We start from the raw sequence: 72,089 nt of genomic DNA on the forward strand, positions 1-72,089 counted from the left end.
CTCGAATACAACAACTAATTAGCTGGACTTCCCTGATTCACGCCTATTTTTGCTATTGTATTAATGAATACAGTAGCTTAAATACATCTTATAACAACAGAAAAGGTATCTATAATTCGTAATATAGCAAATGGTATCTATAGATAGCTAATTACCACTAAAAGATAGTGCTTTATGAAAATTTCTCTTTATAAATCATTTTTTTTAGGCATCTTCAACTCTCGTACAGTGATCGTGCCAATGGTCAACAGTACTATATTGAATTCTTTTATTATAATCGTGTTTATAAAATCATTCTTTTGTTGATCTAGCTAGAGCTGTCAAAACAGATTGATTAGTCCAGTTCAATCTTAATAGGCTATAAAAATCAATAAAGCCAATCCAATCTAATTGGGTGGGTATCGGTCGATTCTAAATATTATCGGTTTAATATATCGGTTGTCAGTTTATAAATATACTAAACTCATAATCGAACCACTACGGGGTCGTTTGGTTGGAATACGATTTATACCGGTATAAGTTATGGCGGTATAAGTTATATTGCGATAAGTTATGCTGAGATTAGTTATGCTGGGATTGTTGTTTATTTATTGTTTGGTATGCTGTATTAAGAATGACAATTACATAATTTCTAAGAATAAGGTTGTTTACCGTGAAAATGGTAATAACAATTAGATTTGATTTAGTGGTTTTAAAAATAAGTGATCTATTTTTATGCTGGTTGTTAGGAAGTTGATGCTATGTGAAAGACTTAGAAATGAAATAGGAGCTTAAGAACGAGGAGATAATCAAATAGAATCGCTGCTAATCAGGGCCTCGAGCTTGCCTATTCGAGGGTCTCAGGGTCGAGTTTGAAGCTCGGTTGGGAGCTATCGAAGGCGGTTGATGGCGAATAACGGATACAAATAGATCAAGGGCGGCTCTTTATGGCCAACAACATGCAATAAATGATGAACAATGAATAGAATCACAATAAATACGAGCAATAAATAGAGTAATAAGATCGAGAGAATATGTTAGAGAGTAGAGAGAATGTTCTTGTATATTTAGTATGGAGCAACCGATAATAATAAGCGATACTTTTGACAATTGACTTGAGGTCTTAGCCCTTGGTCCATGACCTCGGGTTTTTTCTATTGTTGAGAAGCCCATGATGGTCGAAAGTTGATCCCTGAGTGTTCTCAAGTTAGACCTGTCTTTTATATGTTGGGTCATTGTGACCTACGATTTTAGCGCTAGCGACAGTGGCTCTTACGCATTTGGTCGGTGCGACCCTTAAATTTTGGTGCTGGCGACAATGGCTCTTATGCATTTTCTCTTGGGCATATTCAGTAAACTTTTTTGGGTTCAGTCTCCAAATCAGGTTAAAACTCGAGCTCATCCAAGCCTCAAGTTTTTGAATTGCAAGCGGGCCCTTAGGCTCTTACGCATTGGGTCGATGCGACCTTTTATATGGGCTGGCGACAATGGCTCTTACGCCTTGGGTCGGTGCGACCTTTTATATGGGCTAACGATAATGGCTCTTACGCCTTGGGTCGATGCGAACTTTTATAAGGGCTGGCGACAATATCTATTATGCCTTAGGTCGATGCAACCTTTTATATGGGCTGGCGACAATGGCTCTTACGCCTTGGGTCGATGCGACCTTTTATATGTGCTGGCAATAATGGCTCTTACACCTTGGGTCGATGCGACCTTTTATATGGGCTGGCGATAATGGCTTTTACGTCTTTGCTTTTTGGTATATTCAATAAACTATTTTGGGTTCAGTCTCCGAATCATTTTATGACTCGAGCTCGTTTGACCCTGAAGTTTTTGAAACTCAAGCTGGCTCTTAGGCTCTTACGCATTGGGTTGGTATGACTTTTCATGTGGGCTGGCGACAATGGCTCTTACGCCTTGGGTCGATGCAACCTTTTATGTAGGCTTTATTTTTCCCTCAAAAAGGATATTTTGAAATAGTGTTTGCCTGACTCTTCGACGATTTAATAAAAAAACATCGATTGTGAGTCATTATATGGCGATGATCGAGCACCTCGGAAGGTTTGGCTCGGAGGCTGAGTATCTCGAAGCCAGTTGTTTAGGAGCTGACGTAGTTGAAGCTCTTTTGCCTATGTCGAGGGTAGCCTGTTTTAACTGGTTCTTTCCGATGTATATTCAAAGTATTTGAAGGCCTATGATTTGTAGCGACGGTCGGGCATCCTCGAGTCGCGTTAGTTTGGCTGGTACAACCAAGTGATCGGAGTCATTTGTGTTTGGCCGGAGCCTTTAAGTCCCGAGTGAAGTAGTTTTAGCGTCTATATCGAGGGTATGTCTTTTTAGGGGTCTTACAAGTTCGATATATAGCCAAAACTTTGAGATTGGGTTTATGCCTTTAGTAAGGTCTTACAAGTTTTACATGCATTTGAGGTCTTACAGTTTTGGATACTTGGTACAAGTATGGTTCATGCCTTATATAGGTCTTATAAGACTGAGGCTGCCCGCATGTAGCCTTACGACCTCGGGTTTGGATAAGTTGATGGAAATGGTGATTGACGCCAGTCCCTGAGTCATCGAGGGTTTCTTGGCTCGGGAGCCATTACTTGTGAACTATTGAGCCCCTGTTTGGCGTATCTTGGCTTCTTCGAGTTGGTGACCTTCCGGGGGGATGCCCCCCAATATTTGAGGTTGATTGCAAAAGAAGCCTTGAATACTTGTTGGATCTTCCTTAGGTAGCATGTAGATGTTGCCTCGTTAAAAACCTTGCCGATAAAACTCTTTTTGGGATAAAATCAGGTTGAAGGAAAAGAGTGCAACGCATGCCTTAGCAGTAGTATCGTTTCAGCATCGATATGTTCCAATTGCTTGGAAGTTTCTCGCCTTCCATGGTGCCGAGCTTGTAGGACCCTTTGCCAATTACTCCGAGGATGCGGTACGGTCCTTCCCAATTCTGTCCTAGTCATTAGGGTTTCGGGTGTTGAGGGTGACTTTTCTTAGGACCAAGTCCTCGATTTTTAGATATTGAAGGTTTGTTCTCCTGTTGTAATATCTTTCGATCCTTTGCTTTTGGGTGGCCATTCAGACCAGCGAGGCTTCTCGCTTTTCATCTAATAGTTCGAAGGTCGTGGTCATAGCCTCGTTGTTCGAGCTCTCAGTGGTGTGTTGGAATCTGGCGCTTGGCTCCCCGACCTACACTGGTATCAGGGCCTCGACACCATATACTAGAGAGAAAGGCATTTCCCCTGTGCTTGACTTTGAAGTTGTTCGATATGCCCGTAACACTTCGGGCAATATTTCTCTCCATTTTCCTTTAGCGCTTTCCAACTTCTTTTTTAAGTTTTTGGATGATGGTTTTGTTTGTGGATTCGGCTTGGCCATTTGTGCATGGGTGGTAAGGCGTTGATAGGATTCTCTTGATTTTATGATCCTCAAGGAACTGTGTTACTTTGCTCCCGATGAACTGCCTACCATTATCGCATATTATCAAGGAAGGAATCCCGAATTGGCACATAATGTGATCCTAAATGAAGTCAATGACTTCTTTCTCTCTTATCTTCTCGAAGACATGCGCTTCAACCCATTTCGAGAAATAGTCAGTCATAAATAAAATGAATTTAGCTTTACCTGGTGCCGTTGTTAGGGGTTAGACGATATCCATTCCCCATTTCATGAATGGCCATGGCGATAAGACCAAATGTAGCTGTTCGCCGGGTTGGTGAATCATAGGGGAAAATCTCTGGCATTTGTCGCACTTTCGGATGAATTTCTTTAGTGTCCTTTTCCATGTTCTCCCAGTAGTAGCCTACCCTGATAATTTTTTGGACCAAGAAATTGGCACCGGAGTGATTTCCACAAGTACCCTCATGGATTTCTAGGAGTACATAGTCTGTGTCCCCCGACCCCAGACATACTGCTAGGGGGCCATCGAAGATCCTTCTGTATAAAGTCTCGCTTTCATTGAGTGAGAACCAGGCTACTTTGGTTCGCAGGGCCCTTGATTCCTTTGGGTCCGTGGGTAATTTTCTGTCTTTCAGATAGTCAATGTATTTATTTCTTTAATCCCATGTTAGGCTAGTGGAATTAATCTCGGCATGACCTTCCTCGACCACTGATTTGGAGAGCTGAATAACAACCCCGGGGAGTAGATCGCCTTCTTCAACAGACGATCCTAGGTTTGCAAGGGCATCAGGCTCGCTGTTCTGCTCACGAGGTATGTGGACCAGGGTCCATTCTTTGATACGACGTAATGTGATTTAGATTTTGTCCAAATACCTTTGCATCCTGTCTTCTCGAACCTCGTAGCTCCCATTTACCTGGTTTACTACCAGGAGTAAATCGCATTTCGCTTCGACGGACTCAGCTCCCAAGCCTTTAGCCAATTCTAGACCTGCAATCATAGCCTCATACTCGGCTTCATTGTTAGTCAATTTTTGCAGTTTTTATAGATTGCCTGATTATGCCACCCGTGGGCAGCTTTAGGACTATACCAAGCCCGGATCCTCTTACATTTGTGGCGTTGTTGGTGAATAGGATCCATACCCCGGAAGACGAGCCTGATTTTAGCAAGAGTTCCTTTTCTACCTCGGGCACGAGGGAGGGTGAGAAGTCGGCCATGAAGTCCGCTAGAATCTAGGACTTGATGGACGTTTGGGGTTGATATTTGATATCATACCCCCGAGTTCGATGGCCCATTTGTCCAATCGCCCCGATAGTTCGGGCTTATACAATATGCTTCGGAGAGGGTATGTTGTTAACACGTAGATACAATGGCATTAAAAATAAGGTTTTAGATTTTGTAATGCGCTTATCAATGCAAGAGCTAATTTTTCTAGGTGCGTATACCTAGTTTTGGCATCCCCGAGGGTCCGACTTACATAATAAACAAGATTGTGTACCTTGATCTTCTCAAACTAGCACGCCACTTACTGCTATTTTGGATACGGCTAGGTATAGATACAACGTCTCACCCTCTTTTGGCCTGTGGAGCAAAGGTGGACTAATCAGATATCTCTTCAGTTCCTCTAAGGTGTGTTGGCATTCTGGAGTCCACTCGAAGTTGTTTTTCTTTTTGAGTAAGGAGAAGAAATGGTGACTCCTGTCCGACGACCTTGATTTGAATCTGCCTAGAGCCGCTATTCGCCCGTCAGCCGTTGTATGGATTTTACATTATTCACCACCGTGATTTATTCGATGGCCTTTATTTTGTCGGGGTTGATCTCGATCCCTCTGTTTGATACCATGAAGCCTAAGAATTTCCCGAACCCACTCCAAAGGCACATTTCTCGGGGTTAAGCTTCATGTTGTAACTTCTGAGGATGTCGAATATTTCCTGCAAATGCGTCAAATGGTCCTCTGCGCGCACAGATTTAACTATCATGTCATCAATATAAACTTCCATGGATCTGCCTATTTGATACTCAAATATTTTATTAACTAGACGTTGGTACATGGCCCCTTCATTTTTCATCCCAAAGGGTATTACATTGTAATAGTAGGTACCATACTTTGTGATGAACGAAGTCTTTTTCCTATCCTCGGGGTTTATCTGAATTTGGTTATACCCCGAGTAGGCATCGAGAAAGGTGAGGGTCTCATGGCCGGCCGTAGCATAGATCAAATGGTCAATGTTAGGCAATGGGAAAGAATCCTTGGGGCACGCCTTATTTAAATCTTTATAATCTACGCATATTCTTAACTTGTTTCCCTTTTTGGGAACTACCACTACGTTGGCCAACCATTCGAGATACTTTACCTCTCTGATAGACCCTATTTTAAGGAGTTTCGATACCTCGTCTTTGATGAATGCGTATTTTACCTTAGACTGGGTTCTTCTTTTTTGCTTTACCGGTTTAAACCTGGGGTCGACACTCAATTGGTGGGTAGTTATTTCTGGCGGGATTCCTGTCATGTCTAAAAGGGACCAGGCAAAACAGGCGATGTTGTTAATTAGGAATTGAATGAGTTTTTTCCTGAGTTCGGGGGCTAACCCGGTTCCCAAGTATACCTTCCGATCCGGGAGATGCTCAATCAAAACAGCTTGCTCCAGTTCTTCAATTGTTGATTTTGTTGCATCCGACTCTTTGGGGGCGACGAAAGTTCGAGGGGCGAGGAAATCTTCTTCATCGTCCTCGGGGGTTTGTATGCTCCTAGGCTCACCCGAGGCAGAGTGTAAGGGGCTTGGTGCCTCCTGGTAAACTGCGAACATTTCTTTTGCCATATGTTGTTCACCATATATAGTTGTTATGCCATCTTTCGCTGGAAATTTTACCATCTGGTGCAGGGGCTTGGTGTCTCCTGGTAAACTACGAACATTTCTTTTTCCATATGTTGTTCACCATATATGGTTGTTATGCCATCTTTCGCTGGAAATATTATCATCTGGTGCAGAGTTGACAGCACTGCCCTCATGCCGTGTATCCACGGCCTGCCAAGCAATGCGTTGTACCTCATGTCACCAATGATGATGTGGAACTTGTTATTCTGAACTGTACCGAACACATCAACCGAGAGGACGATCTCTCCCTTTGTTATTTCACCGGCCATGTTGAAGCCGTGGAGGACCCGGGAGGCGGGCACGACTTGGTTGAGCAACCCGAGCTGTTCCACTATCTTTGACTTGATTACGTTGGCCGAGCTACCTGGATCCATGAGTACACGTTTAATTTGAACGTTGCTTAAGAGGAATGAAATTAACAGTACGTCATTGTGCGGTTCTGCCAAGGTCTCGAGGTCATCCTCGCTGAACGCGAGGGTGTCTTCGGTCATGCGGTCTCGGATCGGCCCCTCGATTGCATCGGACATTTTTGTCCGTTTGATCATGGGTCCTTGAGGAATATCGGTCCCTCCAATAATCATGTGAACGATATGCCGAGGAATCTCTCTTTTTGCCCAGGTTGGGTGTTTCCGAGTTTTTTGCTGAGTTTCTCGGCAAACTCCCTAGTGAACGCGAGGATCGGCGTTAATGCCTCGGGCGTCGCACGAGGTCGTATCCTTGAGAATCGGCTCCGGTATGTTCTCAGGATTTCGTGGTGGCATACCAGCGCCTGGAACATCTACACCATTTTCTTCGCGGTTCTCAAGATAGTTGTTTACTGAGTCAGACATTTTGACCTGAAATCAAAGGTCTTGGGCAAGAAAAAGTGTGAAAGATAACTTGCGTTATGTAGTTAAACCAACAAGAAAATAATCACTATTATTTTTAGCCCACGGTGGACGCCAAACTGTTTACCGTGAAAATGGTAATAACAATTAGATTTGATTTAGTTGTTCTAAAAATACGTGATCTATTTTTATGCTAGTAGTTAGGCAATTAATGCAACGTGAAAGACTTAGAAATGAAATAAGAGCTTAAGAACGAGGTGATAATCAAATAGAATCGCTGCCAATCGGGGCCTCGAGCTTGCCTATTCGATGGACTCAGGGTCGAGTCTGAAGCTTGGTTGGGAGCTATCGAAGGCGGTCGATGGAAAATAATAGTTATAAATAGATCAAGGGCGGCTCTTTATGGCCAATAACAAGCAATAAATGATGAACAATGATAGAATCACAATAAATACGAGCAACAAATGGAGTAATAAGATCGAAAGAATATTCTAGAGAGCAAAGAGAATGTTCTTGTATATTTAGTATGGAGCAACCGATCTTACAAAATGACAAGGATCCCCTTTATATAGAAGGAGGAATCCCAACATAGTACAAATACATTAATTACAAAGGTATGGGGATGGGCCAGCTAGTTGACACCATGATCCAGGTCTGAACTTAGCTTACTAGACTTCATTAGCCCTAGCTATGCGCCTTGGAAACTCCCCACCGTTCCATAATAGCCGTTGGTCTATATTGCCCCGAGGTCGAGTGTCGGTAGCCCTCGAGGGTGAGCCTCTACCCTTGTCTCGAACCTTGTGAAATATGCTTACGAACAATCATAATGACGGAAAATTGGACCCTCCGATTTTACTGTATACAAAGGTATAAGTTATATCGGTGCTAATTACCCCACCTTCTATAAGGTATAGGTTATCCCAATGTTAAAATTAACACCGGAATAACTTATACCTGGTTTACTAACAAAACAGAGTATTAAGGTGGTATTGAATTTTTATACTACCCTTATACCTTCTTAAACCTTATACCAAACGACCCCTAAAATATCGGATATCGATTAATCTGTTACCGATTCGATTATCGATTTACACCATAAGATAATTCAATTTAGAAAGAAGAAGCGCAGTATAATGTGTAACGATGCATAAAAATGAGAAATTTAAAACAGAACAGTTGGTGATCTTTAGACAATTATCACTTAGTGAAAAATGCACGTCTAATCTTACCATCTCTATTCTCGAAGTCAATAAAAATAAATACTAGAAAGAGTAATTAATAAATATTCAACAATCTTATCTTGCTATTATCTTAGTAGCGGGCGGACATAATTTATAGAAAATGGTAAAACCCTAATTTTCTAAATGATAAAGAATCAATACAACAAAAGAAACAAATAGATAAACTAAAATTTAAACAATTAATTCTTTAAAGTTTAAAACTAAAAATCTCAACAGAAGAATGAATATGAGATATTCGGAAAAAGTTTAAAACTTAAGCTAACGAGTAAAGCCTGAAGATGAGGAGTGACAATAGAGAGCAGGGCCAACGGAGGGTCAAGCCATTAAAGCAAAGCCTTTAGTCCCAGCATTTGTGGCCCCATTTTTTTCTATTAATAATGTAATTTTTATAGTTAATCTTTCTTAACAAATACTACTATTGACTATTGTATGATATCAAATTACATAATCAAATTTTTATTAAAATAAAAAAAGAGAACCATTTAGCTATGTGATTGATGGTGACAGTTGAAAATTTTCATTATGATATTAATATTCTTTTCTTTTGTTTTTTTCCTCATAAGTAATAAAACTTGTATAGTGTATTTTCCCTTTTTCATTGTGTTTAGCTGTCTATTCTATAAAAAATAAGGATAAGGACATTTTAAATTAAATTGTGCATATTTATTCTTTCGTTGAAATTTTTAAACATTGGAACAGGCGAACTGAAGCAGTGAAATGCTGTAGTGATATCAAGTTATCAACTTAGGTAATATTATTCTAACTTTCTATTACCTTATAATCATACTTTACCTTTGATAAATTTTACTTATAGGTGTATATTGCTTTTTATTGAATATTAAAATTCAAATATATCAACTAGAAAATATAAATCAGATTACTTAAAACATACAGAAATAAATAAGAGAGGGGAAAAATTAAACTTAAATACAATCTAAAAAAAGAGCTATTTAAACAATGTCTTAAGCAAAACTAGATGAATTGTCAACTAGAAAATAAATATAAAGAGAATCAATTGTAAAGACTTATTACCAATTTTGCATCTTAAAAAAAAAGTAGAAAATGTACTTTAACTAAAACAAAGTAAGTACATATGTGAAAAGTTTTTTTCTTGTTGGTAAAAGAGCTTAAGGGCTCTTAGTAAGTTTTGCTTGAGACCACCAATTTGGTTGAGCCGCCTCCTACATAGAGAATGAGAGAACGAAGCCCTAAATTAGATTTATATACTTAAATATAATTTTGATAAAGCTTATTGTCGATTATACATGTTCACCCGTAAAATGGTATATTTGAATTTGTACGTGATTTATAGACAAGTAAATTAATTTGATCCCAAAATGATAAATAAATTAAACAAGAATGTAAGACTTAGTGTTGAAATAGAGACAAGACAGTATAAATCTTGATCCCGGGAGCAGAGCTTCCGGAGGCAGTAGTAACAATATTGATGAGCAAGAAGATGAAATATTATTGAGCTTTTGAACAGAGTATAGTATATGCTTGTTAGAAAATTCGTGTCCCTTACAATGGTTGTAGAGCTCATTATTTATAGTTGCACCTAGGGAACAAGGTCCTAGGATCAAGCCCCTCTTAAATGACAATTATGAGGGCTATTCTCTATAACGAACCATGTACTTAATGCTATAGAATATTCTCCATTAATTGCTATCGGGTGGCAGACATTTGTTTCGCCTTTACGAACACCATCTCCTTCGGAGACAAACGAGATCTGTAACGATCCGACTGGTCGTTTTGAGATCTAGCGCGTCGTTCAACAGTTTGAGGCCATGAGCAGCTTCACTTCAAGTATTATGACTTGTACGCAATCGGAATTGAATTCCGGGAAGTTCAGAGTTAATTTGGAAAGAGAATTCTCATTTCAGAAGCTTTAAGTTGAAAGAATTGGCTAAGGTTATATTTTTGAGTAAACGACCCCGGAATCGGGATTCGAAGGTTCCAGCAGGTTCATACGATGATTTCAGACTTGGGCGTATGTCCGGAGGAAGATCCGGGAACGTATCGGTGCCTATTGTGAAAGTTAGCATTTTTGGAAGAATCTCATAAGTTTGGATTGAAGTGCATTTCAGGGTTATCAATGTCCGTTTGAGATTCTGAGTCTGGGAATAGCTCCGTATGGTGATTCTGATATTGGGAGCACGATCGGAAGTGAATACGGAGGTCTGTGGGTCATTTTGAAATCATTTGGATAAAGATAGAAATATGAAGGTTTTGATAAGTTTGACTAGAAGTGGACTTTTTGATATCGGGGTCGAATTTCAATTCCGGAAGTTGGAGTAGGTCTGTAATGTCAAATATGACTTGTGCGCAAAATTTGAGGTCAATCGGACGTGATTTGATAGATTTAAACACCGAAAGTAGATATTTGAAATTTTAAAGTTCATTAAGCTTGAATTGGAGTGCGATTCATGATTTCGACATTGTTTGATGTGATTTGAGGCCTCGAGTGAGTTCGTATCATGTTTCGGGACATGTTGGTATAGTTGGTTAAGGTCCCGGGGGCCTCAGGTGGATTCCAGACTGTTAACGGATCAAATTTGGAGTTTGAAGAAGGGCTTCAGCAGCTGGTATCTGGTGTAACCGGACCTGCGGGGTTTTGACCGCAGGTGCGGCCAAAGGAGCGTAGATGTAGTTGAGAAGGGAGAAGGCTGGGACCGCAGATGTGGTCAAGTCGTCGCAGAAGCGGGACCGCACCTGCGAAAGAAGGATTGCAAAAGCGGAAATAGGAGGCCTGGGAAGGACTGCAGATGCGGTGGTGGGGCCGCACCTGCTGAAGAAGCGATCGTGTGACCGTAGGTGCGGAAGTGCTGGAGGCAGTAAGATCTTTAAAAATCGGGGGGGTTAGTCATTTTCCCCCATTTTCATTTGGTGTGGACGATTTTGGGGAGCTTCAAGTGGGGTTTTTCATCATCAACGACAAGGTAAGCTAACCCCACCTATCCTGAGTTAAATATATTAACTATGTGCGGATTTGAGCATGAAAATTTGGTAAAAACTTGGGGTTTGAGGGGAAACCTAGAAAATTCGTATTCTTGAAATTTGACAACGATTTAGGGTATGAAATTAAGAGAAAATCATATATTTGAGTTCGTAAGTTCATGGGTAAACTTTATCTTCGAAAAATTTCGGAATCCGGGCACGTGGGCCCGAGGGCAATTTTGTCAACTTTTCGATCGGGGTTAGGAATTGTTATAAATTGGATTGTAATGAGTAATTGAACATACATTAATAGATTTGCATAATTATTGGCTAGTTTTGGGAGCATTATGCATCGATTCGAGTCTTCGGAAGAGCGTGGAATGCCAGTTATGGATCTTCGGAGCGAGGTGAGTCTCTTTTCTAACCTTGTAAGAGGATATTGTCCCCATAGGTAAAATAATTGGTTATGTTCTCCTATTTGTGGGGGCTACGTACGCACGGGGTGACGAGAGTCCGTGCATAGCTACTAATATGTGTAAGTTCGGATAGTCTAGGACCAAAAACATGCTATACTTAGAATATCTGTAATCTTATTGTCAGTTGAATTGCTTAAATACTATCGAATTGGTAAATGAATTTCTAAAAGGATTAAACTTCATTTTCTTAAATCGTTAAAAGAGAATTGGCTTTTTTTTTCTGATAAATGTTCCCCGATAAATTCTTAATTGGCTGTTTGAGCATGTATTTCTATGTGTACTTGCGTCGCATGTATTATTCACGAGCAGGGTGATTGTTTATTTAAATTTGACCGCATTGCATGTATGATTCGTGAGTGGGGTAATAGATGCATCTATGGTTCGCGCCGTTCGACCTTGGCAGTGCACATTTTACATTTATGTTAGATCGGACGGTACATCCTGGGCATGATTTGCGCATGCTTGTATTGCTAGTCTTGAGATTTATCGATATGATATTTGCCCTCCCTGGCTTGAGATAATTGAAAATTAATAAATTATGAATCCGAAGATTTTTAATATAAAAAAAAACTTTTACCTGTTCGTGACTTATTTGAAATTACTGCCGTTCTTAATAACTCCATGATTACTCGCATTAATAATATGTTATTATTTGACCTCTAGTAAGTGTCGAAGTCGAACTCTCGTCTCTACTTCTTCGAGATTAGACGAGATACTCATTGGGTACACGTTGTTTACATACTCATGCTACACTTGCTGTGCATTTTTGTTGCACATGTTTATGTGTGGCTAGTGGCATAGCGGTATGGCTGATACGGAGACATAAGTGAGTTGCATTTATCGAGACGACTATAGCCAGCAGAGTCCTTCAAGAGTATTGTACTGTATTTTCATTTCTGTCCACTTGTATTCCAGACAATTACTGTATTTTATTCCATTCCCTAGTAAATGCTCATGCACTTGTGACACCGGGTTCTGGGATGATTATGCCGTATCTTGTATTAACTTCTTAATATTCATATTTGATTTGAAACGATTATATTTTACTGGTAAATTGAAGGAAAATTATAGACTTCAAAATTATTAAAACGAGAATTTAATTAATTATTTTTGGTTGGCTTGCCTGATAGGGGTGTCCGGTGCCATCACGACCCTTAGTGAAATTTGGGTCGTGACAACATGGTATTAGAGCACTAGGTTCCCTTAGGTCTCATGAGTCATGAGCGAGTATAGTAGAGTCTTGCGGATCGGTACAAAGGCGTCTGTACTTATCTTCGAGAGGCTACAGGACTATTAGGAGCACTTCCCTTCTTGATTCCTCATCATGCCGTTTGATTCCTTTGAGGCTTATGCCTTTGGTTTTTTCCTACTCAATCTTATGCTATGTGAAACACTCATTATAAATCGGGAATTGAGAAAATGTAATGGTACTACAGATGTGGTGCGGGATGTTCCTCCCTGCGTATTGATCGGGATATTGTCGTCGCCTTGTGGAAGGTCGTTCTGTCGTTTCAGCTCAGTTTCAGTATTACCTAAGGTTTTGAGATTTGGCATTAATTGTTATGATTCGTGCGTTGTTATCGCACAATATTGGTGTAATAGTAGAGTGTTTTCTATGTGTTGGAGCAGTGAATGACTTGGAAGGATGTTTACTCAATGCAAGATTCAGAAATTCAGAATTTCATTTCCCGGCGGAAGAGAGGCAATCGGGCTATAAATGTTCAAGTTTGGTTTGATGGGGTAACGAGACCTGGTATTATCGAGCATGGTGGAATTTTCATCTATGAAGTGGTATCATCGTCCTCGATTGGATATGTTGAGTTCGACGGTGTTATGGTTTTCTTCAATTCGCATTTGGGGAAGGATATTGTGAAATAATAATGGAGAGGCAACTGTCAGAGATCGCGATGTGCGGTGGTTCAAGATTGAATCGGTATATCTATTGTTGATGGCCCAAGAAAGATGACCTCGGGGATATATAAAGTTAGTTCGTGGGTTCAAGCACTATGAAGATAGATTTTATTTAAGGCAACAACTGAGCAGCAAAGGATGAGGAAGGACATGTAGGGAGTGTCAGGCAGTGGTTAAAATTTCTAGAAGGCTAGGTATAAGAGGCAAAGGTCGAGTAGTCGATTAAAGGGGTGAGTTCCGCCAAAGTGGGAGAGTGGCAGAGCTGCATATGGGCTTTGCGGTAGGATGACTACGCACCTTAAGGAGAGTTTGGAATGATTTGGGAATTTTAGTGATTGGTGATCGGGGTCTACGGATTTAAATTGAAGTATGGGCTATTATGCGGTATGAGATTTGATATAACGAAAAGGAGCTGCTCGAAATGAAGAAGGATACAACATAACTTTGAATTGGATGGATGTTGCTGCATATTTAATTGATGAACACGAGGGGTGAATGGACTTGTGCAGCTAGAGAATGAGCTCGGACTCAGGATGGGTTATTGATGTCGTAGTGATTGTATCCCATGCAGCAGCGTTAGAAGATGTCGGCACGTAAATTCCACAGGTGGGTTATCTCCAGTGAGCAGATTGGCGGTCGCATGTTTGGCGAAGCTTCTACGAAGAATTCTATTGGCTATACAGCAAAAAGATCGGTTGTGCGAATGTGGTTGATGATTTAGAGTATAAAAAAGGGCTTTACACAAAGATTTCGAGGATTTTGGCGGTTGATTGCGCAAGGTTATGTCAATAAGAGATAAAGAATCCTAAAGAATTCCAGAGTTGTGTAATAGTGGCTTCAAGCTAAGTGGGAGAGTCTCACCACCTATGATGGGGTTTCACAGTAAACTACTTGCGAGGTTTCTGGTTATTAGCATATTGATGGGTTATTTCAGCTACGAGAATAGGACATAAGTGGTAATTTGAGCAAAGGGATTGTTAAAGGTGTGCTATGGTTGGCCTTATTGGCTCATGTTCAAACTTGGGGAATGATTCAGGATTTATGCCTTGTATAGATGCGGGTTTCAAGGAAAGTGATTTTGCCGGGTGTTTCGTCGAGAGGGTATTCATGTGCTAGAAGATTCATGGAGTAGATTATATTCGGGGCCAAGTCAGAGCGGGTGGCTCTCAACAATGGTCCTGGTGGATTCAAAGGGGTAAATCGTGGTGCCTAATGATTTCGAGCCTATAGGTACGGTTAAGGATCAAGCTCTGTAGCAGCTTATGAGAAGAAGCCCAGAATGTTCTATGATGTTTTGACTTGCAGTGTTGTACTTGGGAGGAAAATGAGAAAAGACTTCAAATTCGTAGAGAGATTATCAGAATGGGCGTTCCTGTTGAGGATGCGAATGTGCGCACAAGGGAGGTATGAAATAGTTCGTGGAATTTGAGACAGCATGGTCTCGTGATTCAAGGTCACTCAGAATGAGTACGGATGGAGTGAGCTATGTGTTGAATGGTGTTATTATTATTTCAAAGGCAATCAAGGATAAATTGGACGAAGATAGATTGGCTAGCCATAGTTGAATTGGCATATTGGTGGTAGTGATCAGTTCCTTCAGCGTGATCAAGTTATGCAAGTGATTTGTGATGGTACGTGTGAGGCTTTTCGACCGCCGTAATTGATGTTATTTAGAAGTATTCTGTTGTTATGGTTTGTCATGTGTAGGCGAATCCCGGAAGGGCTATGGTGGCTTAGACCACTACTTAGAGATTTGCATATTTTACGGTTATGAGAATTCACCTGTGTGTTGATATGGTTCTCCTAAAGTGAGTTAAGTGAAAGGTTTTTATATGATGAAGTGTTAATCTATTAGTGGTTCGGGAGTTATGACGAAAATCATGTTCTATCATATATTGGCATGATGGGTACAGTGAGTGGTATGGAATTTGAATTGAGAATCAAGGTTGTAGCTCGGTGTTGACAAGGATGTCACGAGCTCAGATGAGCAAGAAAGGAGTTGGGATGTTTAAAGTAAGTTGGTAATGTCTTCAGCGTCACTGAGATTGGTGTTTTGTGAAAGAGGCTTTGCATCCTGGTTAAGGATCTTGATCGCTCTTGAGCGTTAGTGCGGCCGGTGGTTTGGATGCACGGGCCTGTTATCTATTACGGAAGGTTGTGGGAGCGTACCCCACGAGAAGGTTGTATAAGTGTGACATGTAGTCACTTGATTGATTGAAGAGTTAAACCAAGTATGAAGATTGTGGTGATGTCGTTAAATTGAGGATTGATGCCTGGAGGATACTCGGTTTATTGGGTTGTGGACTGTGGAGGATTACTCCGGTTATGATGGTTGTTCTTGCATGTTATGAGAAAAGAGGGGAGTTATTATGGACCTTGGAAAGGTTATTAGCCTAGTTCAGTGTGATCAGAATCAACTTGAGGTCTGTGGATGGATTCAAATGTGGATATGGGCTCTATATCAGGCTAGATGTGTTCATTTTAGCAATGCGCTCCTTATGAAAGAATAGTAGGCGGGGTGTTATTTCGTCGTCAGCTATTTCATGTAATGATATATTGCGTCATGTAAGTTGTGAGACGGCTTGGTGAATTTCTTATGTGTTGAGGTTCCGCGTAGAGATGATGTTATATGAGCAGAATGGCTCTTGAGAATCAGATCGTATATGGCACCTCAGTGGTGCTTGAGTTGGTAGCTTATGGCGCTATATGTCTCCCCAGGGATGGTATTATGCACTTAGCGTGCTTGTGACCGACATTCGGCATTTTGTTGTAATGAGTAATCTGGTTCGGTGTGTATCTCCTTATGTAAATTTTATGTGTGGATCGAGTGGCACGCCACCATGGGTATGTTGTTTGGATCGGTTTGCGCGCAGCAACAGTGTGATGTTGAGTACAATTCCCCATATCTGTTTTTATGTGTTTTGTTTCCTATTTTTCTAAGGAAAGCTCATATTAGCTGTGTGCCTGCGTCGCAGGTATGATTCACGAGTAGGGTGTTTGTTTAATTATGTTGATCGCATCACATATATGATTTGCGAGCGGGGCAATTGGATTTCCTTTTCAGAGTTCGTTTTCCTTTGTATCACGTTTGAATTGGTAGCTTATTGGCACATTGTGGCATCATATGCGACTTTTGATCATGTGTGGGATGGCTTATTGCCTGAGCAGTTCGTATTGGGTGAGACGAGATCATTGGATTTAGGATCAGTGCAATCTGATTATATGAAGTATATTAAGGAGCTAAGACCATTATTTGGTTCAGAATGAGGTGGTGCTTCTTGTCAGGAGTATAGACCCAATGATTTATTGATTCAGCAGTTGGATATGAATTTCTACACATCTCTTTCATCGTGGCGGTATTGTAAGAGTTAGAGTAAGACCTATGTATGTCATGAGGTGCAATGGGAGCATTAGAGTCATGGAATTTCGACTAAATTGATCAGAGAATGTTATTGTGGTCCTGTGAGTAAAGTGGTGCAAGGTGTGAATTCAGCTAAGGTATGCAGTCATGTTTTGGTGCTGCGTGTAGTTATTGATTCGGTGAGCGTATGTTGGAACAGGCCTGGCAGAGAATTCCGGATGTTGGAATTGGGCTCTAACTTATTTGTCTAAGTGAAAAAAGGTATCCTCAGATTTATCGAACTAGGGTGCCCAGCTAAGTTGTGGTAGCACGGGTAGGTTCTCGAGGTGTTAAGCAGTGATTTCGGGCAACCCCAACATAGTTTTTAGCATGTTCAAGGACGAACGTATGTTTAATTAGGAGAGAATATAACGACCCGACTAGTCAATTTGAGCTCTAGTGCATCGTTCAGCAGTTCGAGGCCATGAGCAGCTTCACTTCAGGTATTATGACTTGTGCGCACGGTTAGAATTGAATTCCGGGAAGTTCGGAGTTGATTTGGAAAGAGAATTCTCATTTCGAAAGCTTTAAGTTGAAAGAATTGACTAAGGTTGGATTTTTGAGTAAAAGACCTCGGAATCAGAATTTGAAGGTTCCAGCAGGTTTGTATGATGATTTCGGACTTGGGTGTATGTCCGAACTGGGTTTTGGAAGACTCGAGAACGTTTTGGCGCCTATTGTAGAAGTTAGCATTTTTGGAAGAATCTCATAAGTTTGGATTGAAGTGCATTTCAGGGTTATCAATGTCCATTTGAGATTACGAGTCTGGGAATAGCTCCGTATGGTGATTCTGGTATTGGGAGCACGATCGAAAGTGAATTCGGAGGTCCGTGGGTCATTTTGGAATCATTTGGCTAAAGATAAAAATTTGAAGGTTTTTGAGAAGTTTGACTGGAAGTGGATTTTTTGATATCGGGGTCGAATTTTGATTCTGGAACTTGGAGTAGGTATGTAATGTCAAATATGACTTGTGCGCAAAATCTGAGGTCAATCAGACGTGATTTGATATGTTTAAACACCGAAAGTAGAAGATTGAAATTTTAAAGTTCATTAGGCTTGAATTGGAGTGTGATTCATGATTTCGACATTGTTTGATGTGATTTGAGGCCTCGAGCGAGGTCGTATCATATTTTGGGACATGTTGGTGTAGTTGGTTAAGGTCCCAAGGGCCTCGAGTGCATTTCGGATGGTTAGCAGATCAAATTTGAAGTTTGAAGAAGGGCTTCAGCAGCTGGCATCTGGTGTAACTGCACTTGCGGGGTTTTGGCCACAGGTGAGGAGCCACAGAAGCGGCCAAAGGAGCGCAAATGCGGTTGAGAAGGGAGAAGGTTGGGACCGCAGATGCGAGACCGCACCTGCGAAAGAAGGAGCGCAAAAGCGGAAATAGGAGGCCTGGAAAGGACCGCAGATGCGGTGGTGGGCTGCAGAAGCGGTCGTGTGATCGCAGGTGTGGAAGTGCTGGAGGCAGTAAGATCCTTAAAAATCGGGGGGTTGGTCATTTTCGCCCATTTTCATTTGGTGTGGACGATTTTGGGGAGCTTCAAGAGGTGTTTTTCATCATCAATGATTTTGGGGACCCGACTGGTTAATTTGAGCTCTAGCGCATCGTTCAGCAGTTCGAGGCCATGAGCAGCTTCACTTCAGGTATTATGACTTGTGCGCACGGTCAGAATTGAATTCCGGGAAGTTTGGAGTTGATTTGGAAAGAGAATTCTCATTTCGAACGCTTTAAGTTGAAAGAATTGACTAAGGTTGGATTTTTGAGTAAAAGACCTCGGAATCGGAATTTGAAGGTTCCAACAGGTTTGTATGATGATTTCGGACTTGGGCGTATGTCCGAACTGGGTTTTGGAAGACCCGAGAACGTTTTGGTGCCTATTGTAGAAGTTAGCATTTTTGGAAGAATCTCATAAGTTTGGATTGAAGTGCATTTTAGGGTTATCAATGTCCATTTGAGATTACGAGTCTGGGAATAGCTCCGTATGGTGATTCTGGTATTGGGAGCACGATCGAAAGTTAATTCGGAGGTCCGTGGGTCATTTTGGAATCATTTGGCTAAAGATAAAAATTTGAAGGTTTTTGAGAAGTTTGACTGGAAGTGGACTTTTTGATATCGGGGTCGAATTTTGATTCTGGAACTTGGAGTAGGTATGTAATGTCAAATATGACTTGTGTGCAAAATCTGAGGTCAATCAGACGTGATTTGATATGTTTAAACACCGAAAGTAGAAGATTGAAATTTTAAAGTTTATTAAGCTTGAATTGGAGTGCGATTCATGATTTCGACATTGTTTGATGTGATTTGAGGCCTTGAGCGAGGTCGTATCATATTTTGGGACATGTTGGTATAGTTGGTTAAGGTCCCAAGGGCCTCGAGTGCATTCCGGATGGTTAGCAGATCAAATTTGGAGTTTGAAGAAGGGCTTCAGCAGCTGGTATCTGGTGTAACTGCACTTGCGGGGTTTTGGCCACAGGTAAGGAGCCACAGAAGCGGCCAAAGGAGCGCAAATGCGGTTGAGAAGGGAGAAGGTTGGGACCGTAGATGCGAGACCGCGCCTGTGGAAGAAGGAGCGCAAAAGCGGAAATAGGGGGCCTGGGAAGGACCGCAGATGCGGTGGTGGGCTGCAGAAGCGGTCGTGTGATCGCAGGTGTGGAAGTGCTGGAGGAAGTAAGATCCTTAAAAATCGGGGGGTTGGTCATTTTCGCCCATTTTCATTTGGTGTGGACGATTTTGGGGAGCTTCAAGAGGTGTTTTTCATCATCAATGATTTTGAGACCCGACTGGTCAATTTGAGCTCTAGCGCATCGTTCAGCAGTTCGAGGCCATGAGCAGCTTCACTTCAGGTATTATGACTTGTGCGCACGGTCAGAATTGAATTCCGGGAAGTTCGGAGTTGATTTGGAAAGAGAATTCTCATTTCGAAAGCTTTAAGTTGAAAGAATTGACTAAGGTTGGATTTTTGAGTAAAAGACCTCGGAATCGGAATTTGAAGGTTCCAGTAAGTTTGTATGATGATTTCGGACTTGGGCGTATGTCCGAACTGGGTTTTGGAAGACCCGAGAACGTTTTGGTGCCTATTGTAGAAGTTAGCATTTTTGGAAGAATCTCATAAGTTTGGATTGAAGTGCATTTCAGGGTTATCAATGTCCATTTGAGATTACGAGTCTGGGAATAGCTCCGTATGGTGATTCTGGTATTGGGAGCACGATCGAAATTGAATTCGGAGGTCCGTGGGTCATTTTGGAATCATTTGGCTAAAGATAAAAATTTGAAGTTTTTGAGAAGTTTGACTGGAAGTGGACTTTTTGATATTGGGGTCGAGTTTCGATTCTGGAACTTGGAGTAGGTATGTAATGTCAAATATGACTTGTGCGCAAAATTTGAGGTCAATCAGACGTGATTTGATATGTTTAAACACTGAAAGTAGAAGATTGAAATTTTAAAGTTCATTAAGCTTGAATTGGAGTGTGATTCATGATTTCGACATTGTTTGATGTGATTTGAGGCCTCGAGCGAGGTCGTATCATGTTTTGGGACATGTTGGTATAGTTGGTTAAGGTCCCAAGGGCCTCGAGTGCATTTCGGATGGTTAACAGATCAAATTTGGAGTTTGAAGAAGGGCTTCAGCAGCTGGTATCTGGTGTAACTGCACTTGCGGGGTTTTGGCCACAGGTGAGGAGCCACAGAAGCGGCCAAAGGAGCGCAAATGCGGTGGAGAAGGGAGAAGGTTGGGACCGCAGATGCGAGACCGCACCTGCGGAAGAAGAAGCGCTAAAGCAGAAATAGGGGGCCTGGGAAGGACCGCAGATGCGGTGGTGGGCTGCAGAAGCGGTCGTGTGATCGCAGGTGTGGAAGTGCTGGAGGCAGTAAGATCCTTAAAAATTGGGGGGTTGGTCATTCTCGCCCATTTTCGTTTGATGTGGACGATTTTGGGGAGCTTCAAGAGGTGTTTTTCATCATCAACGACAAGGTAAGCTAATCCCACCTATCTCGAGTTAAATATATTGATTATGTGCGGATTTGAGCAAGAAAATTTGGTAAACACTTGCGGTTTGAGGGAAAACCTAGAAAATTCGTATTCTTGGAATTTGACCACGATTTTGGGTATAAAATTAAGAGAAAATCATATATTTGAGTTCGTGAGTTCATGGGTAAACTTTATCTTCGAAAATTTTTGAAATCCAGGCACGTGGGCCCGAGGGAAATTTTGTCAACTTGTCGATCGGGGTTAGGAATTGTTATAAATTAGATTGTAATGAGTAATTGAACATACATTAATGGATTTGCATAATTATTGGCTAGTTTTGGGAGCATGGTGCATCGATTCGAGTCTTCGGAAGAGCGTGAAATGCCGGTTATGGATCTTCGGAGCGAGGTGAGTCTCCTTTCTAACCTTGTAAAAGGGAATTGTCCCCATAGATGAAATAATTGGTTATGTGCTCCTATTTGTGGGGGGCTACGTACACACGAGGGGACGAGAGTCCGTGCGTAGCTACTAATATGTGTAAGTCCGGGTAGTCTAGGACCCAAAAGCATGCTATACTTGGAATATCTGTAATCTTATTGTCAGTTGAATTGCTTAAATCCTATCAAATTGGTAAATGAATTTCTAAAAGGATTAAACTTCATTTTCTTAAATCGTTAAAAGAGAATTGACTTTTATCTGGATAAATGTTCCTTGATAAATTCTTTATTGGCTGTTTGAGCATGTATTTCTATGTGTACCTACGTCGCATGTATGATTCGCGAGCAGGGTGATTGTTTATTTAAATTTGACCGCGTCGCATGTATGATTCACGCCTCGGGAGATTAAATAGATGCATCTATAATTCGCGCCATTCAACCCTCTGGCAGTGCACAGTTTAAATATTATTGGATCAGGTCGTACGTCCTCGGCATGAATTGTGCATGCTTGTATTGCTTGCCTTGAGATTTATCGATATTGATATTTGCCCTCCCTGGCTTGAGATAATTGAAAATTAATAGATTATAAATCTGGAGATTTTTAATATAAAAAGAAACTTTTACATGTTCGTGACTTATTTGAAATTACTGTCGTTCTTAATAACTCCATGATTACTCGCATTAATAATATATTACTATTGGACCACTAGTAAGTGTCGCAGTCGAACTCTCGTCTCTACTTCTTCGAGTTTAGACGGGATACTCATTGGGTACACGTTGTTTTCGTACTCATACTACACTTGTTGTGCATTTCTGTTGAACAGGTTTATGTGTGGCTAGTGGCATAGCGGCATGACTGATACAGAGACTTAGGTGAGTTGCATTTATCGAGATGACCATAGCCAGCAGAGTCTCCTTCAGAGTATTTTATTGTATTTTCATTTCTGTCCACTTGTATCCTGGACAATTACTGTATTTTATTCCATTCCCTAGTAAATGCTCATGCACTTGTGACACCGGGTTCTGGGATGATTATGTCGTATCTTGTATTAACTGCTTAATATTCATATTTGATTTGAAACGATTATCTTTTACTGGTAAAATTGAAGGAAAATTATAGTCTTCAAAATTATTAAAACGAGGATTTAATTAAGTATTTTTGGTTGGCTTACCTGGCAGGGGTGTCCGGCGCCATCACGACCCTTAGTGGAATTTGGGTCGTGACAAAATCGTTGCCTTCGGACCTGACTGCCTTCTGTCTTTGGCTCCACATATCACTTTATCTTGTAAGCATGTAATATAAACATATTTTACCCTATACAGAAAGTCCTCCTACTTTCCGGTGGTAGATCCTCGTGTCACCGGAAAGTTGGTAAATATACCTTTCTCGGCGGAAAATAGTCTGAGTCCCTCTGAAAAGTTTCTGACAGTTGATTAGACGCACGTCTCTCCGCATTTAATGTCGCGAACATGCGTCATGACATAATTCAGAAACAATTTTGCCGGTTCTCGAGGTAATCATAGCCACGATTTTAACCGCCTATTCCTTTACTTATACACATCACTCTTCCCCTTTTTCACTTCATGCTTCTCTAACTTCTCTCGATCTCTCCTTACTCAACTCACAATTGCTTTCAAACTCCCTCTAACCTTCTTCTTCATAGAGAAAACCCTTTCTCCTTTCTGATAACAAGAGTTCGAAACCTAAATGTTGGATTTTTGGACTCAAGATACGTTTCTACTGCTAAAAAAAGTTACTTTTTTTATATATAACGCGGTATTATACCGCGCTATACTTTAAAGATGTTTCTGCCGTTAAAGTATAGCATGGTGTAATACCGCGTAATATATAGCGCGGTGTAATACCGCGCTATACCTGTATGTGGGCCCACCAATTAGTCTCCTGCGGTTACCTGTTATAACAATAATTCAAATATATACAGCGCGGTGTAATACCACGCTATACCTATTGTGGGCCCACCAATAAGTCTCCTATGGTTAATTGACATAAAAATAATTCAAATGGGTATAGCGCGGTGTAATACCACGCTATACATCAAAAAATTCAGTCCCTCGAAATAGCCATTTCCTTATGTAAAAGCGTTAGGATTTTATGAAACTCAATTCAAAAAATATTCTAACTTTCGTTCAAACGTTTCTTCTTGTTATCAAGCATTTTTTATAATGTCTGAAGAGCCAAAAATAAGAATTTGATTATATTGTTATATTGCGGGGGGTGAGGTTGTAATGGAGAATAATTCTGTGAGGTATAGTTCACCTCCACAGTGTCATATTAAATTGCCGCTTACAATGGAGTATGATAAATTGGTATCGTTGTTACGTAAAAAAATAAGTGTGAGAAAACGTTCGGTGAACCTTAAAGTAACCGGTAGATATCCGTATTCTGTGACTCCGCAGGGTTTTGCTTATTTTTCTGAGTTTAAAATCAAAGATGATGAAACTCTTAGAGATTTTTTGCGGATTTCGGATGAACACAGAGAATTTATTGTAATAAAACTGTTGGAAATGTACGTCAAGGCTGAAGACGTTCACAATAATGAGGTTGCGCAAAGCAGGGATAACCCCTAGTCATCGGGTGGTTATTCTGGAGCAATTTTAGCCCAACAGGTTCCGGCTGAAAGAGTTTGGCCGGATCTTAACTTATCTCCACGGGCGAACGAGGAGAGAAGAAATAATTTCTCTCCTACTTTACATAATCCTCAAGACAACTAGTAAACTTCAATTTTCCTTTCTATTACGATGTTAAGTTTTTGTTGAATTAAATTTGTATGAACACTCATATTTTCCACAGGGGCTACCGTCCGGATATGAACTTTACAAGTTATGACCCCACGCCCTGTTGGAATATGCGTAGTTCTGGCATGTTGGATCATGGTGGTCTATCCGGGAGTCATCACCAATAGGAAAATGTCCATCATGGAATATCAACACAGTATGACTTGTAAGTGAAGTGATATAGCTATATGTAAAATATTTATCAATTTGAGTAGCTTATCATTTTGTTCTTTTTGTGCAGTGAAAACGAGCAAATTGATGGCCCTGACCTCACTCAGTTGCCTGTAGACGACGTATTTACTCATGATTTGGCAGATGCGCAGAGTCAGGAAGATAATAGTGATTATGACAACAATGCCGATGAGTCTGGAGATGACACACCCTTCCCTGACGAGGGTGATGTTTAGGAGGAAGTGAATGCTGAAACTGAGCTGACGAGGGAGCATGCTCCTCCACCTCCCGTTAGACCAAGAGTGTACGAGTCCCACGTGCTGTTTCATGAGTGGAATATTCCCTACCTTGACAATTTTCCAAGTATGCCGGATGTGGATGCCCTCACAAGGGATGCTGACGAATTTCGGTCAGCAATATGGGATGAGTCTAGACCAGCGATGCTGGCAAAGGGCATGTATTTTCCCAATAAAGCTCGCTTAACCAGGGCTGTAAAAATATACAGCGTAAGAGAGTGTCGTGATATGATGGTATGAGAGTTAACTCCGGAGGTATACAAGGTCAAATGCCGTAGATACTTTATGGGTTGTAACTGAATGTTGCATGCGATCAAGAAGGAAACAGGGTTGTGGAAAGTGGATAACCATCCACAGATGTGAAATGGACACATTCAATGAGAATCACTTCAACTTGGATGTAGACTTGATTTCTCTTGTCTTGATTCCACACTTGGAAGTGTCCATTAGGTACAAGATCAAAAAGGGTATTACATCCGTCCACCACGAATATTGGTATACTATAACCAAAAGAAAGGCATATCTCGGGCGCAAACGTGCATTTGAAGTTATTTATGGTGACTGGGATAAGTCATTTTCATCTCTACCTAGGTACATGGCCGCACTGAAACACTTTAACCCCGGGACTATTGTTGAATGGAGGCATGAGCGGAGTACAGAAATACTGGAATATATATTCAGATATGTGTTCTAGGCATTTAAACCAGCAATTGATGGTTTTGTGCATTGCCATCCGGTAATTTCCATAGACAGTACTCATATATATGGAAAGTATGATTAAGCTTTTGAGCGCAGTTGCAGTAGATGCCAACGAACAAATATTTCCACTAGCTTTTGCCATTTGTGCCAATGAAAGCAAAGATACGTGGATGTTAATTTTAAACCACTTGAAGCGGCACATTATCAAATAGCGTTCAGGTATTTGTCTAATATTTTATTGGCATAGTGGTATTTTAAGTTATGTGTTGCATTTGCCTGAATTGCAGGAACCCTATGCATACCACCGTTACTGTGTGAGGCACCTGAAGGCCAATTTCCAGAAGAAATATCCCGACAAGGCTTTGCATGATTTAATGTGGATGACTGCAATTGAGCACCACCAATGCAAATTCAGGAGGCGCATGAAAGCGATCTGATAGTTAGACGAAAGAGCCTATAATTGGCTGATGGGACATGAGCTTCACAAATGTACATTGCATGCTGATGATGGCAGACGATGGGGAGCCCTGACTACAAATATTTCGAAGTCATTCAACGGCTTATTGAAGTCTGCACGTGGATTACCTATCACTGCCATGGTCCGGACGAAATTCAAACAGATTGCGGAGACACTACTAGAAAATAAACCTATGGCAATGCAAGAAAAACCGTTGCGATATTTAGAGTGGTGTGAACTCAAAATTATTTAGGGGTCGGAATCTACCTCTGGTATTTCTAATTCGACTAATGTCATTAAACCACAGGTACTTCAAGGAAAATGATCCATATAACTTAGCTATTTGCTGATTATTCTATTCTTTGAACATGAATACAAGGGAAAGTTAGTAGTACTAGATAGTACACAATAACTAGATAGATCAGCTTGTAGGGTAACTGATGATTCTATTAGTTATCCCTTATAATTTTAAACCAATCTAAGTAAAGTCAAAATACCGAAGAAATCTTCTTTCTACATGCTACAATATGAGAATCAATTATACTAAATAGAGTTTCTTCCAATAAATTAATAAGACAAATTCAACATCTCAAAAATTATTACCTACTATATACAATAGCAATACCAACAAATATTGGATATTGTGTTATTCAACAAATATTTTAGATAATACATGTTAATGAATCATGGCTAATTGATAAATCATATAGTATACTAGAAACACCCTAATGGAAAAAGATCTAACAATTTCAGTTCAAATCATAAATCTAAAGCAACATATACACCACTTATACCCAAAATATTAAAGAACAGAGAAATGATTTTTAAAAAAAACCAAAAATATCTAAATTAGAAAAGAAGAACTTACAACTTCTTCGGGTAGCGATATTTCACAGTGTGCCTTTAGCGATAATAATTTCTCGCAATTGACGCTAACTGAGAAACTAATTGTATGAACACACTCAAGGAATCAATCTTTTCTAGAGAATTTGCCAACAAAAAACTTGCTTCTAAATGTAGCTACTGAATACACCAAAGACTCTCATAAAGAAAATGCATTTAAAATTAAAATAAAAAAGTAAGACCACCAATTTGTGGGCATGCAAACAAAAACCACAAAGAAAATTAAAAATCTGAAACTAGGTTGAAATAAGTCAACTTACATAGATGACAGAAAGTGAAATTTGATTTACAACATAAGAACCCTAAGCATTGTTGATGTTGGGAACTCACGATTCTGAAGTTAGGACCTCACAATTCTGCTACTTTGGGTATTTAATTTACTCTTCTACACCAAGAAACCTAACTCTCACCTGTGGCTAAGAACCCTAATTGCACTGTTTATGTTGAAAATTTGGATGAGAGAGAGAGAGAGAGAGAGAGAGAGAAATTGGAAGTAAAAGTGGGAGATGAAATTGGGAGTGAAAGTGGAGAAAAAGGAACGAATTGGTTTAGACTTTAGAGTCTAATGATATTAAGGAACGAAATTGAGATTTATGTGTTTTACATTCTTCTTTAATTTTTACTAATAAATAAGAGTAAAAAATATTAATGAAAATATATATTGGCGGGTTTAGAGAAATAGAAGCGGGAAAATTAGGAGGGAATCCACAACCGTCCCCATAGATAATTTTTCCCCAATATCGTGCCAATAGATAATACTATTGCAATATTTTTTATAATCGTTGCTATAGTATGATATATGGCAATGGTTCCTGCACAATGGCAATGGTTTGATTACTATAGTGTATCAAAATCCTCCAGACCTTTTGGCAACGGTTAAGACCGTTGCGGTATATACTGTATGGCAACGGTTCCGTTAGCGTTGCATAAATTTTCGTTGCCATAGTCCTTATTTATTGTAGTGAGAGGTTTGTTGAAAGGCATAGAGCTGCATCAGAATTGATGGACATGGGTGTTCAATTTATACCAATACCGATAAGAAGATTTGAGAAATATAGGAGGCGAGCACATTGGCATTCATATTTACAGTATGATCACAACCAGGGTATTTTTGAAGTTTGCACCACTATCTGCGGACACCGGGGGAATAATCTACAAACCGTTAAAAAAGCCAGCAGGTTGTGTTCATATGGGAAATAGACCATCTACCACATACCGTGCGCACATGCCATGAAGTGCTTTCAATAAGTTGGTTTAGGGGCAACCAACTATGTTGATAGGCAATACAGTGTTGCTGCATACAAAACACATATAGTGGGCAGTTTCAGCCATTGGGTGCTGAGCATTATTGGCCGCCGGAACCATTTAAAATGCTGTGTAACAAGGACTATTTGTTCAAGCTACAAGTGTAAAAGAGAACGCGTATACGGAACAAAATAGATGTTAGTGATACCGTTTATGCACGTAAATGCGGCATATGCTCGCAAACAGGACACAACCATCGTAAATGTCCTTCAGCTGGTCTGGGTGGAGGTGGTAATCCAGCTCCTAGTGCAAGTTCGTCTAATGTACCCAACTATCAAGGATACACCTAGTGTTTTGTTTTTGTAATGTTTTTTGTAATAAGTGTCTGTACTTGTTTATGTTGCAATATCTATCAAAAAAAATTATGTTCCACAGTCTTGTTACATCTTATTATCTAATATAACCGTTTAAATTGGGATGATGATATGATAGTTCCAATATTCAACTTATTAGTGTTAGTAAAGAAGACCAATATGAAAATGGAAATTTCGTAACATAATATTTGAAGAGAAAAAAGCACAACAACCATAACTAAAGCAACATACATGAAAATAAAAGATAATAAAAGGATAAATCAAGACAAAGCTGTTTCATTTAAGAAAAAGTCAATAGGTATAGCGCAGTTAAATAATACGTTTTGAGTGTTGTCTTGTCGGTCTGAAAATCTGATCAACTGCGAAAAAGTTGTTTCGTTTCGGAAAAAGTCAATATGTATAGCGCGGTTAAATACTACGTTTTGTGTGTTGTCTTGTCGGTCTAAAAGCTGACCGACTACGAAAAAGTTGTTTCGTTTCAGAAAAAGTCAATACGTATAGCGCGATTAAATACTAAATTTTGTGTGTTGTCTTGTCGGTCTGAAAAGCTGATCGACTGTGAAAAAGCTGTTTTGTTTCAGAAAAAGTAAATATGTATAGCGCGGTTGAATACTATGTTTTGTTTGTTGTCTTTCCATTAAATAACGGGCACATTTTAGTTATTTTCTGCGCTTAACAATAACCAATAACAAATATTTTCATAAAAGCAAGTTTTTTTACGCTTTAACAAATGTCTGAACCCCTTTATGTACCAAGGTGCGAGTGTGGCAAAAAATACATGATGCAAGATTGTTGTGATGATGGTGAAGCTGGATGCCGCTATTGGGCGTGTATGAATAAGTTTTATAGGGTTCCCGATGAACCTGTTTGTAATTTTGAGGTATGGATTGATGAACCATATCAGCAGGAATACTACAAAAAAAAGTTGCAGCATCTTCATTATTTGACCTTGAAACAGTGGGAAAGAGAGTGACAATCCAAACAGAAGTTGCAGAGTCGAAGGAGAAACTCAAAGAGGTGGAAGAAGAAAAAAATAAGCAAGAAGAAAAATTTAAGTGGTTGGAGCAGAGAATACTAGGCGGTGGTGACTAAACAATGACATGTATGTGTTGAGCGTAGTAGTGTATCTTTATGTTTCCCGTGTCATGTGTTTTCATTAGTTGTACAGAATTTAAGTTATGTTAAGTTTCTACGTTTGTGTTGGTGTTGTAGTGTTAAAATAAAGAAGAAACAGGGTAATAAAAACATAATGCGCATATTATGTAAGCATAAAAATTTGTTGTTATTATTTACATAATTTATTATTTACATAAAATACGAACAAAAAAATCATTGATTCCCACAGCCTTTGTGCTTCAATGCAGCCGCTGGCCTGAGGCGCATCCCTTCCCGTCTGGATACGCTATCAGGATCATCCTCATCACGTTGCCTCTTTATATGAGGATGCGCTACAGCATGATCGTCAGTTGGGCTGGCAGGGTCAATAGAAGGGGTCGTCGGTCCATCAGCAACCTACAAAATAATAAGTAAGCTCAGTATATGAAAATGTATATTAGTAATGTACGTGTTAAGTCAAAAATATTTTCTTACTATGGTCTCGTCGGGCTCCTGAATATAAGCATCTGTGGTGTCCTCAGCATCGCACAAAGTGGCCTTCGTGACGGACTGGGATGAAGCCTTAATAAGAAAATTTAAAATTAATTTATGGCAAATCAATGATAAAAAAAACAAATTAAAATTTAATAGTAATACAAACATACCTACGCCTGTGATAGATCCGCCGCACCCCACGACGATGAGCCAAAACATAACCTGCGCCCACCATCCACGTCTCGGGTCAGCCGATCCTCAGCTGTGGTCGATGGGCCTGCAAAGTACTACTCCCAATCTCCGGTGATGCTCGTGCCCGTAATCAACAATGGATCTAACGGGGTCACCTATGATGATGGCAGAGCTGGCTGAAGGCTGTACGACGGCATGGTGCTGGGATGCTTGTCTGGCTGAGGAATTAAACCCGACATATTAGCTCCAACATCCTTATCAGGTGCCTCAATGACCCTTTGCTGAGGACCACCTCCTCGCCGGCCCCCACGACCCCATGGGGCACCCCTGCCTCGTGGGACAGCCATGCCTCATGGGACAACCCTGCCTCCTCCCCAACCCCTCGGGCATGCGATAGGCCTACCCCGATGGTGGTGCTCTGGTGCCACATAATTAGGCTCGTGATCTAAACGATCACCCTCTCTGGCTCGCTGTAGTGTCCGAAGAGCCAGCTCTATCACCTACCGGCCATACTGAGCAACCGTAGGATCGCCGGCATGCTGCTACATCTGTAGTCCCAACTGGTAGATTAAATTATGACCAATAGCCTGCACAACATTTAAAATATTAATTACAGAATGCTATATCATAGTTTAAGTAAGAATACCAAATAACATACCAGTGCCTCGTGCCTCCCGGCGTATGGTCTGTACCGACCGCCAACTTGATGATTGTGGTTCCCGATAAAAACTCAGGTAACGCGGCGGTACCAGGACTTATAGATCTGAATAGTCATCGTCATGATCTGTAAAGGTGGGGGCGGAATCAGGTCAGCTCGCTGGTCCCAAGTATGGACCTGTGCCTCTAGCCATGCTACAAATGCGTCATCCTCCCTCGAATGATCATCCCGCTAATAATGTGTAGCCTTCCATGTAGGCCCTATCGGTATATACTGCGGACGGCCAAACTGGCGAAGTACCCGCTCTGTGGCATGATGCTCCACAATATCGAGGCACATCAGCAGGACGGAAGTGCTCCAAATCATTCGGCTAGCCGAGCAGTAATCGGGCAGGCCACTGATCAAGTCATCATTGTATGGCGTCCAAATGAACTATCAAATAAGAACATAAAAGTGAGTATGCGCAACACAAGTGTATCTATACCAAGTAAGTTTAGGTACACATTTACCTGTGCGCCTCCAGCATATCCAACACATCCCTGACAAGGGAGAGATTATGATGAGCATCATAAACTCGGTAATTTCCACGCCGAAGAACCCACCTCCTAGCTAGAGGGAAAAATGGAGGTGGTACATCCGGAGGTAATGGTGGTAGAGGTGGCTGCAACACCAGGAACCGCTCCCAGGACCAAACCTAACATATAAAGTTGATGTAAAGTTTAAGATAAATTTTGAATAGATAGAATTGGAAGTAATGAACATAGTATTCGAATATGTTATCACTTGTAGAAGTGGTAGAAAACCACATACGTCGCTCTGGGTGCCCATGCTCGTGTGATGATCCAGCCAGTCGTCTCATGAGTTAGCGCTTTGTTTCCCCCATTTCTTCTTCTTATTTCTTTGTTTATCAGTTCTATAAGTGATTGGGTTGGTTGGCTCGGGTTCGGAAAGGGTTTGATAAGGTTTGAGACACTTAGTCTCTTTTGAGAAAGCATAAGTTGGAAAAGTCAACTGGATGTTGACTTATGTGTTAGAGGGCTCGGATGTGAGTTCCAATAGTTCTGATAGCTTTGGGCAGTGATTTGTGACTTAGGAGCGTGATCGAAATATGTTTTAGAGGTTCGGAGTAGATTTAGGCTTGAAATGGTGAAATTGGAATTTTGGCGATTCCCGGTTGATAGGTGAGATTTTGATATAGGGATCAGAATGGAATTCCTAGAGTTGCAGTAGTTCCGTTGTGTCATTTTGGATGTGTGTGCAAAATTTCAGGTCATTCGGACGTAATTTGGTTGGGTTTTTTATCAAAAGCGTAATTTAGAAGATTTTGGAATTTTTAGGCTTGAATCTGATGCGAATTTGGTGTTTCGATGTTGTTTTGAGCGTTCCGAAGATTGGAACAAGTTTGAATGATGTTATGGGGTATATTGGTATATTTGGTTGAGGTCCCGGGGGCCTCGGGTGAGTTTTGCGTGGTCAATCGGATCATTTCTAGTTGTTGAGAGTTGCAGAAAATTGTTGTTCAGTGTTGCAGAGAAATGGCCTTCGCATTAGCGAAGGGTTAGTTGAGGAGGTTGAGATTTTATCCTTCGCATTCGCAAGGAAGGCTCCGCGTTCACGTAGGGCTGGGAGATTATACATCGCGTTCGCGAGAAGGGGAGCGCGTTCGCGTAGAGGAAGTTGGGCAGCCGGGTTTCAGGTTGTTTTGTTCATCAGGTTCGTTAGAGAGGGAGCACTTTCGCGAAGGGTTAGGCTGGAGAACCATCACGTTCACGAGGGTAAGGTCGCATTCGCGTAAGAGGATTTTTGGTCAATGATAATTTGTGATTCGCAAACGCAAGGCGTTGACCGCGTTCGCGAAGAAGGAATTGAGACCTGGGCAGAATATTTAAATAGTCATCTTATCCGCAATTTTGGGGTTAACTTCAACCATTTCTGAGAGATTTTGGAGCTTTTTGAAGAGGATTGAAGAGGGATTCAAGAGGAAACACTTGGAGGCAAGATTCATGGACTTAATACTCGATTCTAATGTGAATTCTACCTAATTAATCATGGAAATTAAGCCTAAAATTGAAGAACTAGGGCTTGTAATTGGAGACCTAGAATTTGGGATTTGAGGGGTCGTTTGTGGTTGGATTTTGATGTTTTTGGTATGAATGAACTCGGGGAGTGATAAGGAGTCTATTGATGTAAATTTTATCGGAATCCGAGATGTGGGCCCGGGGCTCGGGTTTGGCAAATTTCAGGATTTGTGTTGTAATTTGATTTCTTTCGAGTGAGATTTGTTCCCTTAGCATATTTTGATGGTTTTGCACTAATTTTTGTTAGATTTGGAGCATCTGGAGGCCGATTCAAGGGGCAAAGGCATCGCGAGCTAGAGATTTGGACCGGGTAGAGGTGAGTAATGATTGTAAATGTTGCCCTGAGGGTATGAAACCCCAAATTGCACATCGTTGTGCTATATTAAGGTAACACACATGCTAGATGACGAGCGTGGGGTCGTGCATTGTTGGGGATTGTGACTTAGTAAATTGCGAATGACTAATTTACTGCGTATTTACCTGAAAACTATTTGCTATCATCATGTTTTGTGATAAATGCCATATTTGGGCCTCGTGCCAACTATTTGAACCCTTAGGGGATTTTTACTGATATTTCCTCACTGTTTTGACTTTATACTTGTAATCAGTCATGCTATATTCTACCGTTTTCATAACTCATCTATGTCTACTCTGCTTTAACACTTAAAATAATATTTTAAATGATATTTTGGGCTGAGCATCATGTTTTACTATTGCCCGAGTGGATTGTGAGAATTTTGACTGAGTAAGACCGAGGGCCTATGTTGTGAGGAAAACACCTACTTATGGTTGTGAGGCCGAGGGCTTGAGATTTGTATGCCACGAGGTGACTTGTTGATATGAGACCGAGGGCCTATGTGATTATGCCACGAGATGGCTTGATATTGCGCTTGGGTCGTAAGGGGCCCCTCCAAGAGTCTGCACACCCCCAGTGAGTGCGGGTGTCGCTCCCCCTTTTTCTCGCGAAATCGGGCTTGTGACATTTAGGAGGACAACTCGTTCCCTCTTGGGAATTGGGTTTGGAACTTGAAGAGTCGCCATGTAATGATTAAGTGCATTAGGACACTAAGAAGGGTGTGAGCTTGAAAAGCCAGAGTTTGGGTAAGCACTAGAAATTATCTCGAGGGGAAGGTGTTAGGCACCCCTCAAGATCCACTAGTGTGGTTCCCGGCCATGTTACAATTGTGACTTCACATAATCAAGTAAGCAATTAAGGGCCTCAAATAGAAGGGGATTTTCACATATTATTGCCAGCAAATTGAAAGTTTGAAGAGAATAAAGAAAGCGGAAATTTTTTCGGACAATAAAACAAGTTAAAAGAAAGGGGGGCCTAGGTTTACAAACAATATGGATCACGTCAATGCAATACCCAGCAATCGCTCCTCAGAAGAGGGGTTGCACGTGGTATTAGTGCACCGGTCATCATATCCATATCTACGCTTTCCCATCCTGTTAAGGTATTAAGTGCGGAATATTATCGTTACTTATTGCATGCTAGTACCCGCCCCAATCCTATCAGTCCCAGAGGCATTTGGGAATACTAGTCCTAAAGGGAAGGGAGATTTGGTTTTCAGAGTTTTAAAAGGACAAAATTCTAGGGCGACAATCAAAACATATAAGGCAGGTATGGGGATAACACATAACAGTTTAAAGGGCTCAAACATGCCTCCTCATTTAAAGACAGATTGTTTAGCATGTCTTGCATATACTGGTTATGGTCTGAAATCAAATTAAAGCGTGGGATAGGCTGATTCATCACATATTTCTCAGATGAGGAGTCCGAATTAGCCTTCCCTGGTTGTAATTTATCAAAGACTGATGCAATTAATTAACTACCTAATGTTTTGCCTAAGTGAGACCTATAGGCATGATATCTAACAGTTCTTGCTCTGATTTTAAAGAAAACTTACTGATTATAGAAAAAATGAAAGTTCCGTAGATTTTAGACAACATTGCAACTGATTTAAAACTTGCAGTTGACATAAGCAAATCAGATTCAAAGGTTACTCCTATAGACATGATTTCTAGGCGTTGTTGGTTTTAAGACGATTATGAAAGTGCAGGAGTCCTATAGACATGGTATCTAGAATGAAACTTATTATTACTTAGCCTATAACTGCCTGCCTAATGATAGATGTAAAATGCAGAATCCTATAAACAAGTTATTTATATGATACGTGGAAGTGAAGAAAACCTATAGACATGATCTCTATATATGCAGAAGTGCAGAAAACCGATAGGCATAATTTATATATGAAATGCATAAGTGCAGAATCCTATACTCAGGATTTCTATATGAAATATAGAAGTGCAGAATCCTATAGTCAGGATCTCTATATGAAATGCAGAAGTAAAAACAGGGTGTGATTGCAGGAATAAATACCTAAGATCATGATGTCTACCCGTATGCATACATAAGTGACCCTCCCCTTTTCACTAGAACCCCATAAGTTATTACAACATATTATAGACCAGAATGAATTAAGAAAAAGGTAAAATTAAATAAGAAATTAAGCTACAACCAAGGAGCCTAATTCAGACTCAAGGTCCAACAATATGAGGCAAATCAACTTCTAGGAACAGATTTCCAAAGCCTTCTCTTATTTGGGATGTGTCAAAGTTCCCGAAGAGCCTCAAGTGGACTCCGGGCAGTGTTTACAACCCAAATATATTGCAGAACTAAGACAGTGTAGTGTGGAAATGCCAGCCCTCAGATGTCCAAGTTTAGAGGGAACTCAAGGTCCCAAAGCAAGGCTCATAAGAGGGGGGCAAAACTTAGAATCTAAGAAAGAGAGTGTAAGTGCACAAATGAGGAAAATCAGGGAAAGCCATGGTAGGCTAGTGGTCATTCCCAGTAATCAGTAGTGCTGGCACACCCCTGACTAGCCTATTAGCCGCATTTTGAGAATTGGGATCCATTGAGGATCAGGTTCAGACCTAAGCAGCAATTTAGATGCTATCAGGACATGAACCTTAACTCACACACATAGAAGGGAGTGGGGTATAAGGAGTTCATAACAAACAGCAGATGCAAAGAGAGAGTAGCATATTCAATTCAAAATATGAACATCAAATAGACAGGAATGTAGCAACTGTAAAATAAACACATAGGGATGGTGCTGAAATCGAAATTAAGGCATACCAATTTTAGGGAAACAAATAAGTGAAAGCTGAAGTCTTGTAAACCAAATTGCAAGCAATCAGTACAAAAGTTCTCAGAAGAGAGTAAAGTATTGAAATTGAAAGGTGTATGTGCAAAGTATTGAATTTGAAGTGTTGAACTGAAGATTCAAGGTGTCTAAGTGCAGAAGGGTTGTGCCCCTTTTATAGTGCAGAAAACAAGTAAGAAAAGGTAAGGGAATAGTTTGCAATCAATCACACAGAATCTCTCTTCAGTTAAAGGATTCTGATTTCAAACGGGTAGAAGACAATTAAGGAAAGAATTGGATTAAAATCTTTTCCAAAGTAGTACAAGAAGGGCAAATACATAGAAACCATTTAAGGAAAGGGTTTGATAGCAATATGGTTTGTGCAAATAAGGAAAGGCGATCAATCAACAGCCAGTAAAAATCATAAATTGAGTTTTAGTATGAATGAATCCAACCGGAAAAGGTAAAGAAAGGTTTAACTAAAGAAAATCAGTAACAATCAATTGAACCTTATTAAAAAAAGGAATTCTGAATCAATCACAAATTGGCAAAACCTTTTTTTTTTGAAGGAAGAATTCTTCATATAAAAAGCATACAGACATGTCAAACAAGAAAGAACTGTCATGCTAATTAGGAAGATCTAGTATAGAAAAGTTTAGAGTCATAAACAAAGAAATTCAAGTTAAGTACATAGACTCAAAATGAGTCTGAGAATGCCCAGAGTTCCAAAGTAGAACCCTAGTCCGAACACCAGATCAAAACTCGCACAAAAACCCCAAATCCTAGGGTTTCCAACTCGAGTAAGATACAAAGAGGAGGAGGCAAGTAATTGAAACATGCTCAGGAATCTCTTTCAGAGACTTATGAGAAAAACAAGCAGATACAATAACAAGTTCGAGGCAAACATAGTGAAGAAACTGATTTGAATCATAAAGAACATGTTTTAAGAAAAACTCGGAACTTAAACAGGTTCAGAAGAGAAAAAAGGCAGCATAGCACTTAAGAGAACAACAGATGAAACATGTTTAGAAAGACCTCAAACAAAGTCCAGAAGAAGGCAAATAAGAACTAAGAGCTTAGTAGGAAATATAGTAAAGGGACACAGGGTTAAACAAACACATAAGATAAATGCGTGAAAGCATGATATAGAAACCAGTAGAAGAAAGAACGGAGCATAGTAGAAGAATATGCATAATAAAGCAAACATAAGAACACAAGGGAGGATCATGCGAGGCATAAAAAGAAAACATAAGAACATAACATAGGTAGATACACACAAAGGAAAGAAGAAGAAGAGTCAGAAAACATTTTGAAACTTTTTCAGAAACCCTAAATCGAAGAGAAACAAATTTTGAAAGAGAAGATTGGGGAAACGTTTTAAAACTCCAGTAGAACATAGATATAGCATGGATCTAAGAAAACAACTAGAGAAAAAAACCTCAAATATCTAGGGTTTCAGAGAAACCCTAGAAATGAGAAAGGCTTGGAAGAAGGTCTGATCTCGAGTCGGAGAGGTCAGAAAAGGCTTCTAGTGCTTGAATATGTCGGAGCATGGCCAGAGAAGCCATAGATCTACAGATCTGAGCAGGATCTAGAGAGAACATCAGAGTCGGGTTTCAAATCATCGAACATATTAGGTTTAATGGTGAGAGAGGGTGGGTACAGGCCATCTATGGCCTGAGAAGCCATGGATTCCGGTGAAGTAACGGTTGAAAAGGATGGAGGTCGACTAGAGTTCCGAAGAACCTTTGAGAGAGTTTGAGAGACGAAAGGATTCAAAGGCGGCTAGTTAGGTGAAAGTGATTAGGGTTAGGGGTGTTTGGGAAATTAAAAAGGAAAGGGGAAATTATGGCCGTTGATTAAAATGATCAACAGCCTGGATCAAAAGGGAACAGGGTGGGTTTTTTAATTGGGTCATGGGTCGGGTAAAAGATTAAATTGGGCCGGTCCAGCTGGGGGTTAGGATTGGGTTAACTTGAGGGCTAAAATTGAAATGTAAATAGGTTATAATTGAAATGAAATGAGGCTAAATGTTAAATGGCTAGTTTTTCCCTTTTATTTTATAAAAATGGTAAAAAATGATTTTAAAAGAAAATTAAAAGTTCTGAGCCAGTTAATAATACACCAATATTAATTTAAAAATACTGGAACAAATTTTACAATTATAAAATGCTATTAATCTTAAAGTAGGCTATAATTGCAATTGTATGCAATTTAGTCTTTTAAATACCAAATAAATTTGTAAAAATATACAAAAATTATCTTAATTATATTTTGGTATAAATATGGGAATAAAATAAATTATTCACCAAAATTGATGATTTTGGGAATAATTACGGATTTTGTACTGCTAAAATGGATAGTAAATTGATTTTAAAAAATCTTCAAAAGATTGGAAAAATACTGAAACACTTGGGTATGCTTATGTATGCATGTATATGCTATTTTGAAAGTATTTTGGTGTATAAAAATACATAGGAAAAAATTGGGTATCAACAGCTGCCCCTCTTTACCCGGGAAGAATGAAAGAGTTATCGGGTAAAGATATGATGACCAATTTTGACCGAATGAAATAATTTGAAGAATTTTGACCGATTTCTGGTTCATGAGCTGCCTACATATCCCTGGTCTTACAGGAATCAGGCCATATGTAGTTCAGGATCCATTGGCGGAATATACCGATAGAGATTTTGAAGAGCGGACGCGATGTTCGGGTTGAGAAGGATGGTTAGAGTCTGATAAGCTGCAGGAACTGGAGCGAGATCACTCTTGCTGAAACGGCCGTTGCTAGCCGATTTACCTGCAAATGAGCAATACAAACATATATTGTGCATAATTTTAAACGTGATACAAGTTCCCATTGGACTATGAATGTTGTCCTCGGACGGTTGGGATGACTTCCTCGGGCCATGATGTCCTGGGCCATGAAGCGTATGATAAAGGATTCGCAGGCTATGAAATGATGTTCTTGGGCTATGAGAATGATGCCTCCGAACTATGATGCCTTTGAATAATAATATGCAAGAGATAAAATGCGGTCCTCAGGCCATGGCATGGCGTTCTCGGGCTATGCAAATGGTGCCTCTGAACAATGACACCTTTGGGCAATTTGGCGATCTTTCAGCCCATGAGATGCAGAAAGTGGCGATATTTCAGCCAATGCAAGACGTAAATAAAAAGTGGTGATATTTCAGCCGATGCAAGAGTGATAAAGTGGCGATATTTCAGCCATGCAGGATGGAGACAGTGCTTAGTCTCGGAAGGCAGAACAATAGCCTTATATAATACAGAGCAATGCAGGATGGAGACAGTGCTTAGTCTCGGAAGGCAGAAAGGTAGCCTTATGCAATGCAAGGAAATGCAAATGGAGAGAATGCTTAGTCTCGAAAGGCAGAAAGGTAGCCTTATGCAATGTAGAGAAATGCAGATGGAGACAATGCTTAGTCTCGGAAGGCAGAAAGGTAGCCTTATGCAATGAAGAGAAATGCAAATGGAGTAGAGCTTAACATTAGAAGGCAGAAAGGTAGCCTTATGCAATGCAGGAAATGCAGATGGAGGTAGAGCTTAACCTCGAAAGGCAGAATGGTAGCCTTATGCAATGCAGAAATGTAGATAGAGGTAGAGCTTAACCTCGGAAGGCAGAAAGGTAGCCTTATACAATGCAGAGAAATACAGATGGAGGTAGAGCTTAACCTCGGAAGGCAGAAAGGTATCCTTATGCAATGCAGAGAAATGCAGATGGAGGTAGAGCTTAACCTCGGAAGGCAGAAAGATAGCCTTATGCAATGTAGAGAAATGCAGATGGAGGTAGAGATTAACCTCGAAAGGCACAAAGGTAACCTTATGCAAGGAATAAAGGGGCAAAATGATGATAGAATTTTCTTAGCTGATAGCGGATCGAGACATTGCGACTGTTAGGGATACTGTGTCTGCTGGGAGCACTGTGTGCGGTTGGCAGCTGTGAATAAGTGCGACAGTTCTGAGAGTTATATTCCTGAGCAATGTGAGTCTCGTGAGTGTATGGTATATTTGATATTTTGCAACTCAAGTGCCTGCACTCAAAGAAAAATCATGAGTTTTGTAAAGAGGGGAGGTTAGTTCGTATTCCCGCTGGCTCTGCTTGACCTGCTCGGCTCCGTTCCGTTAATATTGGGCATATCATTGGGGTAGCATTGCTAAACGAAGAAACTTTGGTAACAGACATGCATGATTTAGTAAAGAAATATGACAATAAATACATAATTAAGAATAGTTTTCTTTAGATGAACTGACGACGGCGACGTGGTCCAAGATACTGCAACTTCTCTCGCTCCGGAATTTTGGGGATCCTCCTCAAAATTCTGCCCCAGTTTATCGGGCTGTTGCTTCCGATGGCTGCTTGCGTCGAATGGCTGAAATCACTTCAGAAATTTGAGGGTCCTCCTCAAAATTCTGCCCCAGTTTCCAATAGCGGGGGGAATGAAAATTTTATTAAATTATGACCGAACCCATAGGGCTGCCTACGTATCCCCTCTTAAACGGTAATCAGGTCAAGCGTAGTTCAAATTACATCATATGAGGAAAGCATAAAAGTCACACATAGTATCGCTTCACTGCATCTGAATTGATCGTCTTCGACCAAACTTCACCGTCCATTTCTGCAAGTATGAGAGCTCCTCTAGTTAGAACCCGGTGAGCCATGTATGGACCCTACCAGTTGGGAGATAACTTCCCTTTGGCTTCATCTTGATGCGGGAAAATCTTCTTTAATACCAGCTGCCCCGGTGTAAAGTGTCTCGGCTTGACTCTTTTGTTGAAGGCTCTGGACATTCTATTCTGATAAAGTTGACCATGGCAAATTGCATTCATTCTTTTTCCATCTATAAGAGCTAACTTCTCGTAGCGACTCCTTACCCATTCTGCATCATCAAGTCCTGCTTCCTGTATGATTCTCAAGGAGGGAATTTCTACCTCGGCGGGAATGACTACTTCTGTACCATAAACCAACATATAGGGAGATGTCCCGGTTGATGTGCGGACTGTAGTGCGGTATCCCAACAAGGCAAATGATAACTTCTCATGCCACTGCTTGTGCTTTTCTATCATTTTTCTCAGTATCTTCTTGATATTCTTATTGGCGGCTTCTACAGCTCCGTTCATCTGAGGTTTGTAAGCTGTAGAATTCTTGTGTTTGATCTTGAAGGTTTCACACATGGATTTCATCAGGTCGCTGTTGAGATTGGAACCATTATCAGTGATGGTTGACTCCGGAATTCCGAACCGACAAACAATACGGTTGCGGACAAAATCTGCTACCACTTTCTTAGTCATTGCTTTGTACGATGCTGCTTCAACCCATTTGGTGAAATAATCAATTGCCACTAGAATGAACCTGTGCCCATTTTATGTGGCAGGCTCGATAGGTCCGATAACATCCATTCCCCAAGCAGTGAACGACCATGGCGAGCTTGTTGCAGTGAGCTCATTTGGAGGCACCTTTATCATGTCTGCATGTATCTGACAGCGATGGCATTTTCGGACATACTGGATGCAGTCTGTTTCCATAGCCATCCAAAAATACCTAGCTCGGAGTATCTTCTTGGCTAAGACAAAGCCGTTAATACGCAGACCGCAGGTCCCTACATGAATTTCTTCCAATAGCCTGGATGCTTCCTTTGCGTCGACACACCTTAGTAACCCCAAATTGGGGGTCCTCCTATACAGGATTCCTCCGCTATGAAAGAAGTTGTTAGATAGTCTCCGAAGTGTGCGTTTCTGAGTAGGATTTGCGAGTTCTGGATATTCTCCTTTCGTCAAATATTCCTTGATATCATGAAACCAAGGTTTTCCGTCTGGTTCTTCTTCTACATGAGTGCAGTAAGCTGGATGATCATAGATCTTTACCGGAATAGGATCAATGAAGTTCTTGTCGGGGTGCTATATCATGGACGATAGGGTAGCCAATGCATCGGCAAACTCATTCTAAACTCTGGGAACATGTTGGAACTCTGTATTTGTGAACCTTTTCCTCCTGTACATGATACAGATAAGGGAGTATCTTGGAGTTCTTGGTTGCCCATTCTTTTCGAACCTGATGTATAAGTAGGTCTGAATCTCCGACCACTAGCAATTCCTGAATGTTCATGTCAATGGCCATGTTGAGCCCTAAGATGTAGGCTTCGTACTCGGCCATGTTGTTAGTGCACGGGAACCTGAGATTGGCAGATACCGAATAATGCTGACCGGTTTCTAATACTAGGACTGCTCCTATGCCAACTCCATTGAAATTTGTTGCTCCATCGAAAAACATTCTCCAACCGTCATAGGATTCTGCAATGTCTTCTCCTATGAAAGGTACCTCTTCATCGGGAAAATACCTCTTTAGAGGCTCGTATTCTCCATCTACAGGATTTTCAGCAAGATGATCTGCTAGTGCTTGTTCTTGATTGCCTTCTGAGTCACGTGAACAATGTCGAATTCGCTCAGCAGGATCTGCCACTTGGCTAGCTTGCCAGTGGGCATGGGCTTCTGAAATATGTACTTAAAAGGATCCATTCTTGATATGAGGTAAGTGGTATAGGCACAGAAATAGTGTCTCAACTTCTGAGCTACCCAAGTCAGGGCACAACAGGTGCGTTCCAATAAAGAGTACCAGGCCTCGTACGGGGTGAACTTCTTGCTGAGATAATAGAGGGCATGCTCCTTTCTTCCTGTTTCATCATGCTGCCCCAGAACACAACTGAAAGCTCCATCCAATACTGCAAGGTAGAGTAATAGAGGTCTACCCAACTCGGGCGGGACCAAAACTGGCGGCGTTGACAGGTATTCCTTGATTCTGTCGAAGGCTTTATGATAATCATCAGTCCATTTGGTAGCGGTGTCCTTGTTCAACATCTTAAAGATTGGATCACAAATGACAGTGGAATGAGCTATGAACCGGCTGATGTAGTTAAGCCTTCCAAAGAAACTCATAACTTCTTTCTTGTTCTTCGGTGGTAGAAATTCGTGGATGGCTTTGACCTTTGATGGATCCAGTTCTATTCCTCGACGACTCACAATGAACCCGAGTAGTTTTCCGGCAGGAACCCCGAATGCACATTTGGCGGGATTCAGCTTTAAGTTGTACCTTCTTAGTCTGTTGAAGAACTTCCTCAGATCTTCCATGTGGTCAGTGACTCTCTTGTATTTGACGATGACATCGTCTACATACACTTCGATCTCTTTGTGTATCATGTCATGGAAAATAGTAGTCATGGCCCTCATGTGGGTGGCCCCAACATTCTTTAACCCGAACGACATCATCTTGTAACAATACATCCCCCACGGTGTAATGAAAGCCGTTTTCTCTGCGTCTTCCTCATCCATCCAAATCTAATGATACCCAGCAAAATAATCAACGAACGACTGTAGTTCATGCTTAGCGCAGTTGTCAACTAGAATGTGTATGTTCGGCAAGGGGAAGTCGTCTTTCAGACTGGCCCGATTGAGATCCCGGTAGTCGATACAGACTCTAACCTCCCATCCTTCTTCGGCACTGGCACAATATTGGCTAACCATGTTGGATACTCTACTACCATGAGAACCTTGGCTTTGACTTTCTTGGTGACTTCTTCCTTGATTTTCAAACTCATGTCAGGTTTGAACTTCCTAAGCTTCTGTTTTACTGTAGACATGTCGGATCGGTTGGCAGTTTGTGAGCTACAATAGATGTACTAAGACCAGTCATGTCATCATAAGACCAGGCGAATATGTCCTCATATTCCCTTAGAAATTCCGTGTACTCTTTCTTTTCTGATGGTGATAGATGAACGACGATTCGTGTTTCTTTGACATTTTCTGCATCTCCCAGGTTGACGATCTCAGTTTCGTCCAGGTTAGACTTAGGTCTGTTCTCAAAATCCTCAACCTCTTTAACAACCTCTTCTGGTATATCCTCTTCTTCTGAGTCCATATCCATTTGTTACGTTGCCTCGTCACACGTCACAATCGTCGGTTCATCAAGATAAGTAATAGCAATCCTGTGTAAATAAATTAAACGACAAAAAGTAATAAGAGCAAGATTTATAAGAAACCGAAATGCTTTGATAACTTTCATAATTGTTTCGAACATTGGAGCTCTTATTTCAATATTAAAAATGCGGAAAGAAAGTCAATTAGCGAAGAAATAAAGATAATGCATGGTGCTTTGTTCAGCCTTGCTACCCCGAAGCTTTTCGAGCCCTGGTGGTTCTGATGGACCAATTGTTGAGGCATGCTCCTCGGCTTACATCTTGTACAGAAGGGCTTTCCTCCCCCTCCTCCTCGAAAATGACACAACAGTCCATATTATCATCTTCCAAAAACAAATTCCTCATTGCCGCCAGTACTTCCTCTTCTCCCGACCCATATATGACATTGGCGGGCTGGAAAGTCTGTTCCAAGCGAGGTATTGGATGCTCCAGTGGGTAGTAGGGATTGTTCCATGGTGGCGACCAGTGGTTGAATTCCTCCCAAGTGTATTCATATCCCAAACCGAAAGTGGTACCGTGTTTCTTCAACTTGATGGGCTTAGCGATTCCTTGGAGATTCTTGCCAAGTCCCTTGTCAGGTTCGTATCCACACCAATTCAGTATACTTTCAGTTTTGCTATCCCACCATTTGTCCTTGTCCACGACGTTGACTCGCTCAATGTGATGGTAGGTTTCTCTGCCTATCTTCCTTCTTCTTTCGATTGCTGAGATGGTCTGGAGATTGTATATGGGATTGCTACCATCGCCGTAAATAATTACCTCTTGGTGATTCCACTCGAATTTCACTTCTTTATGTAAGGTTGATGCCACAGACCCAGCGGCATGGATCCAGGGCCGTCCTAATAGCAAGTTGTAAGATGCTGGGATGTCTATCACTTGAAAATCAATGTCGAACCAAGCCGGTCCCATTTGCAGACACAAACTGATTTCCCCAATAGTGGACCTTTGGGATCCATCGAAAGCTTTGACATTGATGGATCCATTCTTGATCTCATGAAGGCTCTTTCCCAGTGTTCTGAGAGTCACCAATGGACAAATATTGAGGCTGGACCCTCCGTCAATCATGACTCTGGTGATGAAATGATCTTCGCACTGCATAGTGATATGCAAGGCCTTGTTGTGGCTTAGCCCTTCAAGTGGCAGCTCATCTTCGTGGAAAGTAATTTTGTGACTCTCCAATACTTGCCCCACCATGTTTTCCATTTCTCCTCCAGTTATGTTGCTGGGTACATATGCATCGCTCAGCACCTTTAATAAGGCATTCTTATGTACGTCAGAGCTTTGTAGCAGAGCCAAGATAGAGATCTAGGCTGGCGTTTTGTTCAAATGATCAACGACCGAATACCCTTTGGCTTGTATCCTCCTCTAAAGATCATCAGGCCCAGTTTTAGTGACAGTTGGTCGTCCAGAGGCCTGCTTAATGGACTCGACTAGGTGTTCAGGAGTATAAACCCTGCCGGTTCTTGTCATCCCCTGTGCCGTAATTGCTTCTCCATATTTGGTTTTCCCTTTCCTTCTCGCCTCGGTGGTGTAATCCAATGGTATGGCCTTTGGGTGGAACGATGTTACGGCTGTCATGGCCACCGGGATGGGTACCTTTGTCTTGGATGGTAACATAGCCACTTCGAATGGTACCAGTGTCTTTGGGGGCCCAAACTCGACCTCAATAGGTCCTGGCGTCTTTGTAGAAGGAGGTGCCTTGAACTCGAGTGGTATGAACATGTCTATTTCAGCATTTTTAGAAGGCTGGTTTTGGACCACAAACGGATTAAGTGTGACCGTTGGTTCCTTTGGCTCGTCACCTTCAGTGATCAATCCAATCGACCCTTTGGGGTCCCAATCATCCTCTATCTCATTCATGTGAATGCCCCCACCCTTGCGGTCAGGTAGAGCGTTGTTACGGATATTCGGAGCTGGCTCCTTTGCTATGATGATCTTGTTGTCAATCAAAGCTTGGATCTTATCCTTCAGAGAGCTGCACTCATCAATGGTGTGCCCCTTCATGCCAGAATGGTATGCACAAGTTTTGTTTGGGTTGACCCATTGGGAGGGGTTTTTGGGGTTTATAGAAGGGATAGGGGTGATGTAACCAGCAGCTTTGATCCTTTCATATAGGTAGTCGATAGGTTTGGCAATGGTGCTATACTATTTAGGGGGTCTGCGGTCGAAGTTTGGTCGGGGTCTAGGAAAGTTTTGGCGGGTGGGAGGTGGTTGATAGTGAGAGGGTTGAGTATTTAGGCTTGATAGACATGTGCGGGTTGGGAATATCTAGGTAAAGTGGGCTGATATGTGGGAGGTGGAGGTGATTAGTAAGTAGGTGGTGGAGCTTGGTAGGAGGGTGAGGGTGCTTGGTAATTTGGGGTAGGTTGATATGTGAGTGGAGGTATTGGGTAGGTTTGGTATTCAATTGGGGATTTCGTTCTTTGTGCAACCATCACGGCGCTCACGTCCCATTTCTTGGACGTGCCACCAGACTGTAGAGCCTTGTTGGTGGCCTGCAAATCTTCAAAGTTAGTGACCATACCACTTTTGATACCTTCCTCGATCCTTTCTCCTAGCTTGATGATGTCAGAAAATTTCTGGCTTTCAATCAGCATTAACCTTTCACAGTACTGTAGGTCTTGAGCTCGGACGAAAAACCTGTTCATTTGTTCTTATTCTAAAGTCGGTCTGACCTTAGCAGCTTCTGATCTCCAACGAGTAGCATACTCGCAGAATGTCTCCGAGGGCTTTTTTTTAAGTTTTGGATGTAGACCACGTCTGGTGCATTTTCCGCGTTGAACCTGAACCTGTCCATGAAATCGGACGCCATACTTACCCAATTTGACCACTTCTTAGGGTCTTGGTCGATGTACCAAGACAAAGCATTTCCTTTCAGACTCCTCATGAAGAGTTTCATGCGAATCTTTTCATCCTTCCCTACTCCGACCAACTTGTCGCAGTATGTCCTCAGATGAACTCTCGGATCCCCTGTGCCATCAAACATCTCGAACTTGGGAGGTTTGTACCCCTCAGGAAGTTTGACATCTGGCTGAATGCAAAGGTCCTAGTAATTCAGTCCCTTAATCCCCTTGCTTCCTTCGACACCTTGAACTCGGCTAGTCAGCTTCTTGAGTTCCGTGGCCAGATTCCTGATAAGAGAGTCAGACTCTGGTGTGCTTGAAATAGGTTGAGTATAGTGTGGTGTGGTTTCTACATAGATGGGTGTGTTGTGGGGATGATCATTTGTGGAGCTTAGTGGTTCAGGAATGAGTAGTGGGGTGTTGTCTGAAGTGTGGCATGTGTTGCAGTGGCGATGGGGTGCGGGTTGGTTTTGTGGTTTCGAGATGCTTTATTTAGGTGTGGGGTTTTGAGTGTTGGCAAATTTGACATTTGGGGTAGTGAGGGAAAAGGATAAATTCGCCAAGTTCCAAACTTGGTCCCGTTCTTCCTGAAACTTCAATAACTTCTGTTTGAGATGGGAGGCACTTTCCTTGGAAAACTGAATACCCTGAGGAACCTCTCCCCTTTCAACTGAGTTCTCCTTTCTGATGTTGCTCAAATCTTCCATTTTTCCCTTGTTCTTGTTTCTAATAGGACTCGGAGGAGGAGGAGGTGGAGGGCCCTTAGATTTTGTGGGGTATGATGACGATGCTAGAGTTCACGAACTAACCATTGGGGAGGGGAATAAACAAAAGGTAAAAAAAAACTAAAAGGTAGCAAGTTAGTGCGAATTAGGAGAAGAAAACGTTGCAATATTTAAACACATAGTGTAAGAATATAAATCGTGTCCTAATTTGGGAGCCTCGTTGTGCCCGAGGTAGGCCTAGCGACATGTTGATTTGGAGAACTTATAATGCTAAATGTCTCATTTTATTGATAAAAATAAGAGGAGTCCCAAAACGACACTAAAATAGCAGAAAAATAAAATGTCACTAATGGTTGTTGGCCTTATTACATTTTTAAAGCAAAAGAAAAGACTCCTAACTACTTGGTCCCAGAAGGACCTTTCCCAGACTCGGCATCTTTAGGTCCATCGAACAGCTTTACCAGCTCACGCAGTCCTAGCAGCAAATAGGCTCTAGCCAAGTGTCCTCCTTCGCTTCCCTCAGCATTCTGGCAGTTTTCAATCCTCTGGATGAACTTTCTTTCCAATTCCACTAAACCTCGCTCCAAATACCCTAGTCGCTTGTTGGCGCTGACAGCCATATCTTTCCATTCTTCAATCAACTTTTGATGGGCTTCTTGAATCTCCCGGTGCTCACTTTCGCATTCCCGTATCCTCTTGCGCAATTGGTTGTACTTGACCTGTGCTTCAGCCTTTTCATCGATGATCCTGTGACCTCGAACAAACCCAGGTTGGCCCAGACCATTGTGATTATCCTCCAGCCATCCTGAATAGTATGGGGTGCAGCCAGCATGGTATCTGTCTGGCTCGATAGTATCTCTTCCCATGATGATCTTGCAATGCCACATATGCTGAGCTTGGCACTTATAAGGACTGTCATCAGCTTGGAAATCAGCCCGGAAGTGACTCATCTTGTCGACCCTTGGTATAACCTACTTCCTACCTGCCTATCTCATAACTCGGAGCGGGACATAAGGGTAGGTTCCTCTCAAACCAATCAGTATCAGAAATAGAGCGTCCCTGGATCGGGCGATGAACTCATCAGTAGGGAACCATTCGAACATCCATTGTATTTGATCCTCAGTCAGATCTTCAAACGGCTCCACCCATCCTTTGGCATCTTCTGGCTGAGCGAACATGTCAGGCATGTAGTTCATTCTCCTTGGTTGATGGACGGCTATATGATCGTCCCAGTCTCTCCGCTGAATCTCTTGTCGATATTTACCCCTTTGGAGATGTTCCATGAGCCAGAGATGGAGTATCAAGTTGCAGCCTTCAAAGTGTGGGGCTCCTTGTTGACACTTTTCCAAGGCTCGGTACATTTCTGCAACGATCATGGGCACTATGCTAAAGGGTTGCCCACAAATTCCCTCCATTAAGGTTTTAGTGACCATAGCTAACCTGGTGTGAATCCTTGCATTCTTCATAGGAAATACTATCATCCCCAAGAAGTAGAACATAAAGACAAAGACCCTTCTGTGGATATGCCCTAATTAGGTGAGGGAGAATTCATCTGGGTAAGTGTGGTAGGACTTACTATGGTCGTACCTTTCGTACAGATAGTCGAAAGGAATGTAGGAATCCTTCAAACAGGTCAAGTATGTGTTTTTCTTTAGGCCCATCATTTCGAGAAAACCCCTACCCTTGCGATTTTCCGGCATAAGTAAACCCGGAGTCTCCCACGGAATACTAGCTAATCCTCATATTTCCTCGAGCAGAGGTGTCATCTCAATCTCCCCGAAGCAAAACACAGACCTATCACAGTCCTAGAGTAGCAGCTTCTATGATTTTGTTGTTGGGTTGGACCTCCAGAAGAGAAGGCAAATTTCCTAGGTATTTTTAGACAAGGGCCTGATCACTAGAATGAAGATCCTCCCACCAGCTTAGCAACGTTTGGTGAATGTTGGTGACCATGCCAAATTTGGGGACTTCGTACCTCATTTCTGCAAAACAAAGTGTTAGACCCTTACCATGCCGGACTCGACCACTTAAACCAATAATTAGCATAAGCAGCATTTAGTTCTCCAAATAAATGCATAGAATATGGTAACATCCGTTTGGGTTCCCAGGGAACCCAGTGGACTTTGGACAAGGCTTTCTTAAAGAGTCATTATGTGGACAACATAACTGACTCGGCTAGGTTTTAACAGTGATGCATGTACAATTGAATAGAGTAAGGTTTATATAAGGTATTAGACTGGTACCCTTGAGCGGATAACTCAAGAGGGAAAGGCACGGAACCATCGACTACACCGTTGATCGATTGGTTTTACCGCAAATACGCCTTTGCCAAATTTAGGGGTAATGATATCGGAAGGGCGCAACCACTCATTATAAGCGTTGCTATGGTATTTTGTTTGGCACGAGTGGAATATGATGTTGAATATGCAGTTACAAGAATGAAACAAGTTGTCATGTATTTGCACGTTCATAAAGTAATGATTACAATAATTGCTCATAATTACAACAATATTAAAAGAAAGCAGTAAAGGAAAGCATTAAAGAAAAGAAACAAGGAGCCAAGTCAGTTTCGTAATAGAAAAGAAATAAAGACATTAAATAAAGGCAATAAAGAAGTAGTAAAGTCACAAATAACATGAAATGGTAAAAGCCTAAAAGAAATCCCCAGCAGAGTCACCACGCTGTCGTGCCCCCTTTTTCTCGTTAAATCGGGCTTGTGACATTTAGGAGGACAACTCGTTCCCTCTAGGGAATTGGGTTTTGGAACTTGAAGAGTTGCCACCTAATGATTAAGTGCATTAGGACACTAAGAAGGGTTTGAGTTTGAAGAACCAGAGTTTGGGTAAGCGCTAAAAATTATCTCGAGGGGAAGGTGTTAGGCACCCCTCAAGATCCACTAGTGTGGTTCCTGGCCATGTTACAATTGTGACTTCACATAATCAAGTAAGCAATTAAGGGCCTCAAATAGAAGGGGATTTTCACATATTATTGCAAGCAAATTGAAAGTTTGAAGAGAATAAAGAAAGCGGAAATTTTTTCGGACAATAAAACAAGTTAAAAGAAAGGGGGGCCTAGGTTTACAAACAATATGGATCACATCAATGCAATATCTGGCAATCGCTCCTCAGAAGAGGGGTTGCACGTGGTATTAGTGCACCGGTCATCATATCCATATCTACCCTTTCCCATCCCGTTAAGGTATTAAGCGCGGAATAGTATCGTTACTTATGCATGCTAGTACCCGCCCCAATCCTATCAGTCCTAGAGGCATTTGGGACTACTAGTCCTAAAGGGAAGGGAGATTTGGTTTTCAGAGTTTTAAAAGGACAAAATTCTAGGGCGACAATCAAAACATATAAGGCAGGTATGGGGATAACACATAACAGTTTAAAGGGCTCAAACAGGCCTCCTCATTTAAAGACAGATTGTTTAGCATGTCTTGCATGTACTGGTTATGGTCTGAAATCAAATTAAAGCGTGGGATAGGCTGATTCATCACATATTTCTCAGATGAGGAGTCCGAATTAGCGTTCCCTGGTTGTAATTTATCAAAGACTGATGCAATTAATTAACTACCTAATGTTTTGCCTAAGTGAGACCTATAGGCATGATATCTAACAGTTCTTGCTCTGATTTTAAAGAAAACTTACTGATTATAGAAAAAACGAAAGTTTCGCAGATTTTAGACAACATTGCAACTGATTTTAAACTTGCAGATGACATAAGCGAATCAGATTCAAAGGTTACTCCTATAGGCATGATTTCTAGGCATTGTTGGTTTTAAGACGATTATGAAAGTGCAGGAATCCTATAAACATGGTATCTAGAATGAAACTTATTATTACTTAACCTATAACTGTTTTCCTAATGATATATGTAAAATGCAGAATCCTATAAATAGGTTATCTATATGATACGCGGAAGTGAAGAAAACCTATAGACATGATCTCTATATATGCATAAGTGCAGAAAACCGATAGGCATATATATATGAAATGCATAAGTGTAGAATCCTATACTCAGGATTTCTATATGAAATATAGAAGTGCAGAATCCTATAGTCAGGATCTCTATGTGAAATGCAGAAGTAAAAACAGGCTGTGATTGCAGGAATAAATACCTAAGATCATGATGTCTACCCGTATGCATACATAAGTGACCCTCCCCTTTTCACTAGAACCCCATAAGTTATTACAACATATTACAGACCAAAATGAATTAAGAAAAATGTAAAATTACATCAGAAATTAAGCTACAACCAAGGAGCCTAATTCAGACTCAAGGTCCAACAATATGAGGCGAACCAACTTCCAGGAACAGATTTCCAAAGCCTTCTCTTATTTGGGATGTGTCAAAGTTCCCTAAGAGCCTCGAGTGGACTCTCGGAAGAGCTTACAACCCAAATATATTGCAGAATTAAGACAATGCAGTGTGAAAATACCAGCCCTCAGATATCCAAGTTCAGAGGGAACTCAAGGTCCCAAAGCAAGGCTCATAAGAGGGGGCAGAACTTAGAATCTAAGAGATAGAGTGTAAGTGCACAAAGGGGGGAAATCAGGAAAAGCCATGGCAGGTAGGTGGTCATGCCCAGCAATCAGGAGTGCTGGCACACCCCTGACTAGCCTATTAGCCACATTTTGAGAGTTGAGATCCATTGAGGATCAAGTTCAGACCTAAGCAGCAATTTAGATGCTGTCAGGCCATGAACCTTAACTCAAACACATAGAAGGGAGTGGAGTATAGGGAGTTCATAACAAACAGCAGATGCAAAGAGAGAGTAGCATATTCAATACAAAACATGAACAACAAATATACAGGAATGTAGCAACTGTAAAATAAACACATAGGGATGGTGCTGAAATCGAAATTAAGCCATACCAGTTTCAGGGAAACAAATAAGTGAAAGCTGAAGTCTTGTAAGCCAAATTGCAAGCAATCAGTACAAAAGTCCTCAGAAGAGAGTAGAGTATTGAAAGAGTATTGAAATTGAAAGGTGTGTGTGCAAAGTATTGAATTTGAAGTGTTGAACTGAAGGTTCAAGGTGTCTAAGTGCAGAAGGGTCGTGCCCTTTTTATAGTGTAGAAAACAAGTAAGAAAAGGTAAGGGAATAGTTTGCAATCAATCACACGGAATATCTCTTCAATTAAGGGATTCTGATTTCAAACGGGTAGAAGACAAGTAAGGAAAGAATTGGATTAAAATCTTTTCCAAATTAGTGCAAGAAGGGCAAATACATAGAAACCATTTAAGGAAAGGGTTTGATAGCAACACGGTTTGTGCAAATAAGGAAAGGCGATCAATCAACAGCCAGTAAAAATCATAAACTGAGTTTTGGTATGAATGAATCCAACCGGAAAAGGTAAAGAAAGGTTTAACTAAAGAAAATCAGTAATAATCAATCGAACCTTATTAAAAAAAGGAATTATGAATCAATCATAAATTGGCAAAACCTTTTTTTAAGGAAGAATTCTTCATATATAAAGCATACAGACTTATCAAACAAGAAAGAACTGTCATGCTAATTAGGAAGATCTAGTATAGAAAAGTTCAGAGTCATAAACAAAGAAATTCAAGTTCAGTACATAGACTCAAAACGAGTCTGAGAAAGTCCAGAGTTCCAAAGTAGAACCCTAGTCCGAACACCAGATCAAACCTCGCCCCAAAAACCCAAATCTTAGGGTTTCCAACTCGAGTAAGATACAAAGAGGAGGAGGCAAATAATTGAAACATGCTCGGGAATCTCTTCCAGAGACTTATGAGAAAAACAAGCAGATACAATAACAAGTTCGAGGCAAACATAGTAAAGAAACTGATTTGAAGCATAAAGAACATGTTTTAAGAAAAACTTGGAACTTAAACAGGTTCAGAAGAGAAAAGAGGCAGCATAGCACTTAAGAGAACAACAGATGAAACATGTTTAGAAAGACCTCAAACAAAGTCCAGAAGAAGGCAAATAAGAACTAAGAGATTAGTAGGAAATATAGTAAAGGGACACAGGGTTAAACAAACACATAAGATAAACATGTGAAAGCATGACATAGAAACCAGTAGAAGAAAGAACGGAGCATAGTAGAAGAATATACATAATAAAGCAAACATAAGAACACAGGGGAGGATCATGCGAGGCATAAAAAGAAAACATAAGAACATAACATAGGCAGATACACACAAAGGAAAGAAGAAGAAGAAGAAGAAGAAGAAGAAGAAGAGTCAGAAAATATTTTGAAACTTTTTCAGAAACCCTAAATCGAAGAGAAACAAATTTTGAAAGAGAAGATTGGGGAAAACGTTTTAAAACTCCAGTAGAACACAGATATAACATGGATCTAAGAAAATAACCAAAAAAAAAACCTCAAATAGCTAGGATTTCAGAGAAACCCTAGAAATGAGAAAGGCTTGGAAGAAGGTTCGATCTCGAGTCGAAGAGGTCAGAAAAGGCTTCTAGTGCTTGAATATGCTAGAGCATGGCTGGAGAAGCCATAGATCTACAGATCTGAGTAGGATCTAGAGACAACCATCAGAGTCGGGTTTTAAATCATCGAATAGCTTAGGTTTAATGGTGAGAGAGGGTGGGTACAGGCCATCCATGGCCTGAGAAGCCATGGATTCCGGTGAAGTAACAGTTGAAAAGAGTGGAGGTCGACTAGGGTTCCGAAGAACCTTTGAGAGAGTTTGAGAGACGAAGGGATTCAAAGGCGGCTAGTTAGGTGAAAGTGATTAGGGTTAGGGGTGTTTGGGAAATTAAAAAGGAAAGGGGAAATTATGGTCGTTGATCAAAATGATCAACAACCTAGATCAAAAGGGAACCAGGCGGGTTTTTTAATTGGGTCGGGTAAAAGATGAAATTGGGCCGGTCCAGCTGGGGTTTAGGATTGGGTTAACTTGAGGGCTAAAATTGAAATGTAAATAGGCTGTAATTGAAATGAAATGAGGCTAAATGTTAAATGGCCAGTTTTTTCCTTTTATTTTATAAAAATGGTAAAAAATGATTTTAAAAGCAAATTGAAAGTACTGAGCCAGTTAATAATACACAAATATTAATTTAAAAATACTGGAACAAATTTTTCAATTATAAAATGCTATTAATCTTAAAGTAGGCTATAATTGCAATTGTATGCAATTTAGTCTTTTAAATACCAAATAAATTTGTAAAAATGTACAAAAAGTATCTTAATTATATTTTGGTATAAATATGGGAATAAAATAAATTATTCACCAAAATTGATATTTTGGGAATAATTGTGGATTTTGTACTGCTAAAATGGATAGTAAATTGATTTTAAAAACTCTTCAAAAGATTGGAAAAGTACTGAAACACTTGGGTATGATTATGTATTCATGTATATGCTATTTTGAAAGTATTTTGGTGTATAAAAATACATAGGGAAAAATTGGGTATCAACAGCGTGTACCAATTGTGATATGAGATAGAGCCCGAGGGGCTGGTATTGTTCCATGTGTTGCCCGAGGGGCTAATTCTATTTGTATTGTACCCGAGGGGCGGTTCTTTATGCGTTTGCCTTTTCTAGTTTCCTGTATTTTACTTGCTTAACTGTTTAAAAAGGCATTTTAAGAAGCTTAACTGAACTAAAGTGACTTTGCATATTTTCGCTGTTTCATTACTTTTACTGGCTTTTACTGCTTCCTTATAGCCTGTAATGTGCTTTACGTGATTTCTTATTACTCAGTCTGCATTTATTATTATTACTCACTGAGTTGGAGTACTCACTTTACTCCTTTCACCCCGTGTGCAAATTCAGGCACATCAGGTCCTGCTGGCGAGGATTGAGAGCTTCCAGCAGATTCTGGAGTTCACGAGGTAGCTGCTCGGCGTTCGTAGCCCCATGCTTCTCCCCTATCTCATTTCCTTTCTGTTATTAGTGTTCTATAATAATTTGAGTAGACACTTCAAACTTCTAGTATATTGATAGATGCTCATGATTGGTGACACCCCGATGTCGGGCTGTGTTGGTTTTATTTTCACAAATTGTATTGTTCACTACTTATTTTGGGATTTTATCATGTTTAAGACTTAATACTTAGTATTTTAATTGCTTAAAAATTGAAGTGGAAATGTGTCGGCTGGCCTTGTTTTCACGAGAGGCGCCATCATGACCGAGTTCGGGTTTAGGGTTGTGACAAGTTGGTATCAGAGCCTAGGTTACATTGGTCTCACAAGTCATGAGCAGGTTTAGTAGAGTCTTAGGGATTGGTACGGAAACGTCTAGATTTATCCTCGAGAGGCTGTAGAACTTTTAGGAAAAACTTCATATTCTTTAAATTCTTGTCGTGCGAATTTGTTGATCCGAGTACTAAACTTCTGTTATTCTATTCTCTCATAGATGGTGAGGAAATGCACTACCGGTCAGGAGGGACGACCACCAGTACCACCGGCTGTGGCCACCAGAGGCCGAGGATGAGATCGTGGTCGTAGTAGGGGCAGGGTTGTAGCTCGCACAGCAGCTAGGGCAGCACCTGCAGATACACCAGCCGCCCCAGTTCAGGATCAGGTCCCAGCTGTACACACTCCAGCAACACCAACTCAGGCACCAACTGTGCCTATTGTGATTTCGGGTCTTCAGGAGGCCTTGGCTCAGATTCTATCAGTTTGTACTGGCCTATCTCAAGAGGTCTCAGTTACTACAGTCGCAGCTACTTCTTAGGCCGGGGGAGGCACTCAGACTCCCGCCGCTCACACACCTGAGCAGGTCGTGCAGGGACTTCAGACACCGGGGGCACATCCAGCCCAGCTAGTTGCAACTGCTCAGGACTATATAGTTCCTACCATTCCAAAGGACGAGCAGCGTAGGTTGGAGAGGGTTGGTAGACTTTAGCCTCCGACTTTCAGTAGTGCAGAGGGTGAGGATGCCTAGGGTTTCCCGAATAAGTGTTAGAGGATGCTTCGCACAGCAGGTATTCTGGAGACCAGCGGGTCGTTTTCACTACTTATCAGTTTTCTGGAGCTGCCTTCATTTGGTGGGAGGCTTTTGAGAGGCGTAGGACTATTGGTGCAACACCCCTTACCTGGCAGCAGTTCTCTTTTCTCTTTTTGGAGAAGTATAGGCCGCAGTCTCGGAGAAAGGAGCTGCATAGGCAGTTTGAGTGTTTGCATCAGGGAGAGATGAATGTGATGTAGTATGAGATGAGGTTCTCAGAGTTAGCTCGTCATGCTATTTGGTTGGTTTCGACAGGTAGAGAGAGGATTAGGAGGTTCATTGATGGCCTCACTTATTAACTTTGTATTCTTATGACCAGGGAGAGGGTGACTGGTGCGACTTTTGAGGAGGTTGTAGACATTTCTCGTGAGATTGAGTTAGTTTGTCGCCATGAGCGAGAGGAGAGGAAGGCCAAGAGGCCTCGAAGATCTGGTAGTAATAGTGGTTCTCCTTCGAGAGGTCAGTTTCAGTACCGCAGAGGCCGTCCATTCAGGCATGCTCAGCTAGCTCGCCCAGGTTATTGTGGGGCATCATCGGGTCATGGTTCTCATAGTTCTCATCAGGGCCAGTCATCACTTAGTGCCCTTCTAGCTTAGAGTTCGTCCCGTGCTCCATCAGTTTAGGGCTCTTCTATGCCAAGTGCATCTACTAGTCATTCCGGTGCTAGGGGTTCCCTTCAGTCCCCTTCTCCAGCATCTGGGAGTTGCTATGAGTGTGGAGAGATGGTTATATATGGAGGCAGTGTCCTCGTCGTCTTGCAGGTTCATCTCAGCAGTAGAATCAGCCATCGGCTTCAACGCCAGTTACTTCACCACCACCCATCCAGCCACCTAGGGGTGGAGGTTAGTCAGCTAGGGGTCGCCCTAGAGGGGGAGTCAATCAGGTGGCGGTTAGGCCCGTTTCTATGCACTTCCAGCTAGACCTGATGCTATTGCTTCCGATGCTGTTATTACAGGTATTGTTTCAGTCTGCCACAGAGATTCCTCTGTATTATTTAATCCCAGTTCCACCTTTTCTTATGTGTCATCATACTTTGCTCGTTATTTGGGTACGCCCCATGAGTCTCTTGCTTCACTTGTTCACGTATCTACCCCGGTGGGCGATACTATTGTTGTAGACCATGTGTATCGGTCGTGTGTGGTGACTATTGGGGGTCTGGAGACCCGAGTGGATCTTTTACTATTATGTATGGTAGATTTCGATGTTATTTTAGGCATGGATTGGCTATCTCCATGTCGTGCTATTCTGGACTGTCATGCCAAGACAGTCACATTGGCTATGCCAGGTGTGCCACGGATTGAGTGGCAAGGTTTGACTGATTATGTTCCTAGTAGGGTAATCTCATTCTTGAAGGCCCAGCATATGATTGGGAAGGGTTGTCTTTCGTATCTAGCATTTTGTGAGGGATGTCGGTGCAGAGACTCCCTATATTGATTTTGTTCCAATTGTAAGGGATTTTCCCGATGTGTTTCCTACAGACCTGCCGAGCATGCCACCGGACAGTGATATTGATTTTGGTATTGACTGGGTGCCGGGAACTCAGCCCATTTCCATTCCGTCGTATCGTATGGCACCAGCGGAGTTGAAGGAGTTAAAGGAGCAGCTTCAGGAACTCCTTGATAAGGGATTCATTCGGCCTAGTGTGTCACCTTGGGGTGCATCGGTTCTATTTGTGAAGAAGAAGGATGGCACTATGAGGATGCGCATTGATTATAGGCAATTGAACAAAGTAACAGTTAAGAACAAGTATCTTTTGCCTTGCATTGATGTTTTATTCGACCAGGTTCAGGGAGCGAGAGTGTTCTCCAAGATTGATCTCCATTTAAGTTAACACTAGTTGAAGATCAGGGACTCGAATATTCTTAAGACGGCTTTCAGGACCCCGATATGGTCATTATGAGATCTTGGTGATGTCTTTTGGGCTGACCAATGCCCCAGCAGTGTTCATGCATTTGATGAATAGCTTGTTCCAGCCTTATCTCGACTTTTTTGTCATAGTCTTCATTGATGATATTCTGGTGTACTCGCATAGTCAGGAGGAGCACACAGAGCATTTGAGAGTTATGTTGCAGAGATTAAGGGAGGAGAAGCTTTATGCAAAATTCTCCAAGTGTGAGTTTTGGCTCAGTTCATTGGCTTTCTTGGGGCACTTGGTGTCCAGCGAGGGTATTCAAGTTGATCCGAAGAAGATAGAGGCAGTTCAGAGTTGCCCCAGACCATCCTCAGCCATATAGACTCATAGCTTTCTTGGTTTGACAGGCTATTATCATCGGTTTATTCAAGGGTTCTCATCTATCGCATCGCCCTTGACCAAGTTGACTCAGAAGGGTGCTTCATTTGTATTGTTGGATGAGTGTGAGGAGAGCTTTCAGAAGCTCAAGGAAACCTTGACCATAGCTCCAGTGTTAGTTTTGCCATCAACTTCAGGATCATATACCGTGTATTGTGATGCTTCAAGAGTTGGTATCGGGTGTGTATTGATGCAGGAGGGTAGAGTTATTGCGTATGCTTCTTGAAGCCCCATGAGAAGAACTACCCCATTCATGATTTGGAGTTGGCTACCATAATACACGCGTTGAAGATTTGGAGGCATTACTTGTATGGTGTTTCTTGTGAGGTGTTTACTGATCATTGTAGCCTCCAGCACTTGTTCAAGCAGAAGGATCTCAATTTGAGGCAGCGGAGGTGGTTGGAGTTGCTAAAGTATTATGATATTACTATCTTGTACCATCCGAGGAAGGCCAATATGGTGGCCGATGCCTTGATCCGAAAAGCGGTGAGTTTGGGGAGTTTGGCATATATTCCAGTTGGGGAGAGGCCTCTTGCAGTTGATGTTCAGGCCTTGGCCAATCGGTTCGTGAGGTTGGATATTTCGGAGCCCAGTCGGGTATTGGCTTGTGTGGTTTCTCGGTCTTCCTTATATGATCGTATCAGAGAGCGCCAGTATGATGATCCGCATTTTCTTGTCCTTAAGGATAGAGTTCAGCATGATTATGCTAGAGATGTGACTATTGGTGATGATGGGGTGTTGAGGATGCAAGGTCGAATATGTGTGCCCATCTGGAAGAGGCCCATAGCTTTCAGTATTCCATTAATCCGGGTGCCGCGAAGATGTATTGGGATTTGATACAGCATTATTGGTGGAGAAGAATGAAGAAAGACATTGTGGGATTTGTGGCTCGGTGTATCAATAGTCAACAGGTGAAATATGAGCATCAGAGACCGGGTGGCTTGCTTCAACGGATGGATATTCCAGAATGGAAGTGGGAGCGGATCACCATGGACTTTGTAGTTGGGCTCCCATGGACTTTGAGGAAGTTCAATACTATTTGGGTGATTGTGGATCAACTGACCAAGTTCGCACACTTCATTCCTGTGTGTACTACCTATTCTTCAGAGCGGTTGGCAGAGATCTATATCCAGGAGATTGTTCGTTTGCATAGTGTCCCAGTTTCTATCATTTCAGATAGGGGCACTCAGTTCACTTCACAGTTTTGGAGGTCGGTGCAGCGAGAGTTGGGTACTCAGGTTGAGTTGAGCATGGCTTTTCACCCTCAGATGGATGGGCAGTCCGAGCGCACTATTTAGATATTGGAGGACATGTTGCGTTCTTGTGTCATTGATTTAGGAGGGTCATGGGATCATTTTCTACCGCTTGCAGAGTTCGCTTATAACAATAACTACCAATCGAGTATTCAAATGGCTCCATATGAGGATTTGTATGGGAGGCGGAGTAGATCTCCTAGTTGGTTGGTTTGAGCCGAGTGAGGCTAGGCTATTAGGGACAGACTTGGTGCAGGATGCTTTAGAAAAGGTGAAGGTAATTTAGGAGAGGATTTGTATAGCGCAGTCAAGGAAAAAGAGTTATGCTGACAGGAAGGTTCGAGATGTGTCCTACATGGTTGGTGAGAAGGTTCTGTTGAAGGTTTCACCCATGAAGGGTGTTATGAGATTTGGGAAGAAAGGTAAGTTGAGTCCTCGGTTCATTGGGCCTTTTGAGGTGCTTCAGAGGATTGGAGAGGTGGCTTATGAGCTTGCATTGACACCTAGCTTGTCGAGTGTGCATTCGGTATTTCATGTTTTTGAGATCCGTCTTATGTTTTGAATTTCATCACGGTTCAGTTGGATGGTTATTTGACCTATGATATGGAGCCAGCCGCTATTTTGGAGCGTCAGGTTCGAAAGTTGAGATCAAAGGATATAGCTTCAGTGAAAGTGCAGTGGAGAGGTCGGCCCGTGGAGGAGGCTACCTAGGAGACCGAGCAGTATATGCAGAGCAGATATCCTTACCTGTTTGAGGCTTCCGGTATGTTTCTTGACTCGTTTGAGGACGAACGTTTGTTTAAGAGGGGGAGAATGTGACGACCTGGCCAGTCGTCTCAAGAGTTACCGCTCTGTTTCCCCCATTTCTGCTTCATATCGCTTTGTTTATCGGTTCTATGAGTTATCGGGTTGGTTGGCTCGGGTTCGGAAAGGATTTGGTAAGGTTTCAGACACTTAATCTTTTTTGAGAAAGCTTAAGTTAGAAACGTCAACTGGATGTTGACTTATGTGTTAGAGGGCTCGGATGTGAGTTCTGATGGTTCAGATAGCTTCGGTAGGTGATTTGGGACTTAGGAGCGTGATCGAAATGTGTTTTGGAGGTTCGGAGTAGATTTAGGCTTGAATTGGCGAAATTGGAATTTTGACGATTCTTTGTTGATAGGTGAGATTTTTATATAGGGTCCGGAATGGAATTCCGAGAGTTGCAGTAGTTCCGTTGTGTCATTTGGGAAGTGTGTGCAAAATTGCAGGTCATTCGGATGTGGTTTGGTTGGGTTTTTGATCAAAAGCATAATTTAGAAGATTCTGGAATTCTTAGGCTTGAATCCGATGCGAAGTTGGTGTTTCAATGTTGTTTTGAGCGTTCCGAAGATTGGAACAAGTTTGAATGATGTTATGGGATATTTTGGCATGTTTGGTTGAGGTCCCAGGGGCCTGGGGTGGTCAATCGGATCATTTCTAGATGTTGAGAGTTGCAGAAAATTGTTGTTCAGTGTTGTAGAGAAATGGACTTCGCGTTAGCGAGCAGGACCTCATGTTCGCGAAGGGTTAGTTGAGGAGGCTGAGATTTTAGCCTTCGCGTTCACAAGGAAGGCTCCGTATTCGCGAAGGGCTGGGAGATTATGCATCGCGTTCGCGAGAAGGGGAGCGCGTTCGCGAAGGGTTAGGCTGAGGAACCATCGCGTTCGTGAGGGTCAGGTCGCGTTCGCGTAAGAGGATTTTTGGTCAAAGATAATTTGTGTTTCGCGAACGCGAGGCGTTGACCGCGTTCACGAAGAAGGAATTGAGGCCTGGGCAGAATCTTTAAATAGTCATCTTGTCCGCGATTTTGGGGATAATTTCCACCATTTTTGAGCGATTTTGGAGCTTTTTGAAGAGGATTGAAGAGGGATTCAAGGGGAAACACTTGGAGGTAAGATTCATGGACTTAATACTCGATTCTAATGTGAATTATACCTAATTAATCATGAAAATTAAGCCTAAAATTGAAGAACTAGGGCTTGTAATTCTAGACCTAGAATTTGGGATTTGAGGGGTCGTTGTGGTTGGATTTTGATGAATTTGGTATGAATGAACTCGGGGAGTGATAAGGAGTCTATTGATGTAAATTTTATCGGAATCCGAGATGTGGGCCCGGGGGTCGGGTTTGACAAATTTCAGAATTTGTGTTGTAATTTGAATTCTTTCGAGTGGGCTTTGTTCCTTTAGCATATTTTGATGGTTTTGCACTGATTTTGGTTAGATTTGGAGCATCCGTAGGCCGATTTGAGGGGAAAAGGCATCGCGCACTAGAGATTTGGACTGAGTAGAGGTGAGTAATGATTGTAAATGTTGCCTTGAAGGTATGAAACCCCAGATTGTACATCGTTGTGCTATATTGAGGTGACACACATGCTAGATGATGAGTGTGGGGTCGTGCATTGTTGGGGATTGTGATTTAGTCCATCTCGAATGACTATTTTACCACGTATTTGCCTAAAAACTATTTGCTATCATCATGTTTTGGGTTGAATGCTATATTTGGGCCTCATGCCAACTATTTGAACTCTTAGGGGATTTTTACTGATATTTCTTCACTGTTTTGACTTTATACGTGTACTCAGTCATGCTATATTCTACCGTTTTCATAACTCAGCCATGTCTACTCTGCTTTAACACTTTAAATGATATTTTGGACTGAGCATCATGTTTTACTGTTGCCCAAATGGCTTGTAAGAATTTTGACTGAGTAAGGCTGAGGGCCTATGTTGTGAGGAAAACACCTACTTATGGTTTTGAGGCCGAGGGCTTAAGATTTGTACGCCACGAGATGGCTTGTTGATATGAGGCCGAGGGCCTATATGATTATACCACGAGATGGCTTGATATTGCGCTTGGGCTGTAAGGGGCCCCTCTAGGAGTTTGCACACCCCTAGTGAGCGCGGGTACCCATTGTGATATGAGATAGAGCCCGATGGGCTGGTATTGTTCCATGTGTTGTCCGAGGGGCTAATTTTGTTGGTATTGTGCCCGAGGGGCGGTTCTTTATGTGTTTGCCTTTTCTAGTTGTCTGTCTTTTACTTGCTTAACTGTTTAAAAAGGAATTTTAAGAAGATTAAACTGAACTAAAGTGACTTTGCATATTTTTACTATTTCGTTACTTTTACTGGCTTTTACTGTTTCCTTATAGCCTGTAATGTGCTTTACGTGATTTCTTATTACTCAGTCTGCATTTATTATTATTATTACTCACTGAATTGGAGTACTCACTTTACTCCCTGCACCCCGTGTGCAGATTCAGGCGCATCAGGTCCTGCTGGCGAGGGTTGAGAGCTTCCAGCAGATTCTGGAATTCACGAGGTAGTTGCTCGGCGTTTGCAGCCTCGTGCTTCTCCCCTATCTTATTTCCTTTCTCTTATTAGTGTTCTGTAATAATTTGAGTAGACTCTTTAGACTTGTAGTATATTGATAGATGCTCATGATTGGTGACACTCCAATGTTGGGCTGTGTTGGTTTTATTTCCGCAAATTGTACTGTTCACTGCTTATTTTGGGATTTTATTATGTTTAAGACTTAATACTTAGTATTTTAATTGCTTAAAAATTGAAGTGGAAATGTATCGGCTGGCCTTGTCTTCACGAGAGGCGCCATCACGATCGGGTCCGGGTTTAGGGTCATGGCAGCTCGCCCGCCACAGCTGTTGGTACATGTAAGAAAGAACAGCAGCACCCCAGATGTACTGGGGTAAAGCATCTAGCAGCTGAAGATGATGTAGAAATCGCAAAGTCACTAGATTTCCCGAAATGTTCGAGAAAAAGACCCCTCCAAAAAGAAGGAGTAACACCAACCTCGTATACCGCTGAATATGTAAATGATCTATCTCGCCAGTGATGTTGAGGTGCAATATATCCAAATACTATCTAATAGCTGTCAAACCAATGTTAGTGGCCCCTGAACATACAGTCTCATCCTGTAGCCTAAAACCAGTGAGCTGCTGCAACAAGTCTAAATACTGGCCACGTGAGATATATCTCATACCCTGAGGCAGTGCAATGGGCAGTCCATTAGAAGGCATCCCATATAAACCTCAACATCCTGCAACGTGATGGTGGCCTCGCCAATGGGCAGGTGGAAAGTGCATGTCTCCGATCGTCACCGATCTATCAAGGCCATGATTAGAGACCAGTCAAGCTGCAGCCGCCCAATATCAAAAATCCATAGAAGCATGTATCCCGTAGGCGCTGGACTACACGGGGATGGAAATCTCTGCCCCTCATAAAATCCCACAAGTCGTCCACAATCCCACAAGTCTAGGCCAGTTGCTCTCTTTCCCATACGTATGCGGACCTATGATAGCCCTGTAACACTAATAGCTCATCGGAGACAGGTCTAGGATCCACAAGCGGGATGTCCATGTTGTCTACTGTAAATTAAATAATATTAATTGTGTATTTGTTTTGTAAATTATTAATATTAAACTATTTAATTGGACAGAGTATATATTTATGAGTTGAAGGCTCGGTATTTGAGGCCCAGTAGCACCAAGCTATCCTGAATTCGTATGTGTGTCAATTTCAATTTTTTCATAATTTTGTGTGTTTGTTTTATAAATTAAATAATTCATTTTTGTAAATTATAATTGGACGAAGTATATATCTTTGGGTTCCAGGCTCGATATTTGAGGCCCAGTAGCACCAAGCTATCCTGAATTCTTATGTGTGTCAATTTCAATTTTTTTTTTATAATTTTGTGTGTTTGTTTTGTAAATTAAATAATTAATTTTTAATTGGACGAAGTATATATCTATGGGTTCCAGACTCGATATTTGAGGCCCAGTAGCACCAAGCTATCCTGAATTCTTATGTGTGTCAATTTTAATATTTTTATAATTTTGTGTGTTTGTTTGTAAATTAAATAATTAATTTTTAATTAGACAGAGTATATATCTATGGGTTTTAGGCTCGATATTTGAGTTCCCGTAGCACCAAGTTATCCTGAATTCTTATGTGTATCAATTTCAATATTTTTATAATTTTGTGTGTTTGTTTTGAAAATTAAATAATTAATTTTTAACTGGACAGCGTATATATCTATAGGTTCCAGACTCGATATTTGAAGCGCAATAGCACCAAACTTTCCTGAATTTTGATGTGTGTGAATTTCAATATTTTTATAATTTTGTGTGTTTGTTTCATAAATTAAATAATTAATTTTTAATTGGATAGAGTATATATCTATGGGTTCTAGGCTCGATATTTGAGGCCCCGTAGCACAAAGCTATTCTGAATTCTTATGTGTGTCAATTTCAATTTTTTTTATAATTTTGTGTGTTTGTTTTGTAAATTAAATAATTAATTTTTAATTGGACAGAGTATATACCTATGGGTTCCAGACTCAATATTTGAGTCCCAATAGCACCATGCTATCCTGAATTCTTATATGTATCAATTTCAATATTTTTCATAATTTTGTGTGTTTGTTTTATAAATTAAATAATTAATTTTTATAAATTGTAATTGGACAGAGTTTGTGTTTGATCTATCAATATAGTAGATACTTAAAGTACAAGGATTCTGGGTAATGGGTTTCCAACACTCCAAACCCTCGACTTCCCCTCTTCAATCTGAACTAGAAGCTCTAAGGATAGGTCTTTCAATCGCTCTCAGTCATGGTTATTCTTCACTTGTGGTGGAAACAAATGTAACAGAGGTCATCAAAGTATTACATTCAAATTGTATGCCTTACAACTATACTATTACTAATTGTAGGTGGATAATGCACTAGCTGAAGCAACCGAAGATCATCCACAATTTTCGGGAGGGAAACAAGGTAGCTCACAATATGGCTAAGGAAGGACTCAAGCATGCACGAAAACACCAACTTTTTGTCAATCTATTGCATTTAGTATTAAGTAAGCTAGCAATGGACAGAAATGGCTTTGTGTATTTGCTTAAAAATTTCAGTACTCATGTGTGCTTTAGTTTGGCCGAAATGGGGAAATTGAATGTCCTCGAGGCTTGTACTTTAGTTAAGGATATAACTGTTAATACTTCGAAATGTTTTAAATAAATTATCTTTTTCAGTAAAAAAAAAAACTACATGGATTCTACACTAAAAGGCTCTACATTTTACTACGCTAAAAGGCTCTATATTTTACTACGCTAAAATGGCATTAGTCTTTAAGCAAATAATAATCTAAACTAAATAAAAACAAAAAAAAATATTTTAATAACATACATTCAAGAAATTACATATAAAACAGTAAAAGAAATTAATGAACATTTTTATTAACAAAAAAAATGATTTCTCAACTTTTAAATATTTTTTTAAAACACTAATATCTTAATCCGGATAAAAATAACATACTAATTTAATCGCAAACAAAACACAAAACAACATGGAAACACATTCAAGACGACTAATATGCATTATTATAGGAGTTTCGACATAAACTAAATCGGAATACCTCGATTTATGTTTTTAGAAAAGTTAAAAAATTGAAATTTTGAGACCGAAATGAGTAAACCACAACAATAGAAGGCTTGGGGTTGGATGCGGGATCTACAATCTTATCTTTTTGTGTGACGGGTGGGGTCCACTCAGTTTTTTTTGGAGAAAAATAGGGAAGGCGCTGTTTTCTTTTCTTTTTTTTTAAATGGGGAGAGGGGTTACTCGGTTCTGTAGCTGGGAAGAAGAAGGGGTTTTTAATGAATAGGTATAGCGCGGTATTACACTGCACTATATATAACACGGTATTACACCACGTTATACATAGAAAAGTGACTTTTTTTAAGTAGTAGAAACGTATTTTGAGTCAAAAAATCCAACATTTAGCTTTTGGACTAGCCTCTTCTTCCAGAAATTCTAGTGCTTCAAAGAATAAAGAAAGTGCTGATGATGTTGCTCCTCCCAAGGTAAGCACCATCATTCCCAAAAAGCTTACTATCAATAAGTACGTCGAATAAGTATCCTTCTACTAACCCTCGCATATGGGTTGTTAGCGTATATCCTTCTTCCATCCGTCCATCTAGTATACCTGCTGTGAAGAAAGACTACCATTGCCAGGATTCGACATCATCGCTCCTGAACTGGCGGAGTGGTTAACCTTACCCAAGAAGGTTTTTACGTATGTTTATACGTGTCCCTTCACTTTTGAACCCATTCTCCTTGAGCGAGGAGCTTGATTCTATTATCGTAGAGTTTTGCATCCGTTACCATGTATGCTTGGTACAAGTAAGTCCTTCTGTGTGGAGAAAAATTGCTTGTGTTCGACGTCTATGGTAAGAGACGGGAGAAGTGATATCCCTAGCTTAGTTGATGAACATTTATTCCCCTACGACTTTTCGTGGGAGAGTGATAAATTTCAGCAAACATGGTCATCACGCTTTGCTAACCAACATGGATGATGACAACGACCGTGGATGGATGGAGTGGTTTGTTGTAGTTAACACCAGGGACATTATCCTAGCCACGACTTCATCCTTTCCAAAATCATGGAACTGTACCCATAAGTTCATCAGTTGTCTTTCCTTTTAGTTAAAGATTGTCCCATGTTATTACTGATCTTCCTTCCTTCACCATTTTAGCAACTCGGCGGACACCACCAAGGGTCGAGGGCTTGGACTAGTGGGTCCGGAAGATTCTCGATATCACCACGCTCGAGACCCGCCAATGGAAAGAACTGGCCCGACAATATGAGTGAAAGGCCAAAAATCATGGTAAACTGACTCCGAACTAACCTTGTCTCTACTTTCCAGAAAAGAAGTTAGCTGCCAAATTCAGGTCTACCGCAAGGTTCTGATTTCGTCCCCAAGGAGGATGTTTTGGCCGATCCTACTGATGCAGCAAGTTTACTACAAGAGGCTTTTGCCCAAACGGGTGTCGCCGGGCATATTTCTTATGCAAGTTCTTCTTGTCGGAGTCACCGGTCGGAGAACAAGCAACCAAAAGGGCGATGTTACTCTACGGCCGAGGGCAAAAATGAAAAGTCAAACTGTGTTGTGCCTGAGCTAACCGTGGACACTGTGGTGACGAGCATCATGCTCAAGCCAGCCGGTGACACCATGGTGGTTGACAATGATGGAGGAGCCAGTGATGAGGGGGCTTGTCTACATAGGAGACGACGACCTTCATCGGCTCAACATCGTGCTCAATCTGTTGATCTAGTTACGCCAACCGAGGACGACATCCCGGCACTCTGGGAAGTTTAATATAGTGGAAGTTGCTAACTCTTGCTTCTAAGTCCCAGTCGCTATTCCTGATACCGTGAGGCTAGGTACCCGGTATTTTCCACCTTCGGTTGGTGAGCAACCAATAACCAGCACTGCTTTTTCCGCAGTTGCTTTACAACCAACAACGCCACCAGCTTCATCACCTTCTTTACCAACACTTCCTTCGCTACCAACAACTTCTACATCACCTTCACCAATCGTAGTCGTCTGAGAGGAGGATGTCACTCTTCCATAGTCCCTAGTTCATGGGAATTTGGGGCACAATTTGAAGAGTCTAGGGCCAAATGGGTTGAAGTCCATAATGTCGTTATTGCTGCATCCAATCGTAAGACTACCTCTACTAAAAGATTGATTAATTTGGAGGTGACCTAAAACTCCAAAGCTGAAGAAATTGGTGCTTCCCAGGAAGAGTATGTCCGGTTGGAAGAGAGGCATAAGAGAGTTATAGAGCATAAAAAAGTTTTTAACTCTATTGTCCGTGACCTTGATATCAGCCTTTGGTCCGCAAGATCCGAGCGGGATAACCTTTCGACCGAGGTTGACCGTCTTAACGAAGAACTTCAGCATCGAGCGGCTTCCCTCATTGTGGAAAAAATATATTATATGTATAGCATGAGAAGAAAAACCTTCTAAGAGGCCATAGCGGACTCCATTGATTTTGATGCCGAAATCGCTAAGGCTCGTGAGATGGAGTCAACTTCCCGAAGGGGTCTCCTGGTCCAACCTGATGCTATCGACTCTTCTAGTTCCGGTTCCGAGTTCTTAGGAACTGAAGAAGAACCGGAAGGGGATAATGCTGAAGGCCAAGATGCTGAAGGCCAAGATATTGAGTCGGCGGCGGATCCGCCTACTTCTCCCGAGGGGTGCAGATGATTCTCTTTCACCTGGTTTCGGAGATGCAGTAACTTAGTTTTTGCTTTCTTTTCTTTTCCATACTTTTGTATTTGTGCTACTTGGCACGTTTGCTATGAATAGAAGTACTTTTTCGTTTAAGTATTATGCAAGTTTTTCTCTTTGCGTACTTTTCATTTAAGTATTTGCGCAAGTTTTACTCTTTGCATCAAATTGTGCAAGGCTTCGGGTGTATTTTTTCCCGAGAGCATTTGGATTTCGGGCATAAGCTCTTCCAGAATCAACTCTTTACCATGAGGGTTCCATAAAAGAGGACTCTCTTATGTTTACGGTGCTCTCGAATAGGACGTCTCATGTTCATTATGGCTGTAGTATTTGAAGTACTTGTTTAATTTTCAAATGATAAAATTAATTCATCGATTGGACAAGAAACAAGATAAAAATAAAAGGACTTTACTTTATTCCTTCCATTTACAATAGTAAATAAGCATTCGTTGTGATAAAAAGAAATTGCCATTACTTGTGGCTAACTTGTACAACTTGTTTCTATGGGGCTGGGGTTGTAGTCCCCGGTCCCGAAGATACAACTTTGTTTTCGGATTTTGTAGTCCCGGTCGATGTGGTAGTCATTTTATTCGTATTCTCATAACATCCCCCTCCCCAAGTGTTCAAATGCGAAGAGTGCGAATTTGAACATTGGAAGTTGTGCACCTATGAAGATTCTACTAGTAAATGGTTAGATAATCTTTAGTTTGATAGCAAACTTTAATTCCCCTTAGGAACTTTTGCTATCGAGCCAAAGATTATCTAACAATCCCCCAGTGGCTTGCACTTATGAACGGTCGGGTAATTTTTGCCCAACAACAAACTTTACTTCCCGGTAGGAACTTTGCTACCGAGCAAAAGACTATCTAACCGCTCCTTAGTGGCTCATCGCTTGCATGCCTTATCATTTAAAGGTCTTATTTTTGCTGACGAAGCTTCCTTCGCAGTATGCTTTCCGTCGTTGCCTCGTTAAAAACCTTGCCAGAAAAAAATCTAGTTCGGACAAAAACTAGGCGAAGGGAAAAAAAGTGCAGCATATACTTTCAGTAGAGGCGAGGCTCATCAGCAATAGTATCTTTTGAGGTGTGCCACATTCTAGTTGCTCGGACACTTCACTCCATCATGATTTTCCAATTCTAATGACCATTTCCCGGTGACAGCTGAAACCCGGAAAGGGCCTTCCCATGTTGGACCTACCTTTCCTAAATTGAGCTCCCGGGTATTCTGAGTTACTTTTCTCAAAGCCAAGTCTCCTATTTTGAAATAATAAAAATTGACTCTTCGATTGTAATATCTTTCTATTCTCTGTTTTTTGGGATACCTTCCATATATGCCCAAGTCTCTGCATTCGTCGAGCAGCTCTAATTTTACCAATATTGCTTCATTGTTTGTTTCTTCATCCGCTCGGAAATATCTCTGGGTAGGTTCTCCTATTTCTACCAGGACCAAGGCTTCTGCTCCGCACACAAGAGAGAAAGGAGTCTCCCACGTGCTTGACTTGATCGTTGTTCGATATGCCCATAGCACTCCTGGTAGCTCTTCAGGCCATTTGCCTTTGGTTGCTTCCAATCTCTTTTTGAGATTTTGGATAATCATCTTGTTTGTTGATTCTGCTGATCATTTGTGATCGGGTGATAGGGTGATTATTACGCCCCGCAATATTACGTCGATATTTCGTCCTGCAGTATTATACTACGATGATGTTACGCTTTGTAGTATTAAATTACGACGATGTTGCACCATGTAGTATTGTATATTGAGTTTGTCATAAGGTAATTGACATTAGTCCAAGGTAAAGAATATTTGGATATTATAAGGATTATGTTATTTCAAACAAGTGATGAGTAAATTCGTGAAGTTAAGAGAGGAAGCAAGTCAAAGAAAATGAATTTTTGTCCAAGTTTGACATGTTGGGATAAAATACAGCCCGAGCTAATATACTCGGTATTGATGGACTAGTGTCATACAAGGTACCATGTGACCATGATAGTGGGATGTATAAAGTGTATTAAAAATAAGTAGAATTTTAAGTAATTTGAGACAATTCTTAATTATGTGGTTAATTGGTAATTATCCAAAACCTTTTTGATAAAAACGTGGCAGCCACATGAGGTGATTCATATACTCACATTAGGTGAGTCATATTCATTAAGTGACACCACATTAAGTGTACACAAAAAAATAACAAAAAACCCAAAGACTCAATCATCTCATCATCTTCTCTTCCCCAAAAATCTATAGAAAGGGAGTGGTCTGGTGTTCCAAATAGTTCAGACATATTTTCATGTCTTAAAAGGTTTGACATACAAGGTTTAAGAAAGAAAACTGGAACGTGACATGGGAAAGGCTAAAGAAATTACTTTTGGATATCGTAAGGAACGTATTAAAGAAAGACAAAACGGTAAGATTTGTTAGATGTGTTGATTGATTTTGAGGGCATTGGAAAAGATGAACAAAGCTAAAATGTGACTCTTATTTTCATGGAATTAGGTGGCAAAAATTTAAAGAATTTTGTGGCAAGTCATCACCCCAGTGGATGTCCTAACTTTGCATTCCTTGATAATATAGTTGTTCTGACCGTATCAGCTTTTTATCTGAAGAGGAAGTGATAATATGGTCATGTTGCACCACTCGAAGAATAAGTTGAAGGAAATTAACTAAGACACAGTTGTTGTTTTACTATTATGTTCCTTTAATTAAAGTGACAGGATATAGTTTGCCAATGGAGTATGAAAAAGAAGAGAATGGTTTTATTAGTGTTCATGCTCTTGAGTTTGGTGCAATTTGCATGTCAAACATTGTAACAAAGAGAGACTGCTTTAAACATAAGGTCTTTGGCCTTCCATCGTCCGTGGCTAATTTTGTAAAGGAGGTAAAAAAAGGAATGAT

The sequence above is a fragment of the Nicotiana tabacum genome, chromosome 20, assembly GCF_000715075.1.
Source record: "Nicotiana tabacum cultivar K326 chromosome 20, ASM71507v2, whole genome shotgun sequence".
Classification (NCBI taxonomy): Eukaryota; Viridiplantae; Streptophyta; class Magnoliopsida; order Solanales; family Solanaceae; genus Nicotiana; species Nicotiana tabacum.